This window comes from Phyllobates terribilis, unplaced genomic scaffold, assembly GCF_046119375.1.
Source record: "Phyllobates terribilis strain yellow unplaced genomic scaffold, ASM4611937v1 Scaffold_5__5_contigs__length_657084704, whole genome shotgun sequence".
Lineage (NCBI taxonomy): Eukaryota > Metazoa > Chordata > Amphibia > Anura > Dendrobatidae > Phyllobates > Phyllobates terribilis.
This window is the reverse complement of record NW_027362765.1, coordinates 377,589,377-377,661,465: the sequence shown is the minus strand read 5'-3', so window position 1 is coordinate 377,661,465 and position 72,089 is coordinate 377,589,377. Positions and strand designations below refer to the sequence as shown.

General features: G+C 42.5%; 1 protein-coding gene across 1 annotated transcript; it reads left to right on the top strand.

Annotated features, from left to right (window-relative positions):
- The first annotated feature begins 23,969 nt into the window (after window positions 1-23,969).
- LOC141273240 (solute carrier family 2, facilitated glucose transporter member 3-like) lies at window positions 23,970-68,740 on the top strand. The gene is made up of 10 exons (XM_073684811.1): window positions 23,970-24,156; window positions 38,234-38,332; window positions 59,253-59,413; window positions 60,382-60,622; window positions 61,414-61,576; window positions 64,353-64,540; window positions 64,629-64,733; window positions 65,338-65,439; window positions 66,569-66,778; window positions 67,359-68,740. The coding sequence occupies exons 1-10, from the start codon at window positions 24,142-24,144 to the stop codon at window positions 67,566-67,568; spliced, it is 1,494 nt and encodes a 497-aa protein (XP_073540912.1). The 5' UTR covers window positions 23,970-24,141; the 3' UTR covers window positions 67,569-68,740.
- The last annotated feature ends 3,349 nt before the right edge of the window (window positions 68,741-72,089 follow it).

Below are 72,089 nucleotides of genomic sequence, written 5' to 3'. Positions count from 1 at the left end.
ATACTGCCCCCTATGTACAAGAATATAACTACTATAATACTACTCCTATGTACAAGAATATAACTACTATAATACTACTCCTATGTACAAGAATATAGCTACTATAATACTGCCCCTATGTACAAGAATATAACTACTATAATACTGCCCCTATGTACAAGAATATAACTACTATAATACTGCTCCTATGTACAAGAATATAACTACTATAATACTGCCCCCTATGTACAAGAATATAACTACTATAATACTACTCCTATGTACAAGAATATAACTATTATAATACTGCCCCCCTATGTACAAGAATATAACTACTATAATACTGCCCCTATGTATAAGAATATAACTACTATAATACTGCTCCTATGTACAAGAATATAACTACTATAATACTGCTCCTATGTACAAGAATATAACTACTATAATACTGCCCCCTATGTACAAGAATATAACTACTATAATACTACTCCTATGTACAAGAATATAACTACTATAACACTGCTCCTATGTACAAGAATATAACTACTATAACACTGCTCCTATGTACAAGAATATAACTACTATAATACTGCCCCTATGTACAAGATTATAACTACTATAATACTGCTCCTATGTACAAGAATATAACTGCTATAATACTGCTCCTATGTACAAGAATATAACTACTATAATACTGCCCCCTATGTACAAGAATATAACTACTATAATACTGCTCCTATGTACAAGAATATAACTACTATAATACTGCCCATATGTACAAGAATATAACTACTATAATACTGCCCTTATGTACAAGAATATAGCTACCATAATACTGGCCCTATGTACAAGAATATAACTACTATAATACTGCCCCCTATGTACAAGAATATAACTACTATAATACTGCTCCTATGTACAAGAATATAACTACTATAATACTACTCCTATGTACAAGAATATAACTACTATAATACTACTCCTATGTACAAGAATATAGCTGCTATAATACTGCCCCTATGTACAAGAATATAACTACTATAATACTGCCCCTATGTACAAGAATATAACTACTATAATACTGCTCCTATGTACTAGAATATAACTACTATAATACTGCTCCTATGTACAAGAATATAACTACTATAATACTGCCCCCTATGTACAAGAATATAACTACTATAATACTGATTCTATGTATAAGAATATACCTACTATAATACTGCTCCTATGTACAAGAATATAACTACTATAATACTGCCCCCTATGTACAAGAATATAACTACTATAATACTGCTCCTATGTACAAGAATATAACTACTATAATACTGCCCATATGTACAAGAATATAACTACTATAATACTGCCCTTATGTACAAGAATATAGCTACCATAATACTGGCCCTATGTACAAGAATATAACTACTATAATACTGCCCCCTATGTACAAGAATATAACTACTATAATACTGCTCCTATGTACAAGAATATAACTACTATAATACTACTCCTATGTACAAGAATATAACTACTATAATACTACTCCTATGTACAAGAATATAGCTGCTATAATACTGCCCCTATGTACAAGAATATAACTACTATAATACTGCCCCTATGTACAAGAATATAACTACTATAATACTGCTCCTATGTACTAGAATATAACTACTATAATACTGCTCCTATGTACAAGAATATAACTACTATAATACTGCCCCCTATGTACAAGAATATAACTACTATAATACTGATTCTATGTACAAGAATATAACTACTATAATACTGCTCCTATGTACAAGAATATAACTACTATAATACTGCCCCCTATGTACAAGAATATAACTACTATAATACTACTCCCATGTACAAGAATATAACTACTATAATACTACTCCTATGTACAAGAATATAGCTACTATAATACTGCCCCTATGTACAAGAATATAGCTACTATAATACTGCCCCTATGTACAAGAATATAACTACTATAATACTGCCCCTATGTACAAGAATATAACTACTATATGTAACATACCTGGCGGCGTCCTTGCATGGTGGTCCATCTCCCACTGTGCAAGAGGGCGCACTTGATCTCCTGTCCAGAATGTCTCTCTGGCTTCCCTCCATGCTGTCTGTTTGTGTCTGTTTCTGCTGCTTAAGGGCGGCGCCCGATCACTTCCTGCCTTTTGTACCTGCTGTGGGTCACACCCCTTGTGCGTCCTCAGCCTATTGCTGTCTGTCACTTGGTATATAGCTCAGCAGCTCCCTTCTATCCCGGCCTGAGCATAGTGTTTCCTTCAGTGTGTGCTTGCACTCTGAAGGTGCCAGGTCCCGTCTCTTGTCTCCTGCTTTTTGTATCAGTTCCCGTGTCTGAACTGAGTCCTGTATGTCTCCTGCCTTGCGGTATCAGCTCCCGTGTCTGAACTGAGTCCTTTCTGTGTTCTCTTGTCTGTCCTGTCTGAACACGCTCCTAGCCTGTTCCTCCTGCCTTCTAGGGGCCGATTACCTAGACCCGTTCCTGTATCTTGTCTGACCTGTCTGAACTCGCTCCTAGCCTGTTCCTCTCGCCTTCTAGTGGCCGATTTCCTAGACCCGCTCCTGTGTCTGGTCTGTCCTGTCTGAACACGCTCCTTGCCTGTTCGTTCCGCCTCTCTGGGGGCCGTATTCCCAGACCCGCTCCTGTATCCCTCTGCAGTGTCGGTCTCCTCCGTACACTCAGTTCCAGTCTGAACTCTCTCCTGTCCTTTACCTGTTTTGCCTCTATGTCCGTTCCCTTCCTTTTTCTGCAGAGTCTGAACTCGTACCTAACTCCTGCTTGTTGTCTCTGCAAGTACTGTGTGAGTATCTGGCTCTGTCTTTCCCTTCCTGTCTGTTCCGTGTGAACAGAGCCCTGTCCTCCCTGCTCAGCCTTGTCTGCACTCTAGCTGTGCTTGCCTGTAACCCTCTGCCTGTATTGTTCCTGAGTCCCGGTGTGTACTGGGTCCTATCCCGCCTGTGTTCCTACCTGCTAGTGCCTCCCTGTCTGCACTCTAGCTGTGCTTGCCTTTACCCCCCTGCCTGCATACCCGCCTGCCTGCATACCAGTCGTGCCTGCCTATACCCACCAGTCTGTGTGCCAGCCTACCAGCCTGTTCCTGTATTCCCCTGTGTGGGTCAACAGCCGTGTCCGGGGTCTGTCCTGGAGTAGCACCTGGTCCCTCTGCTCGGTTCCTCCTTGGTGCACTGGCGTCGTATGCCGTCGTGCGACCCTGGTCGGATCGGGTGAATACTTAGTCACGCCCCTCCAGGCATTCACTCTCCGGCACGGTCCAGTGGAATCACTACCAATCACACGCACACGCCGCTTAGCCCGGGCGTGTGCATAACAGCATGCTCAGGCCATGGTTCCCGTTGAGCCCCACGGCCTTCGCTCTTTGAGAAGTTTTTCCAGCGAATACATGCATTAAAATAAAATAAATAAATTTTTTTCCCCCTTTAGCTGAGTTCCAGGCGAATTACGCACCCGTCCAGATGGATCTATCAGCCCTCGTTCCTGCGGATCCGCCACGTTACTATGGGGATCCAAGACAGTGTCGTGCATTTGTGGAGCAATGCATGCTACACTTTAAGGCCTACCCTCTCTATTTTCCTTCCGATTGGGCTAAAGTGGTCTTTATGATTGACTACCTAGCGGGTGATGCCTTGAAATGGGTCACCCCCCTATGGGAAGCATGGGATCCTGTCATCCTTGACCTGCAGGCCTTCCTGGTGGCCTTTCGTATGGTCTTCGAGGACCCTAACTCTGAAGCCCCTGCTGAAGCTTCACTTCCCAATATCCCGGAGCAGCCCCGACGGGTAATGTGTGTGGGTAGCGCAATAGTCCTCCAGCCCAATGAGACTACTGCCCACCCAGAATCCTCACAGGGTGACTACGCTTTCCGGAATACTTCTCTCAACCTCAAGAGGCAGTCCAGACGTGCTAGACTTAGAGGCAAGCCGTCACGCCAGGGTCTGTCCTCCCTGAGACCTCCTGACCCCAACCTTGAAGTCCCTACTGAAGCTTCATCTCCCTGTATCCCGGAGAAACCCCAATGGGTAATGTGCGTGGGTAGTGCACCAGTTCTCCTGGCCGAAGAGACTTCTGCCCATCCAGACTCCACACAGGAGAACTTCCTGCACCCGGCATCAGATGCTTCTTTCTCTTTAACCGGTGTGCATGTTCAAGGATGCTCCAAAGTGGTAGTTACCTCCGAGTCTCTACACCCCTCCGACCAGGTGGAGGATCCCCTGTTGCCTCCTGAACCCTCCGGGATACCACTCGATGACAAATGGAGAGAGACTTCTCTACACCCGGTACTCAATACTTTGTCCGCTTCGTCCTGTGAGCCTGACAATGGGTACCCCAAAGTGGTAGTTACCTCCGAGTCTCTACACCCCTCCGACCAGGCGGAGGACCTCCAGTTGTCTCCTGAACCCTTCGGGGTGCTACCTGGTAGCGAAAGGACAGAGACTCTCCTATACTCTGTACCTGATACCTCGCTCGCTCCGTCCAGTGAGTCCAACTTAGTGTACTCCGAAGCAGAGGTTACTCCTGAGTCTCTACACCCCTCCGACCAGGCGGAGGACCTCCAGTTGTGTTCAGAATCCTTCGGGGTGCCACCTGGTGGTGAATGGACAGAGACTTTCCTATATCCTGGATCTGATACCTCGCTTGCTTCGTCCAGTGAGTCCGACCTAGTGTACTCTGAAGCAGAGGTTACCCGTGAGTCTCTACACCCCTCTGACCAGGCGGAGGACCGCCAGCTGTCTCCAGAACCCTTCGGGGTGCCACCTGGTGGTGAATGGACAGAGACTTTCCTATACTCGGTACCCGATACCTCGCCTGCTTCCTCCAGTGAGTCCGACCTAGTGTACTCTGAAGCAGTTGTTTTCTCTGAGCCTCTGCACTCTTCTGACCCGGCGGAGGACCTCCAGTTGTTTCCTGAATCCTCCGGGATACCACCAGATAACAAAGAGACAGTGACTTTTCCTCATTATGTACCTGATAACCCGTCTATTTCTTCCTGTGAGCTTGACAAGATGTACCTCGAAGCAGAGATTACCCTTAAGTCTCTGTCCCCCTCCAACCCAGTGAACGACTGGCCCTCGAATTCCCTGCGGAAGATTCTGGCAGGCCTGAAGAAGAGGGGGCGTAAGGGGGGAGGTACTGTAACATACCTGGCGGCGTCCTTGCATGGTGGTCCATCTCCCACTGTGCAAGAGGGCGCACTTGATCTCCTGTCCAGAATGTCTCTCTGGCTTCCCTCCATGCTGTCTGTTTGTGTCTGTTTCTGCTGCTTAAGGGCGGCGCCCGATCACTTCCTGCCTTTTGTACCTGCTGTGGGTCACACCCCTTGTGCGTCCTCAGCCTATTGCTGTCTGTCACTTGGTATATAGCTCAGCAGCTCCCTTCTATCCCGGCCTGAGCATAGTGTTTCCTTCAGTGTGTGCTTGCACTCTGAAGGTGCCAGGTCCCGTCTCTTGTCTCCTGCTTTTTGTATCAGTTCCCGTGTCTGAACTGAGTCCTGTATGTCTCCTGCCTTGCGGTATCAGCTCCCGTGTCTGAACTGAGTCCTTTCTGTGTTCTCTTGTCTGTCCTGTCTGAACACGCTCCTAGCCTGTTCCTCCTGCCTTCTAGGGGCCGATTACCTAGACCCGTTCCTGTATCTTGTCTGACCTGTCTGAACTCGCTCCTAGCCTGTTCCTCTCGCCTTCTAGTGGCCGATTTCCTAGACCCGCTCCTGTGTCTGGTCTGTCCTGTCTGAACACGCTCCTTGCCTGTTCGTTCCGCCTCTCTGGGGGCCGTATTCCCAGACCCGCTCCTGTATCCCTCTGCAGTGTCGGTCTCCTCCGTACACTCAGTTCCAGTCTGAACTCTCTCCTGTCCTTTACCTGTTTTGCCTCTATGTCCGTTCCCTTCCTTTTTCTGCAGAGTCTGAACTCGTACCTAACTCCTGCTTGTTGTCTCTGCAAGTACTGTGTGAGTATCTGGCTCTGTCTTTCCCTTCCTGTCTGTTCCGTGTGAACAGAGCCCTGTCCTCCCTGCTCAGCCTTGTCTGCACTCTAGCTGTGCTTGCCTGTAACCCTCTGCCTGTATTGTTCCTGAGTCCCGGTGTGTACTGGGTCCTATCCCGCCTGTGTTCCTACCTGCTAGTGCCTCCCTGTCTGCACTCTAGCTGTGCTTGCCTTTACCCCCCTGCCTGCATACCCGCCTGCCTGCATACCAGTCGTGCCTGCCTATACCCACCAGTCTGTGTGCCAGCCTACCAGCCTGTTCCTGTATTCCCCTGTGTGGGTCAACAGCCGTGTCCGGGGTCTGTCCTGGAGTAGCACCTGGTCCCTCTGCTCGGTTCCTCCTTGGTGCACTGGCATCGTATGCCGTCGTGCGACCCTGGTCGGATCGGGTGAATACTTAGTCACGCCCCTCCAGGCATTCACTCTCCGGCACGGTCCAGTGGAATCACTACCAATCACACGCACACGCCGCTTAGCCCGGGCGTGTGCATAACACTATAATACTGCTGCTATGTACAAGAATATAACTACTATAATACTGCCCCCCTATGTACAAGAATATAACTACTATAATACTGCCCCCTATGTACAAGAATATAACTACTATAATACTGCTCCTATGTACAAGAATATAATTGCTATAATACTGCTCCTATGTACAAGAATATAACTACTATAATACTGCCCCCTATGTACAAGAATATAACTACTATAATACTACTCCTATGTACAAGAATATAACTACTATAACACTGCTCCTATGTACAAGAATATAACTACTATAACACTGCTCCTATGTACAAGAATATAACTACTATAATACTGCCCCTATGTACAAGATTATAACTACTATAATACTGCTCCTATGTACAAGAATATAACTGCTATAATACTGCTCCTATGTACAAGAATATAACTGCTATAATACTGCCCCCTATGTACGAGAATATAACTGCTATAATACTGCCCCCTATGTACGAGAATATAACTGCTATAATACTGCCCCCTATGTACAAGAATATAACTGCTATAATACTGCCTCCCATGTACAATAATATAACTACTATAATACTGCTCCTATGCACAAGAATATAACTACTATAATACTGCTCCTATGTACGAGAATATAGCTACTATAATACTGCTCCTATGTACAAGAATATAACTGCTATAATACTGCCCCCTATGTACGAGAATATAACTGCTATAATACTGCCCCCTATGTACGAGAATATAACTGCTATAATACTGCCCCCTATGTACAAGAATATAACTACTATAATACTGCCCCCTATGTACAAGAATATAACTACTATAATACTGCTCCTATGTACAGGAATATAACTACTATAATACTGCCCCTATGTACAAGAATATAACTACTATAATACTGCCCCTATGTACAAGAATATAACTACTATAATACTGCCCCTATGTACAAGAATATAACTGCTATAATACTGCCCCCTATGTACAAGAATATAACTACTATAATACTGCCCCCTATGTACAAGAATATAACTACTATAATACTGCTCCTATGTACAGGAATATAACTACTATAATACTGCCCCTATGTACAAGAATATAACTACTATAATACTGCCCCTATTTACAAGAATATAACTACTATAATACTGCCCCTATGTACAAGAATATAACTACTATAATACTGCCCCCTATGTACAAGAATATAACTGCTATAATACTGCCCCTATGTACAAGAATATAAGTACTATAATACTGCCCCCTATGTACAAGAATATAACTACTATAATACTGCCCCTATGTACAAGAATATAACTACTATAATACTGCCCCTATGTACAAGAATATAACTACTATAATACTGCCCCCTATGTACAAGAATATAACTACTATAAGACTGCTCCTATGTACAAGAATATATCTACTATAATACTGCTCCCTATGTACAGGAATATAACTACTATAATACTGCTCCTATGTACAAGAATATAACTACTATAAGATTACATTGATTTTTCATTGTTGATCAGAAATGTTGGCAAGTAAGGAGATGTAAACCAGGTCAGCACATAAAGTGTATTATTATAGCTGTATATTGGGTTATGTTCATCCTGCTGATACTTCCTTGAAGGGTAGCGGCCTTTCCCGGACTGCTGATGGGCAGGGCACAAGTCAGGAACAGCCAAGCACATGATAAATGATGGTCACTTGGTTCTCTCCATCTTGCACTGGTTTTCATGGCAGGTACAGTAACGCAGAGAAGTATGGTGGAGTTCAGAGTAATAGCTGTCACCTTCTAGACCACCAGGGATATTGTTTGTAACTTTTTGACCTCCAGAATTTTTAACATTAATCAGTAAAACATCAAAGATGACTAGAATTTGGACCAGCTGGCCACTAGATAACGCGATTTGGCTTTGGCAACAATGACTCATATCGGATGGAGAAAAGACATACCATTACATTCCCAGAGGTGGAACCAAAACCACAGTATCATTGAGAAAACAAATTGAGCACCGACATGTTAATTTTTAGAAGTTGAACCGGGAGGAACAAGTTAGTAAATCGATGGTTGACCAAGAATTTTGCTCTAGATAGTTGATAAATAAGTTCACAGCCACATTTGTTCTGTTCTTTGATAAAGTAGTAGAAGACGCTTTGTAAAATTTACGGCACAAAACTAAAGGAACAATTGGCTGCTGTGAATAACCCTATACTTTTTTTAGGATTACCTATGAATTCTTGCAAGATTTAGGGTAGGTCTAAACATGCTTATCCTCCTGGGCTTTTCGACACTTTTTTTTTCATGCCACGTCAATGGTGGCCTCATCCATCCAACCCTTGAAGAACCTCCTTTTTGCAATTTTGCTCGAGAATATCTCTTTGTACTTGGTCCTCTCTGGTCAACTTGTTTCCTTGCAAGTTATATGGTGGAAAGCTTCTTTTGGGAGGCAGAAAAAGTCCATGTTTTATCAATTCAAAGCACAAATAAGCCCAAATTGTAGCTCCAAGTATTGGATGCCAGTAGGGTCAGGTCCCGATGACTGATGTAGGTAGACTTTGGGGCATCCGGTAGACCTTGTGTCTCAGTGAAGCCCTCGGATTGACAAGTGGAGTCCATGTTTTATTTATGTATTTTTTTTAATTGATAACATTCCTAAAGATGGTAAAAAAGGGTGAAAATCTCATTGGACCTTCCAATATGGACTTCCAGAAAGCAGTTGGTTAAAAGTCGTGTTCTTAAGGCCACTTCCTTCTCCTTGTCCTCACCTATTCCTAGGAAGGTTTGCCATGTGAATGTTTGCCATGTCAGGTAACAATGACCCAATCTTATCTTTTGTTCTTAACTATAAATGACGCCCTGAGCGCAATATCAAAATCCATGAAGCAAAGCGAAAATCCTGTACAGTAACACGAAACCTTCTCTGATTTGTGACAATATTGTCATTGAATTAACTTCAAGGATCAAGTACAGTCGGGGAGCTGAGGTTAAAGGGAATCTGTCAGCAAGTTTTTGATATTTAATCTGAGAGTAGCATAATGTAGGAACAGAAACCCTGATTCCAGCTATGTGTCACTTAATGGTCTGTGTGCTGTTGTTTCAATAAAATCAGTGTTTTATCAGCAGGAGATTATCGCTACAGGACTAGGTGTCTTGTGCCTCCTGGTCAACTGCTCTGTGTAACCCCTCCCCTACCACTGACTGATTGGCAGATTGATTTCTGCCTATACACAGTGTACACTGAAAGCGGCCAATCAGTGGTGTGGGCGGGGTTATACGGAGCTCAACATTCTGAGCTCTGCTACATCTGCAGCAGCGAAAATTGTAATTGTATCAAAATTACAGCACGCCGCCCAGCAAGTCACACATCACCAGAATCAGGGTCTCAGCCTCTACATCATACTGTTCTCAGATTACATAAGAAAAACAATGTGTTAACAGATTCCCTTTAAAATAAACTTGTCAGGTTAAATATTAGCAAGTCGCATGTTTTAGAGTAGGAGGAGCTGAGTAGATTGATATATACAGTTTAATGGGAAAAGATTAAGTATAGTTAGTATTTTGTTCATTTATATCCCTTCTCTCTCTGAGTTTTTGAGTCCAGTGGGCGGTCCTACAAAGAGTGAGTGGTTGAGTGAGCCCACCCACTGGACTCATAAAACCAAAAATAGCCCGAATTTTAACTAATAAATTGCAACTAACATTGATTATTTTCCCAATAAATAGTCTATCAATCTATTCATCTCCGGCGGATCTGTAACTTGATGCTACTAATGAACTTACTCATTTGAACGGACAATTTTGGGCTCATTCAGTGATAATAATTTACTCTTCTATACCACTGAAAGAAAAGCAAAGTATGACTGATTGTCAATGGTCATATGAGCCTTAATGTGTCTATTTTCAGACACAGCTCCGCCCTTTCCTACTGGCTGTGTCAGGTATTGCAGCTTGGCCTCATTCTCTTAAAATGCCCAGATATTTGATTTGAGGGCAGGAAGGTTTTGTAAAGTTTTGGAAAACCCCTGTTTTACTTTTTTTTTTTATTAGATTTGACATGAACTTTTCCTTAGAAGGGGCAGATTCTCCTTATTGAAATCCAGCTTGTAACGAGTCTTTAGGACAATGGTCCCTCGGAAAAGTATTTAAATTAGCTCTCCTCCAGGAGGAAAAACTTCTCTCTCTTACCACATATAGATGGATACTCTGAAAGTCTATGTGACAAATCAGAGATATACCAAGATAGACAAGTGTGCACCTACCATAGAGGATGCCTTGCATAGAGGAGGCTCAGTCCAGGATGCAGCAAAGTTCTTATTTTCTTCAATGAATATCCATCTAAGAGACCCTTCCCTATTGTCTGAGCAATAAACTTCTTTTGGTTCCTACCTAGGCTACACCGTGCCTCTGAATTCTCTTCCTATGACATAACTGACTTGTTTCCTGACCTTGTTTTTGTCTGCCGCCTGCCCTGACCTTCTGCATGACTACTTCATACCCTGACCTCAACTTTTGTGGCAAGGTAATTGAAGGGGTAAAGCCAGTAGTAACATGGCATCTAAGGAATGACTCTACAAATAGGAAGAGGTACAAATAGGAAGCAGGTTCTCTTGGTCAAGCCATTGATACTGCCGTACTCATGAAATACTGCTTAACTTGTCTGTTGGGGATTCGGGAACCATTTCAGAACTTTTTGCACCTTTAGTGTCGTCCATAATCTGTACAAGTCCATTGAGAAACAAACTGAAATCATTTTGAGGGGGAAATAAAAATAATAAAACCAAAATAATGTGGTTGCATAAGTGTGAAGACCGTATTATAATTACGGATGTGGTTGTGTTCAGAATCAGTCAATTACGTTTACACTCATGTTACATAGTAGTTAGTACACAGCTGTCATCATTTACAGGGATTCTGATTAACCCCGTGGAAAGTTTCATTGTTGTAGGAGGATTTTCCTGACATTTTCTTAGTTGTATTATACAAAAGCCACTGTCCATAAACAGCTGACAACACAGCAAAGGGATCTCATTGTTAAAAGTTATCAGTCAGGAGAAGGGCACAAAAACATTTCCAAGGAGTTAGATCTACCATGCACACTGTGAAGACATCATTAAGAAGTGGCTTAAATTTGGCACAACTGTGACATTATTGAGCGTCCCTCAAAACGTGATGAAAAGGCAAGCGGAAAATTGGTGTGCGAGGCTGCCTAGATGCCGACAGCAACATTAAAGGAGCTGCAGGAATTCCTGGCAGGTGCTGGTTGTGTCCTGCATGTTACAACAATCTCCCATGTCCGGCTGGGTCAGGAGGGAAGGACGGAAGCTTTTTTTTTTACAAAGAAAAACATCCAAGCAAGGCTATATTTGGCCAAAACCTACATTAAGTCTGCCAAGAGCATGTGGGAAACGTGTTATGGTCTGATAAAACTAAAGTGGAACTTTTTGACCTTAATTCCAAAATGTATTTGTGACACAAAGCCATCACTGCGCATCACCAAAAGATCACCATCCCCACAGTTAGGCATAGTGGGGGCAGCATTGTGCTTTGGGTCTGTTTTTCAGCAACTGGAACTGGGGCTTTTGTCAATGTGAGGGAATTATAATTAATACCAAATATCAGTTAATTTTGAATCAAAACCTTCAGGCCTCTGTTAAAAAGCTGAAGATGAAGAGGAATTTCACTTTTCAGCATGACAACGACCCTAAACAACCTCCAAATCACCAAAATAACGGCTTCATCAGAAGGATATGGAAGTTCTGGAATGGCCCAGCCCGAGCCCAGACCTGAATCCAAGTGACAATCTGTGGTGAGCTGCAGAGGGCGCTGTATACGTGAGATGGCCCCGCAATCTGATAGATATGGAGCTACTGCAAGGAACAGCCGGCAAAGATTGACAATTCTAGATGTGCCGTGCTGATAGACTCCGACCCAAAAAGACTGAATGTTGTCATAAATTCAAAGGGTTCTTCACTAAAGTATTAGTTTAACCCCTTTCCCACCTTGGACGTATTAGTATGTCCAAGGTGGTATCCCCGCACTCTATGTGGGCTCCGGCGCTGAGCCTGCATGATATCATCAGCTGTCATGTGCCCCTAACAGCCGCGGGTGGAATCACAATACACCTGTGGCTGTTAACATGTTAAACGCCGCTGTCAAACTCTGGCAACGGCATTTAACATGGCCGCGGCAGGAGGACGTCACTAGTCCCGCACATCAGCGTCCGTGTCACATGACTGAGGGTCACCAATGGGTTGACATGACAACATGGGGTCTGCAGGAGACAAAGAATCTGAAAAATCGAGACGCCAGGGGTCTCGGAAAATGGCGCCATTTTTATTTTTTGGCAAACTTTGTATTTTTTTTCGCCACTTGAATAAAAAAATAACCTATACATGTTTTGTATCTACGTACTTGTAATGACCTGGAGAATCATAGTGGCAGGTCAGTTTTAGCATTTAGTGAACATTGTAAAAAAAAAACAACCAAAAAGCAATTGTACAATGGTAGAATTGCACCTTTCTTACAATTTCACCGTACTTTGAATTTTTTTTCCAGTACACGATATGGTAAAACCACTGGCGTTATTCAAAAGTACAACTCGTCCCACTAAAAACAAGCCCTCGCATGGCCATATTGACTGAAAAATAAAAAAGTTATGGCTCTGGGAAGAAGGGGAGCAAAAATCAAAAATGCAAAAATGGAAAAACCCAAGGTCGCGAAGGGGTTAAGGGTGTGAATATTTATGCAACCACATTATTTTATGTCTTGTTCCCACTAGAAAAGATTTCAGTTCTAATTTTTAATTACTGTATATTGAAGCTTTTGTTGGTCTGGTTCATGCCTCTGGAGATACGTAAACCTCCTAGGTATCATGGCAGACAGCGGAGGACAAGCGGTTGCACAAGAAGTGAAGGTGATCTAGGGTGGATGATTTATGGTCCCTACGAACTCTCATCGTTGATGACAGAAACCAAGAAATGGTTGGTATGACTGACGCAGTCCATGACTAATGTAACGTTTACTGGAAAGGATTGGGGGGGACTTCCACAAAGAGTGGAAAATTCTACTTGTCACGTATGAAGCGTAGAGCGGCAGATGAAGGAAGAAGTGTCCCATCATAGAACTTCAGCAAAGTTAGAAAGTAGAAGGTGTTTCCTCTTTCTGCCAGAAGAGATGTCAGAGACTGCTGCTCTAGACAGCACTAACGGTCTATAACGTAGGCTCATCCACGTGCCCACATCATGACTCAGTTCAACTATCCATCCATAATATGGTCCCTATAAATATCTATGGGTCAAAACTGTATCTTCTTAGACCGGCCATCACAAATGGAAGTTCTTCTTTCCTGCCGAAGTCACATGAAGTGATATTTTCGAGTGGAACCATTGTACCATTATAGTGAGGGTGATCAATGAGTGGAATGGGCGGCCACCAGAGGTGGTGAGTTCTCTTCAAACAGAGGCTGGACAGACATCTGTCTGAGATGGTTTAGTGAATCCTGCATTGAGCAGGGAGTTGTCTGAATCACATATTACATTTTGTCCCAGGATTTATTTATTGGTGCAATTTGTTTTTGGAAACATCCTAAAAGTCATCCTCTAGATACAGTAGATGTTCCGACATTCCTGCAGGTTATTTGTCAGCATGTTTCTGCAGATACACAGAGAAATTATTCTTCCATAATTTATGGATGTACTGGTTAACAATAGGTTCATTTCTACTTTTCTCTTAAATCCACTTGTGGCGCCCCTGAGGGTTCGACCGCCACAGGGATGCTGCACCTCTCTAATGGGGTGTAGTATCCCTCCTTCGAGGTAAGAACGGTGCAATGATCAGGACCTCACCTCCACATCCAACACCACACTTCTCCCACCAGAGGGGGCTAGTAGGCACTAGTGTGCTGCCCCTACTGGGAATTGAGAGACTGGGGAACCAAGAAATAGGGGGAACCAAGTAGTGGGTGAGGGTGGAGGACTCCCATTTAGTTTACACTTAATAATTCATATTTAATAAACAGCCATCTTGGGCTCATGGTCTTTTGATTGTGATCTCCCTCCCTGAACGTGGATCCTGTGTGGACCTGCAGCGGATGGAGACACGGCCCTCGTACCCTGGCCTTGGGTCGGGGGGTAGGTTCGAGTTAACATATGTCTCAACCCGGTCAAGGACCACGATCAAGAAGGCCCGGAGCTTAGGAGTGTAGCTCCACCGCAAAAGGATCCCGGGAGGATGCAGACGGAGCGGTATACGCCACCTGTCCTCGCTATTCTGATCTATTCAGAGGGATTCTGGCTGCAAGAGGGGTACCGGCCCCCGACATCTGACTTTGCTACTCCACGTCCTAGTCAGGGAAGCCCGGCAGGCCCTGAGGATCCCACCGGGTAACGGACGGAGTGGAGCTGTCACCCGTACCCTGTTTCTGAGCGTAGTCCAGAGGGAGACCCGGCCTATCTACACACAGACAGGAGACGACTCAGTCTGAAGTTTATGAACACTCTGGTGCGGGGTCCTGATTAAGCACTGGAATTATTCGGAGGTTGTCGGACCCCCGTCCCTGGTGACCACAGAACTCCTTGAGGAGCAGGGAGAAGCCTTGCAGCTGCACTCTCCACCGTGAGTAAACAACCCTGGAAGTCAACCCCTATGGCCTCTGGACTCTTTATTTCTGCACTACACCGCACCACGCAGCACCAGACATCCTACACTACGACTCCCTCCATCTTCTCCTCTGCCCTGAGGCCCTGCTCCACCTGTTGGGAGTAGTATCAGCGATGGCTGCCACAACATCCCGCCTCAGAGGACTGCAGCAGCGCTGGTGGTCGTCACCAGGTACCACAGGTGGCGTAGTCGATAACAACCACTCAACCCTGATAGCCCTTACATCCTTTTTAATGTGACGGCCCTGGGCACGGGACGGGTCCAAGCCACGGCTACAACCCACCAAACACCTGACCCGGCTCCGAGTAACCCCCCATCTTCCCAGGGCAGGGCTGCGAGCGTCACACAGTTTTATTTAATAACAAATGGATATGGAAGCCACAGGTCCTAGGAAACAGTCACAAGCCACGGACTACAAAGAACTGTTGTCTTATTTAAACTACCAGTGTGAGAGACAGAATTAACTGCTCAGATGACTGTGACCAGAAGAGCCGGACTGTGCCACACACAGCAAACAATGGAATAATCACCAATAGAAGCTAGAAATATCCTGTAATTCCCAGAGACAATAATTCCACACATATCCATGGACAGTATTATAGTAGTTATATTCTTGTACATAGGAGGCAGTAATATAGTAGTTATATTCTTGTACATAGGGGCAGTATTATAGTAGTTATATTCTTGTACATAGGAGCAGTATTATAGTAGTTATATTCTTGCACATAGGAGCAGTATTATAGTAGTTATATTCTTGTACATAGGAGCAGTATTATAGTAGTTATATTCTTGTACATAGGAGGCAGTATTATAGTAGTTATATTCTTGTACATAGGGAGCAGTATTATAGTAGTTATATTCTTGTACATAGGGGGCAGTATTATAGTAGTTATATTCTTGTACATACAAGCAGCATTATAGTAGTTATATTCTTGTACATAGGAGGCAGTATTATAGTAGTTATATTCTTGTACATAGGGGGCAGTATTATAGTAGTTATATTCTTGTACATAGGAGCAGTATTATAGTAGTTATATTCTTGTACATAGGAGCAGTATTATAGTAGTTATATTCTTGTACATAGGGGCAGTATTATAGTAGTTATATTCTTGTACATAGGAGCAGTATTATAGTAGTTATATTCTTGTACATAGGGGCAGTATTATAGTAGTTATATTCTTGTACATAGGAGCAGTATTATAGTAGTTATATTCTTGTACATAGGGGGCAGTATTATAGTAGTTATATTCTTGTACATAGGGAGCAGTATTATAGTAGTTATATTCTTGTGCATAGGGAGCAGTATTATAGTAGTTATATTCTTGTGCATAGGGGCAGTATTATAGTAGTTATATTCCTGTACATAGGGGCAGTATTATAGTAGTTATATTCTAGTACATAGGAGCAGTATTATAGTAGTTGTATTCTTGTATATAGGGGGCAGTATTATAGTAGTTATATTCTTGTACATAGGTGCAGTATTATAGTAGTTATATTCTTGTACATAGGGGCAGTATTATAGTAGTTATATTCTTGTGCATAGGGGCAGTAGTATAGTAGTTATATTCTTGTACATAGGAGCAGTATTATAGTAGTTATATTCTTGTACATATGGGCAGTATTATAGTAGTTATATTCTTGTACATAGGAGCAGTATTATAGTAGTTATATTCTTGTACATAGGAGCAGTATTATAGTAGTTATATTCTTGTACATAGGAGCAGTATTATAGTAGTTATATTCTTGTACATAGGAGCAGTATTATAGTAGTTATATTCTTGTACATAGGAGCAGTATTATAGTAGTTGTATTCTTGTATATAGGGGGCAGTATTATAGTAGTTATATTCTTGTACATAGGTGCAGTATTATAGTAGTTATATTCTTGTACATAGGGAGCAGTATTATAGAAGTTATATTCTTGTACATAGGAGCAGTATTATAGTAGTTATATTCTTGTACATAGGAGCAGTATTATAGTAGTTATATTCTTGTACATAGGGGCAGTATTATAGTAGTTATATTCTTGTACATAGGAGCAGTATTATAGTAGTTATATTCTTGTACATAGGGGCAGTATTATAGTAGTTATATTCTTGTACATAGGGGCAGTATTATAGTAGTTATATTCTTGTACATAGGAGCAGTATTATAGTAGTTATATTCTTGTACATAGAGGGCAGTATTATAGTAGTTATATTCTTGTACATAGGAGCAGTATTATAGTAGTTATATTCTTGTACATAGGGGCAGTATTATAGTAGTTATATTCTTGTACATAGGAGCAGTATTATAGTAGTTATATTCTTGTACATAGGGGGCAGTATTATAGTAGTTATATTCTTGTACATAGGGAGCAGTATTATAGTAGTTATATTCTTGTGCATAGGGAGCAGTATTATAGTAGTTATATTCTTGTGCATAGGGGCAGTATTATAGTAGTTATATTCCTGTACATAGGGGCAGTATTATAGTAGTTATATTCTAGTACATAGGAGCAGTATTATAGTAGTTGTATTCTTGTATATAGGGGGCAGTATTATAGTAGTTATATTCTTGTACATAGGTGCAGTATTATAGTAGTTATATTCTTGTACATAGGGGCAGTATTATAGTAGTTATATTCTTGTGCATAGGGGCAGTATTATAGTAGTTATATTCTTGTACATAGGAGCAGTATTATAGTAGTTATATTCTTGTACATATGGGCAGTATTATAGTAGTTATATTCTTGTACATAGGAGCAGTATTATAGTAGTTATATTCTTGTACATAGGAGCAGTATTATAGTAGTTATATTCTTGTACATAGGAGCAGTATTATAGTAGTTATATTCTTGTACATAGGAGCAGTATTATAGTAGTTATATTCTTGTACATAGGGAGCAGTATTATAGTAGTTATATTCTTGTACATAGGAGCAGTATTATAGTAGTTGTATTCTTGTATATAAGGGGCAGTATTATAGTAGTTATATTCTTGTACATAGGAGCAGTATTATAGTAGTTATATTCTTGTACATAGGAGCAGTATTATAGTAGTTATATTCTTGTACATAGGAGCAGTATTATAGTAGTTATATTCTTGTACATAGGGGCAGTATTATAGTAGTTATATTCTTGTGCATAGGGGCAGTATTATAGTAGTTATACTCTTGTACATAGGAGCAGTATTATAGTAGTTATATTCTTGTACATAGGAGCAGTATTATAGTAGTTATATTCTTGTACATAGGAGCAGTATTATAGTAGTTATATTCTTGTACATAGGAGCAGTATTATAATAGTTATATTCTTGTACATAGGAGCAGTATTATAGTAGTTATATTCTTGTACATAGGAGCGGTATTATAGTAGCTATATTCTTGTACATAGGAGCGGTATTATAGTGGTTATATTCTTGCACATAGGAGCGGTATTATAGTAGTTATATTCTTGTACATAGGAGCAGTATTATAGTACTTATATTCTTGCACATAGGAGCAGTATTATAGTAGTTATATTCTTGTACATAGGAGCAGTATTATAGTAGTTATATTCTTGTACATAGGAGCAGTATTATAGTAGTTATATTCTTGTACATAGGAGCAGTATTATAGTGGTTATATTCTTGTAAATAGGAGCAGTATTATAGTAGTTATATTCTTGTACATAGGGAGCAGTATTATAGTAGTTATATTCTTGTACATAGGAGCAGTATTATAGTAGTTGTATTCTTGTATATAGGGGGCAGTATTATAGTAGTTATATTCTTGTACATAGGAGCAGTATTATAGTAGTTATATTCTTGTACATAGGAGCAGTATTATAGTAGTTATATTCTTGTACATAGGAGCAGTATTATAGTGGTTATATTCTTGTAAATAGGAGCAGTATTATAGTAGTTATATTCTTGTACATAGGGAGCAGTATTATAGTAGTTATATTCTTGTACATAGGAGCAGTATTATAGTAGTTGTATTCTTGTATATAGGGGGCAGTATTATAGTAGTTATATTCTTGTACATAGGTGCAGTATTATAGTAGTTATATTCTTGCACATAGGGGCAGTATTATAGTAGTTATATTCTTGTGCATAGGGAGCAGTATTATAGTAGTTATATTCTTGTACATAGGAGCAGTATTATAGTAGTTATATTCTTGTACATATGGGCAGTATTATAGTAGTTATATTCTTGTACATAGGAGCAGTATTATAGTAGTTATATTCTTTCACATAGGAGCAGTATTATAGTAGTTATATTCTTGTACATAGGAGCAGTATTATAGTAGTTATATTCTTGTACATAGGAGCAGTATTATAGTAGTTATATTCTTGTACATAGGAGCAGTATTATAGTAGTTATATTCTTGTACATAGGGGCAGTATTATAGTAGTTATATTCTTGTACATAGGGAGCAGTATTATAGTAGTTATATTCTTGTACACAGGGGCAGCATTATAGTAGTTATATTCTTGTACATAGGAGCAGTATTATAGTAGTTATATTCTTGCACATAGGAGCAGTATTATAGTAGTTATATTCTTGCACATAGGAGCAGTATTATAGTAGTTATATTCTTGTACATAGGAGCAGTATTATAGTAGTTATATTCTTGTACATAGGAGCAGTATTATAGTAGTTATATTCTTGTACATAGGGGCAGTATTATAGTAGTTTTATTCTTGTACATAGAGGGCAATATTATAGTAGTTATATTCTTATAGATAGGAGCAGTATTATAGTAGTTATATTCTTGTACATAGGAGCAATATTATAGTAGTTATATTCTTGCACATAGGAGCAGTATTATAGTAGTTATATTCTTGTACATAGGAGCAGTATTATAGTAGTTATATTCTTGTACATAGGAGCAGTATTATAGTAGTTATATTCTTGTACATAGGGGCAGTATTATAGTAGTTTTATTCTTGTACATAGAGGGCAATATTATAGTAGTTTTATTCTTGTACATAGAGGGCAGTATTATAGTAGTTATATTCTTGTACATAGGGAGCAGTATTATAGTAGTTATATTCTTGTACATAGGGAGCAGTATTATAGTAGTTGCATTCTTGTACATAGGGGGCAGTATTATAGTAGTTATATTCTTGTACATAGGAGCAGTATTATAGTAGTTGCATTCTTGTACATAGGGAGCAGTATTATAGTAGTTATATTCTTGTACATAGGAACAGTGTCTGATGAATGGCGTTCGCCTACGTGTCACACCAGAAATAATAATAATCTTTATTTTTATATAGCGCTAACATATTCCGCAGCGCTTTACATACATTATCGTCGCTGTCCCCATCGGGGCTCACAATCTAGATTCCCTATCAGTATGTCTTTAAAGTGTAGGAGGAAACCGGAGAACCCGGAGGAAACCCACGCAAACATGGGGAGAGCATACAAACTTCTTGCAGATATTGTCCTTGGTGGGATTTGAACACAGGACCCCAGTGCTGCAATGCTAACCACTGCGCCACCGTGCCGCCCATAATCTTCTGGCGTAAGGAATGCCACAGCTCGTGATGAATTAGGCAAGATGTGGTTTCTCGCTCTTGTGACACCACTGTCCTGCCCCAGTTCAGCCCATTTTGTCAGAGCTAGGAGAAATTGGCTGAAATTGTCAAAAGTTGCAAAATTTTTGCCAGTATGTCACTCTCCACAAAGAGAAACAATACCCCTTAGACCTCAATCCAGAGCCTCTCATCTAGCCAAATCAGTTCTCATACTATGCACTGACGAGGAGCAACAGCCCGAAACACCGTTTCTGCAAATTGAGCTTCTGATTTGTCTATTATCCTAAGTTATATTGCAAGGCTCGTTAAAGGGTTGATTGTGACTTGTAGGATTACTGCTTCCAATAGGTGGCGCTATAGAGTACAAGTCCTCTTCATCTCTGAAGAGGCAATTTTCATGCTCACTGCACAAAAATTTTGCGGCTTTTCAGAATTCTCCGTCCCTTTTCTCCTCTTATCATTTGTAGACCTGTCCATTTCTGTGTTTGGCTCAGATTGCCCCAGCGGCTCTCTGCTTTGGCTACTGTAAATTCACATTAAAGATTGGGATAGTCGGGTGATGAGGAAACTCACGGATGTTCTGCAACACAATGAGGTTTACAAAAAGGAAAAGAGCGATGAGCTAAGAGGAAGCCTGCAATATGTATGACAAAATCAGGCAAGAACTATCATCATTGAAATGATCTCAATAGGCAAATGCCTCTGAAAGACGACCAAAACGTTGTGACCCCTGGGTCAACTCTGCAAATGTCTATGGTCTTCCTAAGCATTGTCCCAAGTCGGCACTTTGCAGATAAAACATCCCCCACTGCAAGACTTTGGAGGCGTCTGTGGGAAATTTCCCCCTTTATCCAGTAGAGCATTTGTGAAGTCAGACACCATAGGATGAGGTCTGGATTCTGTGGAGCCGCTCAAGTTCTTTCACCAAACTCCCCAAATTGTGTCTATATGGAGCTTGTGCACGGGGCGCAGTCATGGGGAACATAAGAGGGCCTTCCCCCAAACTGTTCCCACAAAGCTGAAGCTACAATTGTCCACAATGTCTTGTACTGAAGAATTAAGATTTCCCTGCACTGGAGCTGAGGGGCCGAGGCCGCCCCCTCATAACAGCCCATAGCATTTATCCTCCTCCACTATCTGTACAGCGGCACAATGCAGTCAGGGGGTAATGTCCTCCTGCAATCACCAAACCCAGACTCCTCCATCAGACGCAGATAGAGAAGTGCGATCTGTCACTGCACAGAACACGTCTCCTCCAAAGTCCAGTGGTGGCGGCTTTACACCACTCCATCCGACGCTCTGCATTGTGCTTGGTGATGTACGGCTGCATGCAGCTGCTCGGTCATGAAGCTCCTGGCGGGGTGCAGTGTTTGCGTTGATGTTGTACCAGAAGAGGTCTGGATTCTGCAGTTATGGGGTCAGCAGAGCGGTGGTGACTTTTCTGCTCTCTGCGCCTCAGCACTTGGCCCCCCACTCTGTAACGTGGCTGAGTTGCTGCGGTTCCTTCCACTTCTCAATAATATCACTCACAGGTGATGCGGAAGATCCAGGAGGAAAAAACGTCATTGATGGACTTGTTACTCCGGTGTTACTCCGCTCTGCTATCAGTAAGTTCTGCACCAGATATACCAGTGGCGAGGGGCTGGATGTTATACACCGGTGGCGAGGGGCTGGATGTTATACACCGGTGGCGAGGGGCTGGATGTTATATACTGGTGCCGAGGGGCTGGATGTTATATACCGGTGGCGAGGGGCTGGATGTTATACACTGGTGGCGAGGGGCTGGATGTTATACACCGGTGGCGAGGGGCTGTATGTTATACACCGGTGGCGAGGGGCTGGATGTTATACACTGGTGGCGAAGGGCTGGATATTATACACTGGTGGCGAGGGGCTGGATGTTATACACCGGTGCCGAGGGGCTGGATGTTATACACCGGTGGCGAGAGGCTGGATGTTATACACCGGTGCCGAGGGGCTGGATGTTATACACCGGTGCCGAGGGGCTGGATGTTATACACCGGTGCCGAGGGGCTGGATGTTATACACCGGTGCCGAGGGGCTGGATGTTATACACCGGTGCCGAGGGGCTGGATGTTATACACCGGTGCCGAGGGGCTGGATGTTATACACCGGTGGTGAGGGGCTGGATGTTATACACCGGTGGCGAGAGGCTGGATGTTATACACCGGTGCCGAGGGGCTGGATGTTATACACCGGTGCCGAGGGGCTGGATGTTATACACCGGTGCCGAGGGGCTGGATGTTATACACCGGTGCCGAGGGGCTGGATGTTATACACCGGTGCCGAGGGGCTGGATGTTATACACCGGTGCCGAGGGGCTGGATGTTATACACCGGTGCCGAGGGGCTGGATGTTATACACCGGTGGCGAGAGGCTGGATGTTATACACCGGTGCCGAGGGGCTGGATGTTATACACCGGTGCCGAGGGGCTGGATGTTATACACCGGTGCCGAGGGGCTGGATGTTATACACCGGTGCCGAGGGGCTGGATGTTATACACCGGTGGCGAGGGGCTGGATGTTATACACCGGTGGCGAGGGGCTGGATGTTATACACCGGTGGCGAGGGGCTGGATGTTATACACCGGTGGCGAGGGGCTGGATGTTATACACTGGTGGCGAGGGGCTGGATGTTATACACTGGTGGCGAGGGGCTGGATGTTATACACCGGTGGCGAGGGGCTGAATGTTATACACCGGTGGCGAGGGGCTGAATGTTATACACTGGTGGCGAGGGGCTGGATGTTATACACTGGTGGCGAGAGGCTGGATGTTATATACCGGTGGTGAGGGGCTGGATGTTATAGACCGGTGGCAAGGTACACTGGGGGCAATGGAACTGAAAGGCCACATGTCTTAATCAAATGATTTCAAGCAATGGTTGAAATACTCCTCTCCCTATAATATACACATATCTTGCACAAAGGCCCTTTACTGTAAGTGTCAACCCCTGCATGCACTTGTCCTTTACAACCAAAGTGTGGGATAAAGCAATTTTTTCTGCGAATTCATAGGTTCCTCTATCCTGCATTATTACTAATGTGATTTAGTTGTATCTTTCCTTTCTGCTTTAGAAATCACAATTTATGCAGCAGTGATGAACGTGCCCATGGCAGTTCCCTAAGAAATGTCATATAATTGAGGACCACTCTATATATACTTTGCGCAGCCGGTTTCTGATGGATATTTCATCACTGTCCATACGTAGACGGGAAGCTCAGAGCATGATCATTTAGTAATAACTAATAATGCAACAGACCCAGCCCTCAAAACCTATATATACACACACCCTCTCACATATTCCGAGAGTGTGAGTTAAGCAGCTCATAGAGCGGTGACCCTGGGAACGTCTGCACTACAGCAGACAGGACATAACTTGTTAAATTTGGCATGGTCCTTTGATTGTGGTTTTTGGATTTAACCCTACAAGGAGCAAAAAATCTGCAAGATGGAGCCTAAAAAGGTGAGTTATTGCCTTTTTTACTGCATATATGAGAGGCAACAGCTGCCATTAGATAATGTCATGGGCACTGTAGATCTGACTGCATATTTTTAATAATATAGTATTATGCAGAGTAGTGTAGTTGCTGCTGACGTGAAGGACTTTTGCAGGAAAGTCATTACTGCAGCACGAGTCCTGTGTGGAGAGCAGAGCGATTACTTGCAGAACTAGTATCTAATCCAACGTGTACATGGAGTATAGCGTGTACCACGGGGGCGATCGTCTCCGGCTACTTTCTACTATCTGAACCCTTGCCCTATAGGTGTTGAGTACGTATGTACCTATTAGAGCAGCTTTATCATTAGAATCCCACATAGCATGGAGCTCAGGAGGATGCAGCAATCTGCCACGATCTCCAGGGCATTTATTAAAAGGGCGACTCCAGCTTTGATAAATTGTGGTCAATTCAGTGAGACGATGGGCTCATTTTGTGCTGTCGAGGTTCTGAGCCCGAGAGATAACGTGCATTTTTACAGCTAAAAGGAGCCCTTTAAATATCTGCAGGAAGCAGAGAAGATGCAATGTAGTGATAATGTGCAGAGTAGATACATGTCCCCGGCCTGTGGGTATCAGCTCCTCCTGTTCTGGCTGATATTACACGGCTTCCTGTCCTCATCCACCTCCATCACTCAATCTCTCAGTCTCTTCATCTCACCAGTCTTGTGTTTTCTTGTATCTTCTTTTATTCTGCCTCATTCTTTCATGTTCTTCTGTTGCTCCTTCATTTCTCTATATGTATTTTATTATCTCAAATTTTTTGTCTCTTCCTATGTCTCATTCCCTCTGTCTCTCATTCTCTCTATCTTCTATGCTCTGTCTCTCCTATTCTCTTTTGTCTCTTCTCTCTATAGCACTCTATTATTTAATCATTCATGTGTCTCATTCTCTCTTTCACACTTTCTCTCTTATCCTTCCTTTACAACTTTCTAATTCTCTGTTGCATTTTTCATTGTCTCAGATCTCGGCCTCTTTTTCTTTCTGTCTCAGATCTCTGCCTCTTTTTCATTCTGTCTCAGATCTCGGCCTCTTTTTCATTGTTTCAGATCTCTGCCTCTTTTTCTTTCTGTTTCTCCTTCACTCTCTTTTATTGTCTGTCTTCTATTCTCAATCCTTCTCGCTCATACTCTCTGCAGCACTCTATCAGTCTCTTTTTATTGTTTTCCCTTCTCTCATTTGTTCTTATTCCCTTGCATTCTCTTTTTGTTTCTCATTCTCTCTGTAGCACTCTATCATTTTCTTTTTTTCCCGACTCTCTCATTCACTCTCTTTTATCCTCTCTCATATTGTTGCATTTTTCGTTCTCCCCCTTTTCACCTTCTTTTGTTGCTTTCTCCTTCTCTCTGTCATTATCTCTCGCTTATCCGCTCTCGTTCTCATTTTTTCGCGCCAGTCTTTGATGCAGGGTGCACATGAGTGACGCGCCCCTGGGCCTACTTGGTGTAGCGTTGCGCACGCGGGGACTACCCGGAGCCGGGCCTGTTGAGGGTAGTAGTCTCGTGGCGGTGACCCGGTCCGTGCCCAGGGAGTCAAACTGTGTGGCTGAGTATTAGCAGTAGATGTTGGACGACTACGCCACCCGTTGAATGCAGCTATGGAGCAGACCGCTGAGGCCGGTGGTACGATTGTGCAGCGTAGATGGTATAACCCCCAACGGGAGGGGTATGGCCTCAGGGCAGCCGACGTGGATGATGGGGGTAGCAGGAACCACTCAGAGACGATGCGGTGTAGTTCAGGGTCTTTACTGGTGATAAAGATAGACCCTCCCGGAGTACTGGCTAGCGATCGGGGCCTGGTCAGTCTTTGAGCAGATGGGATTTCCCCTGGCCAGGCGGAGTTGTAGGCCTCCCCAACTAATTGTACTCTTCTGGCTACCTTGCTAGAGGCGGGTAAAAGTAGCCCACGTCCCTGAGTGTACCGTGTGGTGCTCACCCGTATGGCCGGTGACTCGGGGCCTTCTAGTGGCTTCCGCTCCACGACGGCGGTGCTGGTCCCACGCGTGTGACCGTGCCTTCGGGTTTCTTGGCCAGAGGACCTGAAATCCCCTGCCGGTCGGTTTCTGCTGCTGGGTAAGGATTAGTCCCCACAGCCTCGGACTCCGGGTCCGGTGATTATTCTTCAATCAGGGCGAGCTCTACAGCTGCCAGCCCCTGATTCCTTGTAGCACTGCTCCCACTGAGCTCCTGATCTTTCTTTCCTATAGCTGCTCCTCTTCTCAACTCACTAACCCTGCCTCAGCCCCAGTTTTATATAGGGGAAGTTCTTCCCCTCCCAGGACTGGGCAGGAGGTGTGGCATGCATAGGATTCCTGACCAAGAGACCTCCCACCTGCTCTCAGACGTAATATCTCTATTACTGTGGCAACCAGACCCCTGGGGTGTCACATTCCCCCCTAGTAAAATTTAGTACTCCGGGAGTAAACATATTTTTGTAACATAACAAATTATAAACAGAAACAACGCAATAAAGAAAAACATTAGGATGGTCACGGCGTGTCCGCAACCGGGTGCAACTTTTGAGGAAAACAAAGGTGTCCATTTCACCAAAACAGGGAGACGTAACCAGGTAGGGGTCTGTCCTGCCCCGAGTCCTTATCAGTCTTTTAGTTCGTCCTGGGTTACGCTCCAACTATATACACAAAGGATTCCCGGTAAATCCACCAAAGACTCCTACAAATAACTAGAAACACATAATTATACACAAGCAACAATAAACAGGTAAACATTAATAAAATAGCTTGAACATTTAGATCCTCCACCGTACGGGCAACTGGCCTCTAGTGACCCTAGTGGACCTACGGAGCTGGTGACTGGTCCTGAGCTACAGGGTATAGGAGCTGTCAAGGGTAAACTGGGCAGCCGTCTACGGACTCTTTGGCTCACTAGGGGTATGGCAGGCTCACTATAAGCAGAGGGTTGATTCTCCTGGTCTGCTTGTGTGGGGTCTTCTGCCTCCTGGACCGGCTGTTCTTCCAGCTCTACCTGTGTCTCCGTAGGCACTTGGGATGCTGGTTGGAGGAACGTGAGGACGGGTACCACAACAGCACCATTGACTTGAGTCCAAGACCGGGGGAAGTCTCCGAGCACAGTACTAACCATATCTTCCCTTTCCTCTACGGGTCGAGGGTCTTCTTGTTCCTCTTCAGGGTTCCGTAGCTGTTCAGGACACTTCTTCAGGTGATCCCGAGATACAATGGCTGTGGTTTCCCCTCCGTCTTTACTGATTGTACAGATCTTTGGGTTGTCGTGGCTTGAGGGCAGTACGGTGTACGGGTCCTTCTCCCACTGGTCGTCCAACTTGTGGAGCCGTCTTTTCCTCTTCAAGACCTGCTCTCCGGGCACCAGGGGAACAGCGGGAGCATACTGGTTGTAAGTTTTCTCTTGTCTTTCCCTAGCTTGACAGAGACTTCGCTCCACGCTCTCCTGTACTTTCCGGTACTGCTGCTGCCTCTCTGTGTCCCAGTCTGCTTCTGGTGAAGTGTCCTCGGGTGTCAGGACTCCCATCTCCAGATCAACAGGAAGCTTACCAGGTCTTGCCCTCATTAGGTAAGCCGGGGTACAGTTGGTGGAACCTACAGGGATGTGGTTGTATAGGTCCACCAGGTCGAGCAGCTTTTCAGGCCACAGACTACGTTCTTCCAGGGGCAATGTTTTCAGAAGATCTATCACCACCTGGTTCATTTTCTCACAAAGTCCATTAGTTTGCGGGTGATAGGGTGTTGTTCTAATCTTCCGGCAGCCATACAGGGTGCAGAACTCCTGGAAGACTTCCGCTTCAAAGGCAGGCCCCTGGTCCGTCAGCACCTGCTCCGGGTATCCGTGCGGACGGCAGAAGTGCTGCTGGAAGGCTCTAGCTGCTGTTTGAGCCGTTAAGTCCTTGACGGGGACGACAACCAAGAACCGGGAGTAGTGATCCACGATGGTTAACGCGTAGACGTAGCCACTTCTGCTTGGGGTCAGTTTTACATGATCCAAGGCTACCAGTTCCAACGGCTGTCTGGTGATGATGGACTGCAGGGGAGTCTTCTGGCTGGCACGGTCCCTCCTTCTTAGGTTGCATGGGCCACAGTCTCTGCACCACCTCTCGATGGTTCCTCTCATGCCTACCCAATGGAACCGCCCGCGCAGCAGGAACTCCAGCTTCTTCCATCCGAAGTGCCCAGCTCCGTCGTGGTATGCCTCCATCACCATAGCTGCGTCTCTTCTTGGCACCACTACTTGCCAGATTAGTTCATGCGTCCGGGAGTTAACCATTCTGCGGCACAACTTCCCCTTGTAAAGGAACAGTCGACTCTTCTCAGCCCACAGTTGCTTGGCTTCCTCCGGAGCGTCTGGGTCAAGGCGTGCATCTGGCCGAGTCAGCATCTCCTTTACCAGTCGGACGGCAGGGTCACTGTCTTGCGTCTCCGCCCAGTTGTAATGAGGTAATGGGTTGAACGTAGCGGATTGCTTACTCCTTACACGGTGGGAATACTGGATAGTCCCATGACGGTGGAACGTGGGGAGTTCAACTTCTTCCAGTTCCTCTGAATCTTCCCCTACGTCCGGTAGGTTCGGCATCCTGGACAGGGCGTCCGCGTTGGTATTGGAGCGTCCTGCCCGGTATTTGATTGTAAACTCATAGTTGGACAAGCGGGCCATCCATCTCTGCTCTAGGGCACCGAGTCTTGCAGTGTCCAGGTGTGTCAACGGGTTGTTATCCGTGTACACGGTGAACCGGGAAGCAGCGAGGTAGTGCTTAAAGCGTTCGGTGACTGCCCACACCACTGCCAGGAACTCTAGCTTAAATGAGCTGTAATTCTCAGGGTTTCTTTCGGTGGGTCGCAGTTTCCGGCTGGCGTAAGCAATTACCCGTTCCCTCCCCTGCTGGATCTGGGACAGTACGGCTCCTAGCCCGATGTTACTGGCGTCGGTGTAGAGGATAAAGGGCTGGCTATAATCAGGGTACGCCAGGATTTCATCCCCCGTGAGGGCCATCTTCAGCTGGCGGAAGGACTTTTCTTCCAGCTTCTCCCATCTGAAGGGTGGCTTCTGGTTCTTGGCCTTCCTGGACTGGCCTATCAGGAGGTCCTGCATAGGAGCTGCCTTTTTGGTGAAACCGGGAATGAACCTTCGGTAGTAGCCTACCAACCCGAGGAACTGCCTCACTTCCTTTACGCTGGAGGGGCTTGGCCATTCCTTAATTGCGGTGATCTTATCAGGGTCGGGAGCCACTCCGTCAGCACTCACCACGTGTCCCAGGTACTGCACCTTTGGCTTCAGGAGGTGACACTTGGAGGGTTTCACCTTTAGGCCGTAACTTGCCAGAGCTTCGAACACTTCTGCCAGGTGTTTCAGGTGGTCCTCGTAGGTCTTGGAATAGACGATGACATCGTCCAGGTATAACAGGACCGTCTCAAAGTTTCGGTGTCCCAGACAGCATTCCATCAATCGCTGGAAGGTTCCTGGTGCGTTGCAGAGTCCGAACGGCATGCAGGTAAACTCGCTAAGTCCCATCGGGGTGGTGAATGCGGTCTTCTCCCGGTCCGCCTCTGCTACAGGAACCTGCCAGTACCCGCTAGTGAGATCCAAGGTGGAGAAGAAGTTAGCAGATTTTAAAGCAGCCAAAGACTCCTCTATTCTTGGTAAGGGGTACGCATCTTTGTGTGTGATACGGTTAATTTTCCGGTAATCTACACACATTCTCATGGTGTTGTCTTTCTTTTTGACCAAGACTAGTGGAGCTGCCCAGGGGCTACAGCTATCACTGATTACCCCAGCCTCCTTCATGTCTCTAAGCATCCCCTTGGCGTGTTGGTAGTGTGCAGGGGGTACGGGTCGATACCTCTCTTTTATGGGAGGATGGTCTCCCGTGGGGATGTGGTGTTCTACCCCCTTGACTCGCCCGAAGTCTAACGGGTGTTTACTAAACACTCTCTCGTACTCTCGAACCACCCGGTAGACTCCCTGTTTCTGGTGGGAGGGAGTGGAGTCAGTACCCAAATGTAGTTGCTGACACCAATCCTCCATTATTTTCGTAGAGCCGTTACCTTCCTCCGGGTGAGATGGAGGCAAGGGTTCCACAGACTGTATAGAATTTTGGTTGATAGTATATAATTTGGCTAGCGTAGCATACCGGGGCAGGTATACTTCCCTTTTCCCGATATTTATTATACGAACGGGCACCCTCCCATGGCGTACATCAACTACCCTCCGTGCTGTCAAAATGGTGGGCCTACTGTCTGAGTAGACTGGTTCTACCATGGCCTGGTAATCTCTACCTCTCAGACCAATAGCTGCCCGGCACCAAATCATCATTTCACTTTTCGGGGGCATGGCAATAGGGAAAGGGTCACACATTCTTACGCTACCAATCTCACCACCGGAGAGTTCCACCTGTTGCCGTCGCATCAGTGCCCGGATCTCTTTCTGGAGCACTCGCTGCTGGCCGGAGCTGGCGTTCTTGGCAACCTGCTGTAAAATGAAAATCACCTCTGCAAGACAATTTTCAATCACATTAGTTCCTAGAGTTATCTTTGGGTGACTCTCGCGCTTGTCAATGTCTACAATAATCAGTCCCTGTGCTGCCAGTTCGACTCTGCCGATTTTAATGGTCATTTCTTTAAATCCGATCTGTGGCACGGGCTGACCATTACTGGCGATGATACTCAAGTCGTCGTCTGGATAGCGGGTTATATCCGAGTCGTTCCAGTACTGCTTGAAGAGCACGTACGGGATGGTGGTGACCTGTGACCCGGTGTCCAGTAGGGCACTCATAGGGATGCCATCCAGTACCACAGGCAAGACTGGACGTCCTCCCACATATTTGTCGCGCCAGTTCGATGGGCCTGGTGATCTTTTTCCTGGGGGTTGGCCCTCTACCCCAGGTTGTGCCAGTTTAAAGGACAGTACCTTGCCATATGTCCGGGTTGATTGCAGCGGCGGCAGATAGGTTGTCCGTCCTCGTTGTACCGGTCGCTGGGTCTTCCTCTGGCCGGTGGGGTCCTCCTTGGTCGACGCCACGGGATGTCCTCCGGTCCGGATGCCAGCTGGATCTTCCCTGGAGTGGAAACCTGTAAAGACTGCACAGTTCGGGTTAGCGCAGCAACGCTTTTAGCTAGCTCTTGGACCTGATGGTGCAGGTCCGGAGCCGAGTCATTGTTCAAAGCCTGCGCATCAGCCCCCACAGGCCCTGCCGACAAGGGCGCCGCCTCCTGGTGGTAAGTGGTAGTAGGGCGCCTGTGGGTCACAACGCCACCCGGTGCCGGTTCTCGGAGCACCCGGATGGCTCTGTCCTTGAACTGTGCAAAGTCCAGATGAGGATCCTGTAAGGCTATGGCCCGCAACTGGGTTCGGTGGACATTGCAATATAGTCCCTCTATAAATTGCTCGGTCAACAGCCTGTCCTCGTTTCCCACGCTGTCAGGGTCGGTCTGCTTAATGGCTCTCAGGGCCTCTTGTAGGTTTAGTGCATAGTCCCTTATACTCTCATATGCTCGCTGCTTGCACCCATAGAATCTAAGCTTAATCTCGGCTGAGGTGCGGGTATCAAAGGTGTCCCTCAGCCGGGTTAGTATCCCTGCGACAGTCCTCCTCCCAGGTGGCCAGGACTTTACCTCCCTTTGGGCTGCCCCGGTTAGTTGGGCCACCAGGATGCTCACTTTTTGCTCTTCTGTGAGGGGGTACACCTGGAAGAGGCTATCCAGCTTTTCTTTAAAGTCATTCAGGGTATGTGACTCCCCTGAGTACTGGGGTAGCCAGGCTGCTCCCGGGATATAGGGCATGGTGAAAGGCATGACTGCAGCAGCGGTGGCGCTGGCGGGGGTTGAGGCAGTGAAGCTCTCCTCCGTATCCGACATCTTTCTCCCCCCCTAGTGGACCGTGGCCTACCTTGCGATGATCCTCTTCCGTAGGCCGCGGCTCCGCAGTGGATCGTCAGGGTTGAGGACCTTCCGTCGCGCTCCTGTGACGTCGGCGTCTGCTGGGCTCCTTCCAGGACCTTACGCAACGTCCTGACGTGAGGCGGGGCTTCAGTTCTCGCGCGCTTTCAGAGTCCACGCCCCTCTTCTTCCCGCGCAGCGTCTTCAAGATGGCGTCGGATGGCGGGAAAACTTCGCGGATGGCGGGAAGAAGGTAGAAGATGGCGCCGGATGGCGGGAAAACTTTGCGGATGGCGGGAAGAAGGTAGAAGATGGCGCCGGATGGCGGGAAACCTCCACGGATGGCGGGAATCTTCACCACTGGTAAGTTTGAACAGTCTTTTTCAGGCACGCAGTACCCGGTGGTTGCCGGCACGAAATCCTGCCGACTACGTCAAAGCTGACGCGCCCCTGGGCCTACTTGGTGTAGCGTTGCGCACGCGGGGACTACCCGGAGCCGGGCCTGTTGAGGGTAGTAGTCTCGTGGCGGTGACCCGGTCCGTGCCCAGGGAGTCAAACTGTGTGGCTGAGTATTAGCAGTAGATGTTGGACGACTACGCCACCCGTTGAATGCAGCTATGGAGCTGCCGCTGCAGGGCAGACCGCTGAGGCCGGTGGTACGATTGTGCAGCGTAGATGGTATAACCCCCAACGGGAGGGGTATGGCCTCAGGGCAGCCGACGTGGATGATGGGGGTAGCAGGAACCACTCAGAGACGATGCGGTGTAGTTCAGGGTCTTTACTGGTGATAAAGATAGACCCTCCCGGAGTACTGGCTAGCGATCGGGGCCTGGTCAGTCTTTGAGCAGATGGGATTTCCCCTGGCCAGGCGGAGTTGTAGGCCTCCCCAACTAATTGTACTCTTCTGGCTACCTTGCTAGAGGCGGGTAAAAGTAGCCCACGTCCCTGAGTGTACCGTGTGGTGCTCACCCGTATGGCCGGTGACTCGGGGCCTTCTAGTGGCTTCCGCTCCACGACGGCGGTGCTGGTCCCACGCGTGTGACCGTGCCTTCGGGTTTCTTGGCCAGAGGACCTGAAATCCCCTGCCGGTCGGTTTCTGCTGCTGGGTAAGGATTAGTCCCCACAGCCTCGGACTCCGGGTCCGGTGATTATTCTTCAATCAGGGCGAGCTCTACAGCTGCCAGCCCCTGATTCCTTGTAGCACTGCTCCCACTGAGCTCCTGATCTTTCTTTCCTATAGCTGCTCCTCTTCTCAACTCACTAACCCTGCCTCAGTCCCAGTTTTATATAGGGGAAGTTCTTCCCCTCCCAGGACTGGGCAGGAGGTGTGGCATGCATAGGATTCCTGACCAAGAGACCTCCCACCTGCTCTCAGACGTAATATCTCTATTACTGTGGCAACCAGACCCCTGGGGTGTCACATGAGCAATAAACGCCACTTTATGAATATGGTGCATTTTTCGGCTGCCATGCACCACCATCAACTGGAGTACATTTCTGTCGTCATTTTGAGGGGTGGGTGAATTGTGATTATTTTTTTGTCTCGCTCACGCCCCCTTCTGCTCTGCTTCACCCACTTTAGAAAAGTTAGGCAGAGCCGTCCAAAGCAAGTGTAACAGCAAAGTTTTTGCGCAACTGCAAGTTGCTTAAAAATTTTGCAACAGTTTTACGACAGAATTCTGGAGAAAACTGTTTGATGGATTTAGGACCAAGTGTTCAACTCAGGACATACCTGTCAAAATTTTATGAAGGGGCCTCAGGAAGATTGATCCTCCCATTTATGTAGGACGAATCCTTTACCTATAGTATGTAAATCATATATAGTACATATGACCCCCTAATAAACAAACACACTAGACCGCTAAACAAATACCGGGAATATGCGCTAAATAAAAATACAGACCCCAAACCAGAATCCCCTTTTATTTGAACATTTATGCAGATCCCAGGTCAGACCCCTTTTATCAAGACCCCAGCAAGCCCTTAATTCAGACCCCAGACCAGAACCCCCCACATAGAGACAGAGAAACCTTCTCATTTACAGACCCCAAATTACTTTCAGCCATTCACCTCTTCCTGCTCCTCTTCCCTCCGTTCCTCAGCGTTGCGGCAGACAACGTCCTTTCGCTGCATGGAGGGAACTGTAGGAACAGCGGGAGGAGAGTATGTTTGGTATCAGGAAATCTGATGGTTCTTTCAGGAGTCCTGGAGATCTTTTTTTCTGGAAGAGTTGAAGAACATAGTTCTCCTGGATGGAATTCTCCTGCTCTTTCTCAGCGAGGGATCTGTCATATAAAAACACAATGCATGAAACTCATATTTCCATTACAAAGATAATTCTGACACCACATTCTGTGTGGACAGTTATGTGGATGATGAGAATGAAAAATGGCTCCAACGTGGATCACCGAACAAACTCCTCGACTTTGATATGAATTGTGGAATTGTTTTATAAGAGATATGTAGAATTAGCAGCAATTCCAACAATAAGTATCAAAAATAAATTCCAGTAACGTACTGAAGTATTAATAAACCACAAACTAGTGAATTACAACTACCATCCAGATTGCTGGTAAGAGGAGAACGGCCAAGGATGAGGGCAGATTGCATGAGGGGAGGCGACTCAATGATGACTTACAACAAGAAGACAAGAAAGACAAGAATAGTTTCCCGAGCGCCTGACAATCGAACCTTGAAGAAGCCTATAAGAATGGCTTCACCAAGGAAATATTTGCCACTGTGAAACAAGTTAAAAAGCCTTTCTTAGCATACCAAGCAATCATCAAAGAGCAGTATGGCAGTGAAATTAGCAACCAGCAGGACATCAATCAGAGATGAGAGGAGCTTGACCATCAAGAGGAGTGCGGGGGACAAGAGGAACCAGAACCAAACCTATTGGAAAGTGAAGTGCTTCGGAAACTGAGGCAGCTGCCAAACAGCAAAGCACCTGGCATTGAGAGTAACCCGACAGAGCTGCTGAAATCATTCCCAAGAGCTGCACCGACAGCACAATTCCAGAAGATCTGGAGGACCTGCACTTGGCCAAAGGACCGGAATAGATCGGGTTTCTTCTCACTGTAGAAGAAAGGTGACGCCAGGGACTAAGCCAACTACAGAACAATCATCCTGATCGCCCATGCCAGCAAGGTGCTTGAAAAGGTCATCCTGAAGCAGCTTGGGCAACATCGTTGATAACTTTCTGATGTCCAAGTTGGGTTGTGTAAAGATAGAGGGACCCATGATCACATCGCAAACCATAAGGGCATCATTGAAAAGGCAAGGGCATACCAGAAGAAGCTCTACCTGAGCTTCATCTATTATACAAAGGCTTTTGCCAGTTTGAGTATGATAAGCTGCGGGAATGAGGTAGGAGTGCCGGCGCATATTATTAGGTTAATCAGGTCACTCTATGATGATCAAGAAGCTACAAAGTGAACTAGGTATGGAGATACAGAATTATTCAAGAAAGGGCACAAGACAAGGATGCATCAGCTCTCCTTTTCTTATCAAACTTTGGAAGATGGACTTAGATGATTCGAGTGTTGTGAAAATAGGTGGAAGAACCATCAACCATCTGAGATATGCAGATGATACAACCCTGTAAGCAGAAAGTGAGAAGGACCCAAAGAAACTAATCCTGAAAGCAGAAAGCGAGAACATCTGACTTTACCTAAGCATGAAGAAGACCAAATTCTTGACTGCCACCAGCGAGGAGGTCCACATAAAGATCTAGATTGAATAAATAGAAATGGTCAACAGCTTAGTTTTTTTTTGGGTCCCTAATTAATCACAATGGTGGCATGACAGCAGAGATCAAGCATCAATTACGACTGGGGTGTGCAGCCATGGTGAGAATGGACTGAATATGGAAGTCCAAGGACTTCTCAGTCACCATCAAACAAAGAGCGATTACACCCATTGTGTCCCTAATTGTGACATATGGTCATGAGACGTGGACACTCAGAAAAGCAGATAGAAGAAAAAAACGATGCCTTTGAGTTGTGGAGCAGGAGAAGACTTTCACGAATCCCATGGACAGTGAGGATCAGCAAAAAAGATGTTCCTGTAAGGCGAGATCACCAGATGGAAACTGACCTATTCTGGACACGTGCGGAGGGCAGGCTCACGAGAAAGGAGATGCTACTTGGAATGGTCAGTGGTAAATGGAAACATGGGAGATAGAAGACCCATTGGTTGGATACCACCAAGAATGACTTGGGAATGAACATCAAGCAATTGAAAGAAGCTGTGGGAAACAGGGATGCACGGCGAGAACTGGCCTCCACAATATCCAAGGGTCGGACACTACTGATCGGATAGAATCACAGTCATTACTAAAGATCAGTCGACAGCAATAAACCTGCTTTACAGATCACAGCAGTTTTTGTTTTTATAAATTATATAGACTAAAAAGGAAAAGTAAAAAAAAAGTCACGAAGATATTCTAAAAATGTGAGGGAAACATGTTTCACCATGAAAGTTCCGAAAGAATTCTTGTTTTAGCAAATTCCTCTGTTGTCAGCAAGAAGGGTTCTGTCCTTCATCTATCTCATCTTCCCATACAATGTGGCATCAAGAGTCCTGGCCGTGCCCAGAAGTCAGGAATTATCACATCTGCATATCACATAGAACATATAATTACCGCCAATTTACAGAGCAATTCCACCCGAATCATAAATTCACAAGTCAGTAGGAACACAAGGAGTTAGTGCACTATGCGAGGCACCAGAGGTAAACTAAATAATAGTCAATAAACAGTTTGAGATTGCTGCAAACAGCAATAGGACATAATCAGCAGTCCCATGTAAATTTTCAAGCTTTGATTGCAGTAATTCTTTAAGTTAATTAATGCAAATTTTTTTCCCATGCCTTTAAATATGTTGTGTACATTTATGCAGATTCCTCAGCGTGGCTCAGAGATTTTACATTCTGTCTCCATCACTGCCTTAAAGTAATCGCATGATATGTGGAAATCACATCTGAGAGCCAAAAGCCTATTTAATGATGCATACAGAGCGCCACCTACAGGCGGAGACAAGGAAGAGCAGAAACGTTTTTTTGTTTTTTATAGAAAACAAACTTTGTTCTTTAGCGCCAGATATTCCTCAAGAGGTGTGACATAGTGTATACCGCAGATTATAAGGCCAATCATGGTTCTATCCCTACTTGGAAGCTGACATTAGAAAAAAGTAGTTTTAAAAAAAAAACAACAACGCTGGATTCAGGAGAACAGCGACATTTGCACCAGGTAAAAAAAAAACAAGTGGAAGGTCTTCTTTAAAGTAATCACCACCTGTACTACATATCTGGCATAGTCAGAGGTGTCAGCAGGAATCTATGAGATACTCTGCTTATTATGGATACAGAGGCGCTCAACTGATTGGACGCTGGTGATCAGTCTTATTGTCCCTGCAGCTCCCCTAGAGGGAAAACAAGGTATTACACTGTGTCAGTAAAAAGTATACAGGGATGATGACTTATGTATTGAGTTGCTAGTGTAATAGCTATATGCAATCAGAAATCTCATCCTGACAAATATAAGATCACTGGGGGTCCGAAAGTGTGAAGAAATCGGTAGTGATCATGCTTGACCACTGACAACCCCCTTAAGAACCCCTCTCTTTTAAAGGGAATTTGTCACTAGGTTTAAGCCACCTAATCTGAGAGCAGCATGATGTAGAAACAGAGACCCTGATTCCAGTGATGTATCACTTACTGGGCTGCTTGCTGTAGTTTTGATAAAAATCACAGTATTTTCAGCAGACTATTACCACTACAGGACTAGTAAACCTGCTGACAAGAGAACTATGACTGTGTAGCCCCGCCCCCCACCACTGATTTGCAGCTTTCTGCCTATGCACAGTGTACACAAAAAGTGGCCAATCAGTTGTGTGGGCGGGGTTATACAGAGCTCAGCATTCAGAGAACTGCCAGATTTGCTGCGGATAAAAGAGTGACTTTATCAAAACTGCAGCAAGAATCTCAGTATGTGACACATCACTGGAATCAGGGTCTCTACCTCTACATTACGTTGGGGGAAGCAAAAACTTGGTGACAGATTCTCTTTAAAGAATATAAAAAATATAGTTAATTAAATAAATGCGGAAAGAAATAGAACGAATATATTTTTCCTTTTTGAATTAAGTAAAGAATATATAATATATCTCCTTTGTCTCTCTGCAGGGAGGTCTCACGTGTTCCTTGGCTTTCGCTGTAATTGTGGCAGCAATTGGTTCCCTGCAGTTTGGATACAACACAGGAGTCATCAACGCTCCAGAAGAGGTAAAGGGAACGAGTCCAGCAGAAACGCTAATGATGCTGTCAACATGAAGGATCCGATAAACATGTATCATTAAAAATGTCCTCCTATTATCAATCCAAGGAGAAGAAAGATTTCATATTCTCTTGAAGGAACTTTCTCATGTGCTTAGTGTTACCCCATTCTGAGCTACAACCTAGGATGAGGGTCCCCCCAAGAGGAATAAAAGAAGGAAATAACATTCAATCTAACATAGAAAAGTAATAACTACAAAACACTACTACAACCACAGCAAATAATAAAATATTGCTACATATTGTAATACTGCCCCTATGTACAAGAATATAACTACTATAATACTGCCCCTATGTACAAGAATATAACTACTATAATACTGCCCCTATGTACAAGAATATAACTACTATAATACTGCTCCTATGTACAAGAATATAACTACTATAATACTGCCCCTATGTACAAGAATATAACTACTATAATACTGCTCCCTATGTACAAGAATATAACTACTATAATACTGCTCCCTATGTACAAGAATATAACTACTATAATACTGCCCCCTATGTACAAGAATATAACTACTATAATACTGCCCCCTATGTACAAGAATATAACTACTATAATACTGCCTCTATGTACAAGAATATAACTACTATAATACTGCTCCTATGTACAACAATATAACTACTATAATACTGCTCCTATGTACAAGAATATAACTACTATAATACTGCTCCTATGTACAAGAATATAACTACTATAATACTGCTCCTGTGTACAAGAATATAACTACTATAATACTGCCCCTATGTACAAGAATATAACTACTATAATACTGCCCCCTATGTACAAGAATATAACTACTATAATACTGCCCCCTATGTACAAGAATATAACTACTATAATACTGCTCCTATGTACAAGAATATAACTACTATAATACTGCCCCCTATGTACAAGAATATAACTACTATAATACTGCTCCTGTGTACAAGAATATAACTACTATAATACTGCCCCTATGTACAAGAATATAACTACTATAATACTGCCCCCTATGTACAAGAATATAACTACTATAATACTGCCCATATGTACAAGAATATAACTACTATAATACTACCCCTATGTACAAGAATATAACTACTATAATACTGCCCCCTATGTACAAGAATATAACTACTATAATACTGCTCCTATGTACAAGAATATAACTACTATAATACTGCTCCTATGTACAAGAATATAACTACTATAATACTGCTCCTATGTACAAGAATATAACTACTATAATACTACCCCTATGTACAAGAATATAACTACTATAATACTGCCCCTATGTACAAGAATATGATTACTATAATACTGCTCCTATGTACAAGAATATAACTACTATAATACTGCCCCTATGTACAAGAATATAACTACTATAATACTGCCCCCTATGTACAAGAATATAACTACTATAATACTGCCCATATGTACAAGAATATAACTACTATAATACTACCCCTATGTACAAGAATATAACTACTATAATACTACCCCCTATGTACAAGAATATAACTACTATAATACTGCTCCTATGTACAAGAATATAACTACTATAATACTGCTCCTATGTACAAGAATATAACTACTATAATACTACCCCTATGTACAAGAATATAACTACTATAATACTGCCCCTATGTACAAGAATATGATTACTATAATACTGCTCCTATGTACAAGAATATAACTACTATAATACTGCCCCTATGTACAAGAATATAACTACTATAATACTGCTCCTATGTACAAGAATATAATTACTATAATACTGCTCTTATGTACAGGAATATAACTACTATAATACTGCTCCTATGTACAAGAATATAACTACTATAATACTGCCCCCTATGTACAAGAATATAACTACTATAATACTGCTCCTATGTACAAGAATATAACTACTATAATACTGCTCCTATGTACAAGAATATAACTACTATAATACTACCCCTATGTACAAGAATATAACTACTATAATACTGCCCCTATGTACAAGAATATGATTACTATAATACTGCTCCTATGTACAAGAATATAACTACTATAATACTGCCCCTATGTACAAGAATATAACTACTATAATACTGCTCCTATGTACAAGAATATAATTACTATAATACTGCTCTTATGTACAGGAATATAACTACTATAATACTGCTCCTATGTACAAGAATATAACTACTATAATACTGCTCCTATGTACAAGAATATAGCTGCTATAATACTGCTCCTATATTCAAGAATATTACTACTATAATGCTGCCTCTATGTATAAGAATATAACTACTATAATACTGCCTCTATGTACAAGAATATAACTACTATAATACTGCTCCTATGTACAAGAATATAACTACTATAATACTGCTCCTATGTACAAGAATATAACTACTATAATACTGCTCCTATGTACAAGAATATAACTACTATAATACTGCTCCTATATGCAAGAATATAACTACTATAATACTGCTCCTATATGCAAGAATATAACTACTATAATACTGCTCCTATATACAAGAATATAACTACTATACTGCTGCCTCTATGTATAAGAATATAACTACTATAATACTGCTCCTATGTACAAGAATATAACTACTATAATACTGCCCCCTATGTACAAGAATATAACTACTATAATACTGCACATATGTACAAGAATATAACTACTATACTGCTGCCTCTATGTATAAGAATATAACTACTATAATACTGCCCCTATGTACAAGAATATAACTACTATAATACTGCTCCTATGTACAAGAATATAACTACTATAATACTGCCCCTATGTACAAGAATATAACTACTATAATACTGCTCCCTATGTACAAGAATATAACTACTATAATACTGCCCCCTATGTACAAGAATATAACTACTATAATACTGCCTCTATGTACAAGAATATAACTACTATAATACTGCTCCTATGTACAACAATATAACTACTATAATACTGCTCCTATGTACAACAATATAACTACTATAATACTGCTCCTATGTACAAGAATATAACTACTATAATACTGCTCCTGTGTACAAGAATATAACTACTATAATACTGCCCCTATGTACAAGAATATAACTACTATATTACTGCCCCCTATGTACAAGAATATAACTACTATAATACTGCCCCCTATGTACAAGAATATAACTACTATAATACCGCTCCTATGTGCAAGAATATAACTACTATAATACTGCTCCTATGTACAAGAATATAACTACTATAATACTGCTCCTATGTACAAGAATATAACTACTATAATACTGCTCCTGTGTACAAGAATATAACTACTATAATACTGCCCCTATGTACAAGAATATAACTACTATAATACTGCCCCCTATGTACAAGAATATAACTACTATAATACTGCCCATATGTACAAGAATATAACTACTATAATACTGCTCCTATGTACAAGAATATAACTACTATAATACTACCCCTATGTACAAGAATATAACTACTATAATACTGCCCCCTATGTACAAGAATATAACTACTATAATACTGCTCCTATGTACAAGAATATAACTACTATAATACTGCTCCTATGTACAAGAATATAACTACTATAATACTACCCCTATGTACAAGAATATAACTACTATAATACTGCCCCTATGTACAAGAATATGATTACTATAATACTGCTCCTATGTACAAGAATATAACTGCTATAATACTGCCCCTATGTACAAGAATATAACTACTATAATACTGCTCCTATGTACAGGAATATAATTACTATAATACTGCTCTTATGTACATGAATATAACTACTATAATACTGCTCCTATGTACAAGAATATAACTACTATAATACTGCTCCTATATGCAAGAATATAACTACTATAATGCTGCCTCTATGTATAAGAATATAACTACTATAATACTGCCTCTATGTACAAGAATATAACTACTATAATACTGCTCCTATATTCAAGAATATTACTACTATAATGCTGCCTCTATGTATAAGAATATAACTACTATAATACTGCCTCTATGTACAAGAATATAACTACTATAATACTGCTCCTATGTACAAGAATATAACTACTATAATACTGCTCCTATGTACAAGAATATAACTACTATAATACTGCTCCTATGTACAAGAATATAACTACTATAATACTGCTCCTATATGCAAGAATATAACTACTATAATACTGCTCCTATATGCAAGAATATAACTACTATAATACTGCTCCTATATACAAGAATATAACTACTATACTGCTGCCTCTATGTATAAGAATATAGCTACTATAATACTGCTCCTATGTACAAGAATATAACTACTATAATACTGCTCCTATGTACAAGAATATAACTACTATAATACTGCCCCCTATGTACAAGAATATAACTACTATAATACTGCACATATGTACAAGAATATAACTTCTATAATACTGCCCCTGTGTACAAGAATATAACTACTATAATACTGCTCCCTATGTACAAGAATATAACTACTATAATACTGCTCCTATGTACAAGAATATAACTACTATAATACTGCTCCTATGTACAAGAATATAACTACTATAATACTGCTCCTATATGCAAGAATATAACTACTATAATACTGCTCCTATATGCAAGAATATAACTACTATAATACTGCTCCTATATACAAGAATATAACTACTATACTGCTGCCTCTATGTATAAGAATATAACTACTATAATACTGCTCCTATGTACAAGAATATAACTACTATAATACTGCCCCCTATGTACAAGAATATAACTACTATAATACTGCACATATGTACAAGAATATAACTTCTATAATACTGCCCCTGTGTACAAGAATATAACTACTATAATACTGCTCCCTATGTACAAGAATATAACTTCTATAATACTGCCAAATGTACAAGCATATAATTACATCATATTGCCATCTATATACAATAATATTACCGCTATATTACCATCTCATTTAACCACTATGATACTAGTCCTGTATGATTCCTGTGACCGTTCCTGACGGTAATAGATCTTCCTGGCTCCCATTCCTCACAGGCTGCTGGTTGTCTGTATATGGAATGAATGGGTTTCAGGCTTCAGCATTTTACAGTTACATTTTTGTTTGGATTCTTGAACATTCCTGTCGTCCTAACATCACAGAATGTTCTGGAATATACTAACACAGGAAAACTACTGACACTAGACAAAAACATAAACCTTTGGTGATATATAGCAAAAGGAGGGTGACTTGGAATTCTGCTTCCCAGGAGGGGCTTTAGACTTGGTGACTTGTAGACAGTCTCTGAGTTGACGTTTTCTCCCCATAATCAGTGCAGATTCTCTTATGTGATATGAACTGATTGCTTTGATTGCTTTTCCCCCCAGCTGCTATTTGCACATAGTTCTGTACAATGGTTAGAGACCACAAAGCAAATATGTTACATAAAAAGTTTAGTTTCTTAGGAATAAGAAAAATCAAAACAAGCTGCAAAAATAGTGAAGAAACTGCAGTATCAAGAGCCTGTAAAAAGGTCGACAAGATACTGTTCATAAGAAACGGAAGAAAAAATATTGTTACTTAAGTGAGCTGACATATATGTGGAATGTGTATTCTGTATGTATACTGTGTATATTGTGTGTACTTTGTATATAACTGTGTACTGTTTGTGTGTAATGTGTGTTTACGTATATGTGTGTACTGTGTATATTGTCGTATTTTATATATGTGTGTGTAATGTTTATGAGTGTATATGTGTGCAGTTTGAGTATTGTAAATGTGTGCTCTGTATATCATATATACGCGTGTACTATGTGAGTGGTGTATTTCTACTGTATGTATTGTATACACTGTAATGGTGTATTGTGTTCACTATGAATATGTGTGTGTATATATATATATATATATATGTGTGTATGTATATATATGTGTATATATATATATATATATATATATATATATATATATATATATATATATATATATGTAACAATGGCATGTACAAGTTTGGTCACCCCTAGTTAAAATTACCGTTATTGTGAGTAGTTAAGCTAGTTGAAGATGAAATCATCTCTAAAGGGCCTAAAGTTAAAGATGACACGTTTCCTTTGTATTTTAGACAAAAATATATATATTTTCATCTTTTACATTTTAAAAATTACAAAAAGGTTGGTTAGCACCTAGTAGCGCCCCCTTTTGCAAGTATCACAGTGTTAGGATCATTCAGCCATGGAGGGTCCTTGTTGGAGTCGGGGTATCCCCGTAACAAGAAATACACAGACACGTAGTGTATAATCAAGTACTGGGAAGCCCCTGAGCGCGTCTGCCTCTATAGGTGCTGTCCCTTTATTTATACTAATAATCATAGTTTTTTTGTCACACATGCGCAGTAAAATGCCTTTGTTTCACAAGCAGTGAAATGATGATTCATAACAGTGGAATGTTGATAAGAAAGTTTCATAAGCAGAAAAGTGATAATTCATAGCAGTAGAAGGTTGCTGAGACAGCTAAAAACAAGTTACAATCTAATTTCTGGGCGTCAGTCCAAATGTCCAGATAAGGGAAGAATAACTTCATCTGTGTCTTACATCGTAGTCTTGGGTGAAGTATAACTCCTATCATCCTCTCAGTCCCCCCTTTGATTCTTCCTTATGGACTTTTGGTAGAAAACCTGGTCCGGGAGTTCTTTTCTTTCATATTCTTGAGTCCGTGTTACAAAGCTTATTTATGCATATTAAAATAATTTTTAATCCTATTTTAAACACTACATATATGACTACTATAATTAGCACAATCTGTAATATACCTTGCAGAATTCCAGCCACCCAACCTCCAATACCCTTAAACCAGTTCTTTGGGTTGAGAAAGGAGAAGGTGTCTGACCACCAGCTATCTTTATTTTGGTCATTGTGTCTGTCATATTCATCCCGTAATCGTTGTATATCTGCCAGCTTGAACCTCATACTCATTGTACTGTTTGGATCTATGTAATTGTAGCACCCTGAGGATTCGGCTGCTACAGGGGTATTGCACCTCAACCCAGAGGTGTGATATTCCACTCCCGGGTAAGGATGGAGTGTGGATCTGAGCTCGGTAGGCTGCATGCACTACACACATCCCATTTCCGAGGAGCAGACCGACGGTACTCCCACTTAGAAATGTGCAGGTACGACCGAGTCTGTTCCTGGCTGGAGTGGGAGGGGGGTGGAACATCCCAAGTAGTGTAGGGGCAGATAGGGGGAGCAGCCTGGGTAAAGATAGGAGCTCATTGGGTGCTGGTCACCTGAGCTCACACATAGAGGGTGTATATAAGGTGGGCACCAACTAAGAACAGGGTCAGTTGCAGAGAGAAAGTCAGCGAGCGGAGGAGAAGAGAGACCCAGAGTGAGAGAGGAGAGAGAGAGACCCAGAGGGGGAAACAGAAGAAAGGACTCTAAGACCCCAAATTAAATCCCCGGGTGAAGAGTCGGCGCAGGGTACCGGAACCCAAGCTGGTGGGGGCAAAAACACACCCCAGCCAGAGACCGGAGGCCGTGGGCAGCGTTTGCCACGGCCACCCACCACATCCACCACGAAGGCACACCACGTGGAGGGTCAGGGAACCCAAGGCCAAGGGTCTCCCAACAGAAGGCCCGAGGGAGCTGGACCTGGGTGGATCTCTGGTGGGGACGGCCAGAGGAAAGGACAGAAGGAGAGCTCAGGGGCACGCTCCGGACTTATTTGGGGGTTGGCTGGATCCAGAACCTGGTGGACGCAGCACGGCTCGGGAGGTCACTCGAAGCTGGAGTGACCAGAACATCAGCAGTGAGTAAACATCCTAAACTGCATAACCCGACTCTGTCTCTGATTGCCGTCTACACTGCATCACCACAACCCCCATCCTCTGCACCTGATCCCCCTGAGGCTATACCCCACCCGTTGGGGGTTATACCACCAAAAGCTGCACCTACACCATCAGCCTCAGCGGACCCTGCTGCAGCGGCGGCCATAGTGACCGCAATACAACGGGTGGCGTAGTCGACAATAAAGAACTTTATAACATCTGTAGGACTGCCACATACAACTGAGTTTGACACCCTGGGCACGGACCGGGTCACAGCCACTCGGAAGACTACAACTCCCATCTGATCCGGCTCCGGATATTCCCACTAAAGAATATGGCCCAGGGGGCGCGTCATAATGACAACAGGTTGGACCAATAATTTGACACATTCCTCCCTGGGCCGCAGTTAGGTAGTCTAACACTACAGTATGTTGATTAGTAACAATTATAAGTTGATTTTGTACAGCTATACTAGTATTAAGTATATCCATAATATCCCATATCTGATCATCTAGATAGTCGGTGGCCTGAACTAATTTATCCCACATCTGCATCAACATTGGATACACAAAGAAAGTGCTGAATATTTTATTAGGAATTCCCATTTGGACCACATGTGGCCTACCTGAAGGTCTAGGCGAGTTGTCGGCTGCTCTTTTGTATAGTGTGTGTTTAGGTACTGCTTGCATATCTACCTGCTGATTCTGAACTATAAATGTGGCCGGTGTTAAGCGTCCTAGAGTACATGTACCTTTTATTCCTACTGGGAGCCATTTATATGCTCCATTTCCACAAATCCAGAAGGTTCCTTCAGGCAGATCCCATATTGCAGAGTGTTGGAGCACCAACCTATGTACCAAATCTAAAAATTTAGATACATTCTGAACTATACACCAAGGGGGTTTTTGACCTAATGGACTACAGTATCCTGCATCTGGATTTTCACAAGTCGGTGTACCTGGGTCATATGCACTTGACTCATTACAAAATATATTACCTGGTATCTTTGAACATGTATCATTGTTTCCATCGGGGAATAATTGTGAATATTTCCAACCATTATTGTGTATGTATTTTTCTACTATATCAGGTTTAAAAGGTTGAGAAGAAGATACTGTGCTACTAAAACTGAGTTGTATATTTTCTGTAGGAATTAACCCTAAGTCTGTTAGTCCCGTCTTATTTCTAGGAACCCATACACCTCCTTTAAACGCTAAATATTGTAAGTTGTTTATTTTTCCGGTCATATTACCTTGCCACCAGGGAAATCCCACCCACCCCACAACTGGGATGGCAACAGTAGTGTTCCATAATCTAGAATTAACGGTTTGGTTATTTGCTAATTTGTCTGAGCAATTAGTCCATGTAAACACTTCCTCAGGGGTCATGGGTACGGCCAGGAAGGGTATGCTCGTGGCTGATATTGGAGAATGCGTACAAATCCAACAGTCTGCTATTTTCTGTCCGCCATCGAGCAGCCCGTTTACCAATGTCTCATGATGTTTTATAAATTTATTATCTGCAGGTTTTGGGGAACTTAGTTTATCCCACAGGTCTCCCTGATCTATCGTTATAGCTAACACAAGTACAATCACCACTATTTCTTTTTGCAATGGCTTGCATGTACCCATGCTGATTTTCCTTCCAATTTTACTGCAGTTGGAGTTGTCAATAACACCTGATATGGACCCTCAAATCTGGGTTCTAGCGTTCTTCTGTTATGTCTTTTTACGTAAACTTCGTCTCCTGGTTGCAGCTTGTGCGTTCCCTCAATGGAATCAGGATCTGGAATGGAAGAGAACACTAAAGAGTGTATTTTAGACACATGCTTACATAAATTTTGTACATAAGCAGTTAAGCTTTCAGTTTCTAACATTAAAGTCTGTGGGAAATACAATCCTGTATTGGCAACTCTACCAAACAATATTTCATGGGGGGTGAGTTTGCTCTTTCCCTGGGGGGTGTTTCTGACTGAATACAATGCTATTGGGAGACACTCAGTCCATGGTTTCTGTGTTTCTGCCATGGCTTTCTGTATTTTTAACTTAAGTGTTCCATTCATTCTCTCAACCTTACCAGAACTCTGTGGGTGGTAAGGGGTGTGTAGTTCACTTTTTATACACAACATTTTCATTACATTCTGAAAGATCTCTCCAGTAAAATGTGTACCTCTATCTGACTCGATCACTTCTGGGATACCATAACGGGGTACCAGTTCATGTGCTATTTTTACTGCAGTGACTTTAGCCGTGGCTGTATGAACTGGATAAGCCTCTGGCCACCCCGAAAACATGTCCACACATACCAGTACATACTCATAGTGTCCATGCTTAGGCATCTGGATGTAATCGATCTGAAGTCTCTGGAACGGATATAGTGGTCTTACATGGTGCTTCTGGGGGGTCTTAACAGTCTGTCCTGGATTGTGGGCTAAACAGATTTCACAAGAACCACATTTTGCTCGAGCTACCTGGCCGAACCCTGGGGCTAACCACTTCTGTCTGACCCTCTGTATCATACCGTTTGCAGACACATGTGTAGGTCCGTGGGCTTCACTGACCACAACAGGGTACCACGCTCGGGGGAGACAAAGCTCATCTCCTTTTCTCCATAGTCCTTCTTTTTCTTCTGCCCCCTGTTTCTGCCACTCTTCTTTTTCTTCTCTACTCACCTGCTGGTGGGCTTCTTTGAGCCGTGTAATTAAGTCAAATTCTGATACTGCACTAATAGTGTGGTCAGTTGTCAGAGGTTTTACTGCAGCTCGCTTAGCAGCCTTGTCGGCTCGGTCATTACCCCTAGCTATCTCGGTGTCGAGTCTTACATGTGCAGGTACTTTTATTACTGCTACTTGTTTGGTTGAGGCAGCTGATTCTAGGATTTGTCTAATCATCTGTCCATGTTTTACTGGTTGACCTGAAGCTGTCATGTAACCTCTAGCTCTCCATATACATCCAAAATCATGTACAATACCATATGCATATCTAGAATGTCTGGATTGTCAAGAGGGGTGTCCTGTACATTAGGTAGCCCTTGTGTTTCTTGTTCTATACACTGTAAGCAATCATGTATTATATTGTCTTGTTCGTGGTATTGTAAAAAATTTTCATCTTCGTCTTCCTGACCTCCTTCCACTCCCCCCTTTGTCTCTAGTGGTAACAGAGTGGCTAAATTTAGAGACAATATGCGGCGAAAAGTGAGGTTTGGTGGCATTAGTAAGGAGCATTGTAATCTAAGATGTCTAGCCATTGAAATGTGTTTTGGCAATACCTGATTCAGTATGCCATGTACATCATGTGTAGTTTGTACTATTAGGGCATGGTCTAGTACTATTTCTGAGGCTTTTTCTACCAAAAGAGAGACAGCTGCTACTACTCTGACACATGATGGTGCAGCTTTGGTAACATTATCTAATTGAGCAGAATAGTATGCGACAGGTCTTTGTTTATTTTCATGTTTCTGTGTTAGTACTCCTGTAGCATGATTAGACATTTCCGCAGCCATTAATTGGAATGGTTTGGCGTAGTCTGGGATTCCCAAGGCCGGGGCTGACATGAGACCTTTCTTGAGGTCTTGAAAGGCTATGAGCGCTGATTCAGTTAACTGAAAAGGCTCGATTTTTAAACAATCATATAGAGGTTGCATAAGCTGACTAGCATGTATAACCCATTGTCTGCAGTGTGATACTATTCCCAAAAATGCTCTTAATGTTTTGTAGTTCTTGGGAGGAACAAGATCTCTAATGATTTTTAGTCTGTCGGCGGTGAGGTGCCGAATACCTTGTGAAATGCAGTGTCCTAGAAATACTACCGTAGTCATACAAAGTTGTACTTTTTTCTTGTTAACTTTACAGCCCATGTCTGCTAGAAATATTAACAATCTTATTGTGTTGCTGTTTGCGGACTCTTGAGCAGGGGCACATAATAATAGGTCATCAACATATTGAAGAATTACAACCTCATCCGTAGGTTTGAAATTTTGAAGAACTGATCTCATAGCTTCTGAGTACAAGGTAGGTGAATGTATCATACCCTGTGGTAATCTTGTCCATGCTAATTGTCTATTCTTAAATGTAAATGCAAACAGTTTGTAACAGTCTGGGTGTAATGGTACTGAAAAAAATGCATTTGATAAGTCTATGACAGAAAATACTCGTGCTGTTGCTGGGATCTGTGATAGCAACGTGTGTGGATTTGGCACAACAGGAGTAATAGGTTCCAAAATTTTATTTATCTCTCTTAAATCATGTACCATCCGGTATCTAGCAGCTGACCCCTCAGTAGATTTCTTTTTTACGGGGTACAACGGTGTATTGGCTGGTGACTTTACTTCTATCAGTACTCCAGTTTTTAGATAATCTTTTATCTGTTCTCCTATGGCGTGTTCTTGTTGGGCACTAATAGGATACTGTCTTAATTGGGGTAGTGTCACACCTGGAACAGGAGTGACTTTTACAGGAGCTATTGGCATTAGTCCTACATCGGTGTCATGTTGTGCCCATAATTTTTCTGGTACCTCAGAAAGATCTAAAATAATTTGGGTAGGGGCAGGATCTTTCTCATCCTCTAAGGCTTGGACTTTTACAATGTTTTCTAGAGACTCTTGGTCATCAGGCACCAAAATTTGGACTCTACCATCCTCCAAAAATTGGATATTCATTTCTGTCTGCTTTAATAGGTCTGTACCTAGAAGACAAGTAGGTGCCCCTTTGACAAAAAGAAATTTAGATAAAAATATTTTAGATCCTATCTTTGTTTCAAGGGGAATACTATATGGGAGTGGCCTGATTGCTCCATCATACCCTTCGGTATAGGTTACATCATCTGATAAACAATCAGCATTTGGTAAGGCGTCTTCATTGAGGACGGAGGAAGTTGCTCCGGTATCTATTAGAAAAGGGCATTGTTTTCCTGCTACTTTTACCTGAATTATTGGGCGCCTTCCAGTCAAAGTGGTTTGCATCACGTCTAGTCACTCGCTTGCTGCAGGAGCAGAAGCCTGTACTGTCTTTTCTTGTGATTCTCTTGGGACATAGGTACCATCTTCTATATCCCTGGCTTTTTTCCTGCATTCTCTAATCCAATGTCCTCCCATAGTTTCCTGTTGAACCTGTCATGCCTTGCTACCTGAAAAGTTTTGCAAACTTTCCCTAAATTCTTAGTTGCTTCTACACCACACCTTTCTTTCACGATTGTATAGACATCTTGTTCATCATTTGTGGTCTTAGTCTGTTTGTTGCCCATTTTTCCTGACTATTCCTACCTTAGGAGGCTTTTTGGGTTAGATAAAATATATTCTATATTTTACCTTTCCTCGTTACCTATTCTGTCCTAAGGAGCCAGTATCTGAAACGGTTTCTCTGGACCGTTTTGTCTGAAGTGTAGAGTAATTCTAACACATATATATATGGCAACAAGGGCAAGACCAACAATACATAAAATGAACCATACAGTCTCCATTATATATCGTGTCCCTGGAGTATTATCATTACTTCCATGGGCTCATTCTGTCAATCTCTTATCCGTCAAAAAGGAGGACAAAGGTTCGGGAGTTAAGCGTGAGCGAAGGTTTCCCCGAAAGGACACAACCTTATGACTCAGTTAGGCAATCTCCGTAATACTTATGTCATCTACCTTAGTGCGGCTTATGAGGCTATTCCCGACATCCACATCTCTTTCATACCATCCGTTTCATAACCTTCTCTGACCTCTCCTTCGGCAGATCCTACAGTATATACATGAATGACCCGAGCTATAGGTATCCTTCTCTACTAGTTCCTCAATCCCAACACAAGATATGCATGAAATTTACGGACTATCGCAGAGCAGATGTAAGAGAACTAACAGTGTCTCTTACCTGGCCAGGTTTGTCATCTGCTGTTCCGATGTCCCAATCTCAGCGGTTACTCGTGCCGGTCGATGAACTTGAAGGAATACGCAGACCTCGGGTCCCTGTTCGGGCGCCAGGAATTGTTAGGATCATTCAGCCATGGAGGGTCCTTGTTGGAGTCGGGGTATCCCCGTAACAAGAAATACACAGACACGTAGTGTATAATCAAGTACTGGGAAGCCCCTGAGCGCGTCTGCCTCTATAGGTGCTGTCCCTTTATTTATACTAATAATCATAGTTTTTTTGTCACACATGCGCAGTAAAATGCCTTTGTTTCACAAGCAGTGAAATGATGATTCATAACAGTGGAATGTTGATAAGAAAGTTTCATAAGCAGAAAAGTGATAATTCATAGCAGTAGAAGGTTGCTGAGACAGCTAAAAACAAGTTACAATCTAATTTCTGGGCGTCAGTCCAAATGTCCAGATAAGGGAAGAATAACTTCATCTGTGTCTTACATCGTAGTCTTGGGTGAAGTATAACTCCTATCATCCTCTCAACAGCTTGTAAACGTTTTACAGACAAGAGTCTTCCAATTCTTGTTTGAGGGATTTTCGTCCATTCTTCCTTGGAGAATTCTTCCCGTTTTGTGAGATTCCTGGGGCGTCTTGCATGCACTGTTACTTTGAGGTCTAGCCACAGATTTTCAATCATGTTCCGATCAGGGGACTGTGAGGGCCATTGTAAAACCTTCAGTTTGTGCCTTTTGAGGTCGTCTATTGTGGATTTTGACGTGTGTTTAGGATCATTATACATTTGTAGAAGCCATCCTCTTTTCATCTTCTGCTTTCTTACAGATGGTGTTATGTTTGCATCAAGAATTTGTTGAAATTTCATTGAATCAATTCTTCCCTCTACCTGTGAAATGTTCCCCCTGCTATTGGCTGCAACATAACCCCAAACCATGATTGATTCACCACCATGCTTAATGGTTGGCGAGATGTTCTTTTCCTGAAATTCTGTGTCCATTTTTCTCCACACATACGCCTTTGATCATTGTGGCCAAAGAGTTCTATTTTAACCTCATCGGTCCTCGGGACTTGTTTCCAAAATACATCAGGCTTGTTTAGGTGTTCTTTTGCACTTCTGAGGCTGGGTGCCCACGTAGCGTTTTTCAAGCGTTTATGCTGCGGAATTTCCGCAGCGGAAACGCTTGTTAAACGCTAGGTAATCCGCACCCCATGGTCCCCAAGGGGATTCTGCATGTTCTATGCACATGCTGCGGATTTTTCCGCAGCGTTTATGCTGCGTACAAAAATCCGCAGCATGTCATTTCATTTTGCGGAAGTGCAGCGCAACTCCCGCCATTGACTTGCATTGAGACGCACAGAAACCGCGACTGTACATTTTTACAAGCGGCTTCTATGCGTCTCTATGTGCGGATGGTACCCAGTTCTGGAGGAGAGGAGACTCTCATCCAGACCTGGGTACCATTGTACCTGTAAAAAAAGAATAAAATAACAAATAAAGTTTATATTCACCTGTCCGACGGCTTCTCTCTGAATGCCGGCATCGCTTGAGGACCTGCGGTGACGTCACAGTCATGTGACCGCAGGCCCTTCACCGCTCTGTCTCGCGATATGCCGGCAGCCGGGAACCAGACAGGAACGAGCGCTGCAGCCACGCCGGGGCCTCGGGGGTGAGTATAGCTTTATTTGTTTTAATTTTTACGGTTCACACTGTATAAATCCATGCTGTTTGCTGTTTGCATGGATTTATACAGTGTGACCTAGTTGTCAAGCACTTTCCAAGTGATGCTATCGCCTGGAAAGCGCTTGTCAATCTGCATGCGGAAACACATGTGAACCCGCATGTATTCCGCATGTATTCTGCAGGAAAAACGCATTCACAATCCGCATGCGTTTTTTCTGCCAGGGAGATGCAGAAATGCTGCAGAAATTTTCTGCTTCATTTCTGCATCGTGGGCACATAGCCTAACACTGAATTTTATGGTGAGGATGCAGGAGAGGTTTTCTTCTGATGACTCGGCCATGAAGACTATATTTGTGCAGGAGTCTCTGAACAGTAGAACAATGTACCACAACTCCAGTCGCCTAAATCTTTCTGAAGGTCTTTTGCAGTCAAGCGTGGGTTATGATGAACTGTATATTGTGTATACTGTATGTGTAGTGTGTTATTGTATTTGTATTTATTATGTCTATATTGTTTATACAGTATATGTGCAATGTGTATATTGTGTGTATTCTTTGTGTATATATATATATATATATATTGTATAAATGTTTGCACTGTGTGCATTATGTATGAATGCACTATGTGTATAGTGTATGTGTGTAATATGTATGTTTGTACTATGTGTACTGTGTGTATTATATCTATGTGTAACGTCTATATATGTTTGTTTGACGTATATATCCGTGTGTACGTTCGTATCATGGCAATAACTTCCATTTAACAAGAAAAACTCCCGACATACACAATAAGCGAATCTATAGGGCTGCATTAACCTAACAGAGACCAAGAGGGCTTTCTGTTAGTCTTCATGTGGCTGCTATATGTCAGCACACCACAAAAAAGGAATGAAATTATATACTACATTATTCCATACATTTGATTTTACAATGAGACACTGCTGTATGCTGGGAGATTTTTATGCATCCTCAATTCCAAAACAGTTGGCTTTCTGTATAAAATGTAAAGAAAATAAGAATGCAATGATTCGGAAATCTCTTATTGCCATACTTCTTTCAGAGCAGAACATAGAACAGATCAGAAGGGAAACGTTGGACATTTTTGCATTTCATATGAAAAAAATTAACTCAAGTAGAAATTGATGGCAGCGATGCGTCTCAGAAAAGTTGCGATCGGGTCAACAAAAAGCTGGAAAACTAAACGGTAATAATGAAAAACAGCCGGAGGGTCAATTTTCATCTAAGTCACATGACTGTGTATAAAAAGAGCATGTTAGAGAGGCAGAGTCTCCCAGAAGCAAAGATGGTCAAAGGTTCGTTCACCAATCTATGGAGCAATTTCAGAAAAATATTCAACATAAAATTGCAAAGACTTTGAATATCCACCAACTACAGGACATAATATCATCAAAAGATTCAGGGATTCTGGAGAAATCAATGTGCACAAAGAGACAAGGACGACGGTCAGTATTGGATATTTGTGCCCTAGGGCCTTTAAGCATTACGGCATTAAAATATGATTCCATTCTCCAATGTCTACTATTATGTAGCATTACCTCTTCTTTTTACAACAGTCTGTACACGTCGGAGAAGTGAGGAGACAATTGCTGGAGTTTTGAGAGAGGAATGTTGTCCCCTTCTTGTCTGATGTCAGAATCTCGCTGCTCCACAGTTTGGAGTCTTTAGTCTCATAATACGCCAAATGTTTTTTATTGGTGAAAGGTCTGGTCTTTAAGCAGCCGGATCATCCGCCAAACTCTTCTTCTGGTCTGCCGTGATGTTGTGATCGATGCAATATGTGGTTTAGCATTGTCTTGCACTAATGCCCTCCAACCATCAGAGATGCAGAACTGTGCACTGAAGCGGGATGGTCCCGCTTCTCGATAACAAGCTGGATGGTCCCTCTCCTTGATAACAAGCTGGATGGTCCCTCTCCCTGATAACAAGCTGGATTGTCCCTCTCCCTGATAACAAGCTGGATGGTCCGTCTCCCTGATAAACTGGATGACCTCTCTCCTTGATAACAAGCTGGATGGTCCCTTTCCCTGATAACAAGCTGGATGGTCCCTCTCCCTGATAAGAAGCTGGATGGTCCCTCTCCCTGATAACAAGCTGGATGGTCCCTCTCCCTGATAACAAGCTGGATGGTCCCTCTCCTTGAGAGCAAGCTGGATGGTCCCTCTCCTTGATAACAAGCTGGATGGTCCCTCTCCTTGATAACAAGCTGGATGGTCCCTCTCCTTGATAACAAGCTGGACGGTCCCTCTCCTCCTGAGCTCGGAGGACATGGCGTCCGTGGTTTCCATAAAGAAATTCACATTTCGATTTATGCAACCACAGAACAGTTTTCCATTTTGCCTCAGTCCATTATAAATGAGCTTTGACCCCGAGAAGACAGCAGCGTTTCTGGATTGTGCTGATATTTGGCTTCTTATTTACATGATGGAGTTGTCACTTGCATTTGTGGATTGCACGGAGAACTGTGTTCAGACGAGTTCCAGACATATTACTGAGCCCCGTGCAGTGATTTGCATGACTGTATCATGCCTGTATTTAATGCAGAGCCACCTGAGGGCCCGGAGATCACAAGCATCTAGTACTGACAGTTGACCTTTTCCTTCGTGGACATGGATTTCTCCACAATCTCTAAATCTTTTTATGATATTATGTCCTGTAGATGGAGGATATCGAAAAGTCTTTGCAATTTTGGAAAATGTTTCTGAAATTGTTCCACAATTTTTAGACCCAGTCATTTACAGACTGGTGACCTCCGACCATCTTTGCTTCTTGGAGACTCTGCCTCTCTACCATGCACTTTGTATACAGTCATGTGAATTACTTATAAATTGACCTTCTGACTGTTTTTCCTTAATACCATTTACTTTTCTAGCCTTTTACTATCTCTGTCCCGACTTTTTTGAGATGTGTTGCTGTCACCAATTTGTAAATGATTTAATTTTTTCAAATAAAATGGAAAAATGACCAACTTGCAACTTCTTTATGTCTTTATCCCAACTTCTTTATCTCAACTTCATTATCTCTGGCCTATGTTCTGAATAACATATCGCAATAAGAGATTTCCAGATCCTTGCCTTATTGGTTTCTTTACATTTTACACAGCGGTCCAACTTTTTTGGAATTGGGTTTGAACATGAAATCGACAACTTTAACATATACATGTCTATTGCACTGTATGTGTTACTTTTTATTTTGTACAGTGTAGCACAATTATATACACTACCGTTCAAAAGTTTGGGGTCACCCAGACAATTTTCTGTTTGCCATGAAAACTCATACTTTTATTTATCAAATGAGTTGCAAAATTAATCGAAAATATAGTCCAGACATTGACAAGGTTAGAAATAATGATTTTTATTTGAAAGAATAATTTTCTCCTTCACACTTTGCTTTCGTCACAGAATGCTCCTTTGCAGCAATTCCAGCATTGCAGACCTTTGGCATTCTAGCTGTTAATTTGCTGAGGTAATCTTGAGAAATTTCCCCCCATGCTTCCTGGAGCCCCTCACACAAGTTTGATTGGCTTGATGGGCACATTTTGCGTACCATACGGTCAAGCTGCTCCCACAACAGCTCAATGGGGTTGAGATCTGGTGACTTCGCTGGCCACTCCATTACAGATAGAATACCAGCTGCCTGCTTCTTCCCTAAATAGTTCATGCATAATTTGGAGGTGTGCTTTGGGTCATTGTCCTGTTGTAGGATGAAATTGGCTCCAATCAAGCGCTGTCCACAGGGTATGGCATAGCATTGCAAAATGGAGTGTTAGCCTTCCTTATTCAAAATCCCATTTACCTTGTACAAATCTCCTACTTTACCAGCACCAAAGCAACCCCGGACCATCACATTACCTCCACCATGCTTGACAGATGGCGTCAGGCACTCTTCCAGCATCTTTTCAGTTGTTCTGCGTCTCACAAATGTTCTTCTGTGTGATCCAAACACCTCAAACTTTGATTCGTCTGTCCATAAAACTTTTTTCCAATCTTCCTCTGTCCAATGTCTGTGTTCTTTTGCCCATATTAATCTTTTCCTTTTATTAGCTAGTCTCAGATATGGCTTTTTCTTTGCCACTTTGCCCTGAAGGCCAGCATCCCGGAGTCGCCTCTTCACTGTAGACGTTGACACTGGCGTTTTGCGTGTACTATTTAATGAAGCTGCCAGTTGAGGAGCTGTGAGGCGTCGATTTCTCACACTATAGACTCTAATGTACTTGTCTTGTTGCTCAGTTGTGCAGCGGGGCTGCCCACTTCTCTCTCTACTCTGGTTAGAGCCTGTTTGTGCTCTCCTCTGAAGGGAGTAGTACACACCGGTGTAGGAAATCTTCAGTTTCTTGGCAACTTCTCGTATGGAATAGCCTTCATTTCTAAGAACAAGAATACACTGTCGAGTTTCACATGAAAGTTCTCTTTTTCTGGCCATTTTGAGAGTTTGATAGATCAAACAAATGTAATGCTCCAGATTCTCAACTAGCTCAAAGGAAGGTCAATTTTATAGCTTCTCAAATCAGCCAAACTGTTTTCAGCTGGGCTAACATACTTGTGCAAGGGTTTTCTAAACATCCATTAGCCTTCTTACACACCAAACACAATGTACCATTAAAACACTGGAGTGGTGGTTGTTGGAAATGGGCGTCTATACACCTATGTAGATATTGCAAAAAAAACAAGATGTTTGCAACTAGAATAGTCATTTACCACATTAACAATGTATAGAGTGGATTTCTGATTCATTTAATGTTAGCTTCATTGAAAAAAAATGTGCTTTTCTTTTCAAAAATAATGACATTTCTAAATGACCCCAAACTTTTGAACGGTAGTGTATGAACATATAGTGTAATATATAAATGGTATGTTGCAGTATAATTTATCTGCACTATATAGTAGTATTATTTTTATTATTTATATGTACAACCTATATAGTATGTATATTGCACCTGAAGACTTTCTTTCTGTGCACATTATATATTAGCTTTTTATGTGTAATGAAATATTTAATTGCACTGGGTATGTTGGTATTAATTGTGTATGCTGTGTTGTTTCTGCCATTATTTATTTGTACAGTATGGCAGCAATATCTAATTATACTTTAGGTGACGCTGTACGTATATGGCTGCTTTCTCTCACGCTTCATCCAATGCTATATCGTCTAATGTTCAGTTTTTTTCAAATAAGAAAAATTAAGAAATTATAGAATACTGGAAAGCGTTAGCACGATGACGTTGACGTTGATAGTTGATGACAGTAATAGTTGATGACGTTAATGTTGATAGTTGTTGACGTTGATAGTTGATGACATTCACCACGTTGATAGTTGATGACGTTGATAGTTGATGATGTTGATAGTTGATGACGTTCACCACGTTGATAGTATGCAAGCTACTGTCATTTGTCAAAAAGAAAGATGTAACTGAGATTCTATGATTTTTGCTCGAATAGATGATTTTATCCTTCTGTCTTTCTAAAAAGGGATTGTTTCTTATTTTTTTTTATAGATCATCAAAGCCTTCTATAAAGCCACGTACATCCATCGCTACCGGACGCCGATGTCGGAGGGCATGCTCACCTCACTGTGGTCCCTCTCCGTAGCTATCTTCTCCGTCGGGGGGATGTTTGGATCTCTTTCTGTTGGATATTTTGCAAACCGATTTGGGAGGTAAGAGCGGGCATACTGTCACTGTCAGCACACATTGGTTCAAGCCACAATCCTTTCTATCACGCGCCTTGTCGGGCAAAGTTGAAAAATTGTCTAAACCACTAAATAAATATGGTGCAGGGCAAATGTGTACAGTTTTGTGGAGCAAATTGTCCAGAATTCACTAAAAACAAGCAGATATCTTGAAAAATAAAAGGGTTGAAACTTAGTTTAATAAAGGATTATTCCCAAAAATACATAAGAACATAAGATATGAGATAACTTAGGATCCTTCAGTGATACCAGGACCTTTGGAACCCTGAACCGGATGAGCTGAGCCGCGCATGCTCGGCCTCTGCTCCATTCATGGTTGATGAGGCTACTGGAGAAAAGAAAAGTACAGCGTCCAACTATTTCCAGCAGTCGCATACACAGTAAATGGATCAGAGATGAAGCATGTGCGCCGCTGCTTCCTTCCAGAAGGGGCAGCAGAGCCTGGCTCTCAGGGTTCTATAGACCCAGTTAGTCGGACCCTCAGAGATTCGCGAGCTATCACTCATCCTATGGATAGGGGATAACTTGTTATTTTGGGAATAACCCATTAGCGACTTGCATAATTTTGCAATAAACACTTTTTTATATAAAATACTTACAGTTGATTGAAGCGCGTTTCGGGCGGCACACTGGCCGGTTTTTCAGGCTATGGACGTGACCTGTGCCACTTTACTAGATTGCAACACATTCTGGGGCTGATAAAATCACTCTTCTGGCCTAATTACACAATCCGCTCCAGTTCCACTTAATTGCCGCGCGTTTCGGGACCAAGTTATGCAATCCTCAGTCATAATATCACAATAAGGTTCTAGTGGATGACAACGCATTTGTGACATATTTTAGTGTGAATTGACTCCGATTTCATGCAGAATAACATGATTGACTCCAGATCATTTTGAAGCCGTCGATCGATCTGATCACATTCTCTTTACCAGGAGGAATTCAATGCTGTTGGTCAATATCGCCGCCCTAGTGGGGGGAGCATTAATGGCTCTCTCGAAGATTGCTTGGTCCTTTGAGATGCTCATTATTGGAAGATTCATCATTGGAATATTTTCTGGGTTCTGCACCGGTCTCGTACCTATGTATATTGGGGAGCTGGCACCGACTGCTTACCGAGGCGCTCTGGGCACCCTGAACCAGCTTGGCATCGTAGTGGGAATATTGATAGCGCAGGTTGGTTGTCATGAGGATGCATTAAATCTTTCACCTAAAGGGGCATTAATGTTGCTGACCTGATTTGCATAAGATCGGTGTATATCCTAGTCTTAAAGAGAACCCATCTGATCAACTGATTGGAGGTGCTTTAGTGCACCTGAAGAGGCACAGCGCTGTTCTTTTTGTAGTGGCCATAAATGGTACTGCATGCATAAGTGAATGAAAAAGAGCCTGCAGTACTATTCATGGCCACAACCCCATAGATGGAGCTGTGCCGCTTCCAGCCCTCTGCAGCACCCTCAATCAGATGATCAGTTGCGATGCCAGGAGTTGGCTTCCAACCAATTGGTCATATAGACATTTCACAAGAATACTGAGCATCTCCATAATACACCTAGTATATCACATGTAAAATACTTCCCATGCGTTTCAAGCCATAATCCATCCCTAGCTTAATTACAGTGGATGCCTAGTATTATGTTAGACCTTTGTGTCATCTGATGGCACCGCCCATGGGGACCAATATATAATTCTTCATTATTATTCTGTAGCGTATAAATACCGCCATATAATGCCCAAATAGCATGGCCTCTGTCCATACCGTAATCTAATAACTGTGTTATACAATTAGTAGTAAGATTTATGGTGGTGAGAAGTCTGATTTACCCTTCAGGACCCCACCTCACCTCTAAAGGCCCCCATACGCATTAGACTAAAGGTGTGCCCATAATATAGGACATGGATTAATGAGATTGCATCGTCTACTAAGTATCTCACATCCTGACTGGTCTTTGTATCCTCTGGTTTAGATTTTCGGGCTGGAAGTGATCCTGGGGTCGACCACCTTCTGGCCTCTTTTACTGGGGCTCACAGTTCTCCTGTCGGTCCTTCAGTGCGGGCTGCTGCCGTTCTGCCCGGAGAGCCCCCGATATCTACTGATTGTAAAGAAGGAGCATGAACAAGCTGAGACCAGTGAGTATCAGGAGACTTCTGCTGGTGGTAGGAGAAGGACTAATAAACAGATTGATATTAGAAAAAACTTTTGGACAGTGAGGGTGATCAATGAGTGGAACAGGCGGCCACGAGAGGTGGTGAGTTCCCCTTCAATGGAAGTCTCCAGACGCTGGACAGACATCTGTCTGAGATGGTTTAGCATTGAGCAGAGGGTTGGACACTAGGACCCTGGAGATCCCCTCCAACTCTAACATTCTATGATGATTCTATGATTGTAATAGTGGAGTATTAGTAGAGGAACAACTAGTAGTGATGGTGTAGAAGAATACAAAGTAATATAAGTTTAATAGCGGTATTAGTAGTAGTAAAAGTAATGGTGGTAGCGGAACAATACACAGTAGTATAAGTGTAAGTAGTAGTAAAAAAGATAGTATTGGACTAGTATGAGAAGAAGTAGTAGCTGTAATGATGGTAGAAGTAGTAGTAGTGGTAGAATAAGTAGCCTTCGGAAGAAGCAGTTGTTTGTAGTAGTATTGAAGGTAGTAATAGTGGAAGTAGTAGAAGAAGAAGAGGTAGAATGTTAATAATATTATTAGGGTAAGTAGACGAAGTAGTTGTAGTAGTAAAAGAAGTGATGGTGGTTGGAGAAGTAGTAGTAGTGATAGTACAAAAAAAAAAAGAAGCAAAACCTACAAAAGACAAAAAATATATCTCATACCCTACCATCATTATATATAAATGTAAAGCAAAGTTGCATAATAAATATAGGGTACTTAGTGAACTATTTTTGATCAAAAAAAGTATACAAGCCGTCCCACCAGCGACAAGGTGACCCTAAATTGGGACGGTCCTACACTGTCTATATTAAAAACCTTACAGTATATCAAAGTTGAAGTAATGCATATAAAAGGGTAGACAAATAGGACCGGGTCCCAACTCCAGACCACCTAGGCCCGTGGTAAGCTACATATTTACTAATCAGCTCAACAAAGGGGATGCCACACCCTTAAATTGCACAGAATGCAAACAAGACAAAAAACCAAGCAATGTGAACTGAGGTCTAAGATGGTAGACATGCAAGAAATAGGAGCATGTTCACACTAGCAAAAAGAAGCAAAACCTACAAAAGACAAAAAAATATATCTCATACCCTAACATCATTATATATAAATGTAAAGCAAAGTTGCATAATAAATATAGGGTACTTAGTGAACTATTTTTGATCAAAAAAAGTATACAAGCCGTCCCACCAGCGGCAAGGTGACCCTAAATTGGGACGGTACCTATACTGTCTATATTAAAAACCTTACTGTATATCAAAGTTGAAGTAATGCATATAAAAGGGTAGACAAATAGGACCGGGTCCCAACTCCAGACCACCTAGGCCCGTGGTAAGCTACATATATACTAATCAGCTCAACAAAGGGGATGCCACACCCTTAAATTGCACAGAATGCAAACTAGACAAGAAACCAAGCAATGTGAACTGAGGTCTAAGATGGTAGACATGCAAGAAATAGGAGCATGTTCACACTAGCAAAAAGAAGTAAAACCTACAAAAGACAAAAAATATATCTCATACCCTACCATCATTATATATATAAATGTAAAGCAGAAGTAGACACAAAATGAACATATACCCTGTAGAAAGAAAGTAAATCGTAACAGTGCATATAAATAACATAGGATACTTAGTAAACACTGATTTTGATCAAAAAAGCATGAACGCCATCATATTAAAACCTTACTATGTGTCAGACGACCTCAATGTAGATGACAGGGCCAAGAAAAAAACAGTAAAAAAAGAAGTAGTAATGGTAGCTTCAGAGGACGTAGTAGCTGTAATGATAGTAGTAGAAGAATATGTAATAGTAATGGTAGGATAAGTAGCTGTAGTGGTGGAATAATAATAATAATAATAATAATAATAATAATATTTGTTGCAGTGGTGGAAGAACTAGTAGTAGTGGAAGTATAATAATAATAATAATAATAATTACTAAGTTGTAGTAGAAGTAGTAATAATAGAAGTAGAGGAAGTAGTAGTTGTAGTGGTAGTATAATAATAATAATAATAATAATAATAATAAAAAATAAGCAGTAGTAGAAGTATAAGCAGTAGTTGTAATGGTAGTAGTCCTGCACCACTGCTTTGTGCATTTTTTTTTATATCAAAATATCACCGATTAACCAGTACGTTGAATGCTGTAAAGAGAAAATAATGGAAATGACAGAATTGTTTTTTCTTTCCTTTAAATACCTCCCTACACAATGCAACAAAAGGCAAAACGTCACATGTTCCCCAAAATGGTACCCATGAAACCATCACTTCGGTGTGAGAAAAAACAAGCCCTCACGCTCCATCTACCCAAAATATTAAAAAAAAGTTACAGATCTCAGGAAAAGGCGACACAAACCAAATGGAGTTGTTGTTTTTTTTTTTAACAAATTAAGTTAAAAAATTTGATTTTTTTTTCCCGTTTTTCAGTACATTTTATGGTAAAATTAATGGTGTCATTCACAGCTACAAGTTGTCCCGCAAAAAAAACAAGCTGTCATACGGCTGTGTGGAGGGAACAATAAAAAAGTTATTTTTCTTGGAAGAAAGAAACAAAAAAAGACTTATATTGCCCCAAGAAGTTGGCAACAGATGGCACCATTGCCCAATTTTTGCCTCCATTCCTCTCAGCTTCTGACGATAACCCTCTTTTTGGATTTTATTCACTTGAATAAAGTTTGGAATAACTTTGTCACTACTTTTATTGATACTGACTGACTTCACATGTGATTTTAGTTCTTCAGAAACTTCGGGGCACTCTGGACGTGGCCTCTGACATTGAAGAGATGAAGGAAGAAGGTCACCGCATGGCACAGGAGAAACCTGTGTCCTTTATAGAACTGTTCCGCTCCAGCCAGTACCGGCAGCCCATTATTATCGCCATCGTTCTGCAGCTTTCGCAACAGCTATCTGGCATTAATGCAGTAAGTAATCTTATTTTTTCAGCCTTTGTTCTCTTTACATTTTATGTCATTATCAGCCTTTCATTGACTCTATCGGTTTTCTTTACAGGTCTTTTACTATTCCACGAATATCTTCAAGGCTGCAAGCGTCCCAAATCCGGTTTATGCAACCATTGGTGCCGGTGTGGTAAATACTGTTTTTACGGTTGTATCGGTGAGTATTGGACTACAGTGTGAGCTTAGTTTATCATATTAGTAATATCTCCACATTAGAGATGAGCCAATCATTTTGAGAGTCATTGAATTCACTTTGAATTTCACATAGAAATTGGCTTGGCCAAAATTCGTTTTTTGCTCGTTTTGTGATTTGAGACACTTGAATTCAGCAAAAAGGCGGCTGATCCATCTTTTGGCTGGATTCAAAGGGGTCAGGGGAGTAAATAATATAAAAATAATAATATCCACCCGGACTTCACTTGTCTTCTTTGGTCTGGTCGCCAGTGTGGTCTGCACTGGGCCATCTTTGGTGCCGAAGATGGCCCAGTGCAGACCACACTGGGGACAGGACCAAAGAAGACAGGTGAGGGCAAAGTGAATATAATTTTTTTTAATTTGTTTTCACATATGTTTATTATGATCTGGGGACTGGAGATCAAAGCAAAATAATCTATATTCGATTTGTATCAAAATAAATTTGCTGCCAAATTTTTTGACCAAATTGGAGCAAATTTCCCAATTCTCACTACAGAAGATTTGCTCCTCACTACTTCATATACCAATATATGTGCAAATGTTAATAATATTCTCATTTCTTCCAGCTCCTTGTGGTAGAACGTGCCGGACGTCGGACTTTGCACCTAGTTGGTCTTGGTGGAATGGCAGTGTTTGCACTAATTATGACAATTTCCTTGAAACTAAACGTAAGACCATGATTCTCTCCTAGTGATTTATCTCCTTAGATCTGGGGCCCACACCAAAGTCATGGGGCCCAACAGCAAAATTTGGGATAGGCTGCATTACTTGCTGCCACCACCAGGGGGAACTCACTGCATATTGGAAAATAATTAATTACAGGCAACAGAGAAAGTATTTGCTATCCTAATGCTCCAATTAAGGCAAACATATTGCACTATATTGTACTTGCGATCAATATATCCCATGTTCTATGTCCCACGGTGGGACTAGCCCAAAAAAAAAAATCAATGCTTCTTAGTGACCTCACATCCCCCCAAATAATGGAATAAAAACTGATCAAAAAGTAGTAAGTAGGACAAAATAATACCTATAACAACTGCAGCTCATCCTAGAAAGAGTTATCCCTCACACATCTCTGCTGACAAGAAAACAAAGTTTTGGGCCAAAAAGATGGCGAACGATACTAACCAAATTTTTAAGTTTAACTAACTTGTAAAAGTAATTAAACATAAAAAAAAAAGAAATTCTGTATCATCATTATAGTGCTGACCTGCACAGTGAATACCGCAAAAAAGTTTGGCGCTACATTATACGGTCACTCAAATGGTGCCAACAAAAAAGACACCTTGTCCCGCAAAAAAAATAATTTGGCTGTATCGATAGTAAAATGGTAAAAAGTTATGCAAAGCAAAAAAGTGAAAACTGTCTGCGATGCCAAAGGGTTAACAAATACATAATATCACTGTACACCACCCTATAGTACTTACTTAAAACCACTAAGAAGTGCACAAAAAAAAACATACAATAACATAGCTAATACATAAATTCATAATATTGCTATAAGATTGTCGAAGAACTGCTACTCCACCATAAAGTGCTTACTTAATACCGCCATACAGTGCGCAAATAAATCCACCGTACAGTGGTTAAATTGTAATATCCTAGTTCCCAAATCCCATCTCTGTATATTTCCCAAAATAATATTACCAACTGATGCTATAATGACAGTACCCATGTAATAATACCAAGCATTCCAGTCTAACACCATCCAAGTATAGTGATGCCTCCTGGTGAAGGCAGTGGGATCCTTAGATGACAGCGATAACGGTTTTATTTTTCCTTCTGTTGTTCCAGAACGACGGCCAGGTAATAGGATGGAGTTACGTCAGCATAGCAGCAGTCTTTGGGTTTGTGGCTTTGTTTGAGATCGGCCCAGGACCCATTCCTTGGTTCATCGTAGCTGAGCTCTTCAGTCAAGGTCCTCGGCCGGCAGCCATGGCTGTATCTGGATGCTCCAACTGGACGGCAAACTTTCTAGTGGGCATGTTGTTTCCCTACGCACAGGTGAGTTGGAAAGGTAGTATAGATAGTGGAAGGGGCTATTCGCCAAGGAGTGGATGGACCATATCCAATAGCTTGTCCACACTTGGGACAGGACTAGATCGTTGGGATGACCAAAAAGTTTTGCGTTACCCGGTTCTGACCTCTGGTCTAGTTCACTTGTAACCAGTTGCGCTTTTTTTGCCGGCATCCTCGGCCCGGCATCTCCTGGGCGCCTTGGTCACTTCTAATGTTCCAGGTTGCCATGACCCATGTGATGTCTCTGTGTTGAGGGATCTCAAGCAACATCATGAGATGGAAGCAACAGAGGTGCCAGGAGATGCCGTGCTGACCAAAGAAGTGAAGCCCGACTTCAACAAACCAGAGATCGGAGTCGGGTACAGGAAATCTTTTTGCTTTTCTCTACTGGATAGATTTTTTGAACATGGGTTGTCCAGCCCGTTACTTGTCTTAGGGTAGGACCCAATGGAAAGTCTCACCTCTTGGAGGAAAACCTCTTTAAAGAACGAGCTCCATAATCGCGTTCTCTCAGCTTCATAAATTTTCTTTTCTCTTCCTCTACCCTCCTCTTTCCATACTACAGAAAGGATGCGGACCATTTGTCTTCCTCATATTCATGGGCTTTTTGATCATCTTCTTCATCTTCACTTTCTTCAAAGTCCCTGAAACAAAGGGTCGGACATTTGAAGAGATTGCCCAGGAATTTCAGAAAAAGAGTCGTCTAGAACCTGCCAGGAAGCGCAACAGCGTGGAGCTGACCGGTGTTAAGGTGCCGCAGGATCCGCTGGAGTAAACGGAACACGAGGGGGATGGCAGACGTCCACCATGCTTTACCTCGTCTGCTCCAAACACGATCAGACCATGAACTGATAGCGGCTGAGACATCTCAGGAATGGTTTTGGGTTTTTTTTTTGCCAAAGATAAGATGATGGAACTCTTGGAAAAAGTTGTATCATTCTGCAGATGTTGTGAGCGCCCCTGGATGCATCAGGACCAGATTCACTGCATGTAATGTATAGTATTATAAGAATGGAGAGCCTTTTTCCTCCCGGTAGAAATGATCAGGACCAACAAGAACTTGTCGTCTAGTTTATTTATTTAAAGTTTATTCAAGAAGATATTTTTATATATTTGCTATTCTATCACACGATTCTGCAGAAACATCTCGCCCCTTCCTTTATCTCAGAGGCAGAGCTACATTACATATTGATATTAAAGGGATTGTCCACTTTGAATGATCCCTGTTTGCTAGAAAGGCCCCTGTGTATCTAGCAGTCATCTTTGGCAAAACCACAGCAAGTGTTAAAGAGTAGCCGTCTTTTTAATTTTCTTTTATATAAATCAATAATACACATGAAAATAAGAAACTGTAATAGATCTTATCAGAGAAAGCTGCTTTTTTCGCCTCCTGCACTGATCGTTCTTCTCCATATTCTGAATTCATGGGTACAATGCGTCTTCAGTGAATACAGACTTTCCCATTACTGAGATAAGAGGTGACAGTTGGTGCTTATAAAGTTCCATGGAGAACTGTAACTGTTGTTTCAGGAGGCTTGCCAGTGGAATGTCTGTATTCCTCTAGCTCCTCCCTCTTCCACCATAGAATTTTAAAAGTACCAACTGTCATCTCTTATTTCAGTAATGGGAAAATCTACCTTCACTGAATACATCATTTTACAGATCTTACCCTGAATTGAGAATTAATTATCAGTCTAGGAGGAGAAAGAAGGACTTGCATATCTTGGGAGAAGAAGGGCTTGGGCATGTTGAATTTCAGCATGCCCTATCCTTTGTTCTCAAAGGTAATGAGCCATTAAGCTTACTCCCCACATCCTAGTGACATTACAAGCGTTTATAATATATGTACAGTATATATGTATTTTCTTCTCTGTTTACACCAAAAAAAAATCACATTTTGTGGGAAAAAAAGCACTATTATGTCAAAATGATAGTCATAAAAAAGAATCTGAAATGCCAAACATTTAAAAATTGCCCCCAAAAAAATAAATGTTTTTTTTTCAGAGTATTTTTTTAATGATACCATAGATGTGTTGTCTTTTGTGTCTAGGCTCTTAGTCTCACCCTATTTAGTGTTGCCATATAGTGCCAAATTAATACTGTCATATACAGATCATATACCGACAGCATACGTGCATATAATGCTATAAGGATACAAAGAACCCAAATAATATTCCCTTAAAAGAGATGGCCCGTTTTTATCTTTAATGGCCCACATTTAGGATTGCTATTGACTTTTAGGATTACTACTTCCTATAGGTGGCACTAGAGTTCTAGTTCTCTTCCTCTCTGAAGAGACAATTTGCATATTTCCCAGAGGAGCATTGCGGCTTAAAAGTCTCCTCACCTTGACATGCTTAAAGGGATTGTCCAGCTATAGCGCCGCTCGCAGGCAGTAACAGCAACGCAAGGTATTTACAAAGACACTTCTTTTCAACATAAAAATAGATTGGCCATTTATTAATAGTAGTGGACAACCCCTTTAAAATGTCACTCTCCGCAAGGAGAAACATTACCCCTTGGATATATATAGTGACTTGCTGCTGACGATCTTTCTGATGGAGTCGTTCATTTTATCATGTCTTTTCCTTCTGGCCCAGACCGACATGACGACTTCTTCCAGCCACAACTCATCTGCAGAGATTACAGCAAAGACACATTTGACTCTTTACATTTCCAGCCCCGTCCCCATCTATTCCCAACCTGCACAAACTCCTCATCCTGCTGATACCCCAATACTGAGCCTCTGCAGTATGTGTCCCTATTACTGCAACTGCTCTTTGGCACAAAAACAGCGCTCCTCTTAGTGCCCCACATAGAAATGCCACCATTTGCCCCATACATAGTAATAATACCTACTTTGTGCTCTCTAGATGGTAAAATTGCCCCCTAGAAAATATTAATGCCCTATGAAAATGCCCTAGAAAACAGTGTCCACATTTTGCCCTTTTGATGGCCACAATACCCTGTGTGCCCCTATAACAATAATGTTTCTTAAATGTCCACTTAACATTAAATAATGTCCACTGAGTCTGCCAATGTACAGCTCCTCTATACACAGTATGGTGGGTCCACAGCTCCCTTATACAGAGTATGATGTCCTTACTGCTCCCCTGTCCACAGTATGGTGGACCCACAGCTCCTCTATTCACAGTATAATGGGCCCACAGCTCCCATATACACAGTATGGTGGACCCACAGCAAATCTATTCACAGTATAATGGGCCCACAGCTCCACTATACACAGTATGGTGGTCACACAGCTCCTCTATACACAGTATGGTGGGCCCACAGCTCCTTAATACACAGTATGGTGGTCACACAGCTCCTCTATACACAGTATGGTGGACCCACAGCTCCTCTATTCACAGTATAATGGGCCCACAGCTCCTTAATACACAGTATGGTGGGCCCACAGCAAATCTATTCACAGTATAATGGGCCCACAGCTCCACTATACACAGTATGGTGGTCACACAGCTCCTCTATACACAGTATGGTGGGCCCACAGCTCCTTAATACACAGTATGGTGGTCACACAGCTCCTCTATACACAGTATGGTGGGCCCACAGCTCCTTAATACACAGTATGGTGGTCACACAGCTCCTCTATACACAATATGGTGGGCCCACAGCTCCTCTATACACAGTATGGTGGGCCCACAGCTCCTTAATACACAGTATGGTGGGCCCACAGCTCCTCTATACACAATATGGTGGGCCCACAGCTCCTCTATACACAGTATGGTGGGCTCACAAATCTTTTTTTCAGAGTATAATGTCCTCATAGCTCCGCTATACACAGTATGATATGACCACTGATCCCCAAAAACATAGTATAATGACCCCCACAGAAGCCCTCATGCTGTATAATGGCCCCCACAGTAGAACCCACACTATATAATGGCCCCCACACTGTATAATGGCTTCCACAGTAGTCCTCACACTAACCTTCAAACTGTATAATGGCCCCGGCATTAGCTCCCATACTGTATAATGGCCCCCACAGTAATCTCCAAAGTAAGTACTGGCCCCCACCTTAGCTCCCATGCTGTATAATGGTGGTCTACAGAACAGAGAGAGCAGTAGTGCAGAGAGATCGTGTCACCCTGCTCTACTACAGAGTTGTGCATGCTGATACAGTTAATGGTAGCGTAGCTCTGGGTGGGCCCCTTTGAGTGCGGGGCCCCTGGCTATCCTCTTCCCCTCCCCATGGTAGCTACGCTACTGAGTCTCCTCCATCCCAGGTGCACTAACATCTTGGTGATACATTAATTTGTTGATGGAACCAGTGACGTAGCCATTTTTCCAAAGTATCCCAGGAGCCATAATTCAACAAAACAACGCCAATCCGCATGTTGCTTGTGCTACTGTGAGCAGCCTGCGTGACCTGAAAGTGCTCCTGTGGCTGCAGCGTTTCTGGACTTTTATCCAACAAGCACATCAGGGAGGACATTGGTTGGTGATTACACAGGAGCTGCCAGCAGCGGATCTTGATGATTTGCCCAAGTGTATTCAGGGCAGCAGAACCTTCCTCAGACGACCATTGATAGCCGCCGAGGCTGGAAGTGCCGGGATTTCTGAACATGGTGCTCATTCCGAGAGCAGGGGTGCAGGTCCCTTTTATTACTGGATAGATGAATCTTCTTATGCCAATTGTTGGGAATGTGGACTGTCCTGGAATTTGTGCTGCTCCTATGCAGATCTCCAACTATCAAATAGTCAGTCATATTACAAAATAGATGAGTGGCTAATAAGCAGAGGCGGCATGTAGGAAAAGCACATGGGGCACATAATATTGGGTCTCCATTACCCCCAAATTGTGACACTATCCTATTATTGATGGCACAATATCCAGCAGTATTATTTGTCCACTTTACAATTCTCCCAGAAGGTCTTGGAGGCTTCTGGAAAAAGAGGAAACCTCCTGGACTCCCAAATGAGTCAGAAAAATCTCCTGGGACCCTTCAAACCTTATTAAAACCTCCAGGTACCAGTTATTTCTGGAAGTTTACTTTATTCAGAGAGGCAGGGAACAAAACATGGAGAACAGGCTGTCTGAAGCGATTTCTGCAACACCCAACATAAATACTCCGTCCAGATGCTTGCTGTTAAAAGTTAGAAAGTATGATTATTTGGGGCACTATGCATATGGCACTATGCACTATGTGATAGGCACTGTATGGCACTATTATTATTTGGAACAATATGGCAGTACTATATGAATTCTATTCTACTATGCTATGGCATGGTGGGAGATAGCTTCACATAACTTATTATATGGGTAAAGACTGTT

What these genes read in the sequence shown, in the direction of transcription:
- LOC141273240 (XM_073684811.1), top strand. An exon ending in CAATTTCCTTGAAACTAAAC is followed by an intron (nt 65,440 to 66,568) that starts GTAAGACCATGA and finishes CTGTTGTTCCAG; the next exon opens with AACGACGGCCAGGTAATAGG. An exon ending in TGTTGTTTCCCTACGCACAG is followed by an intron (nt 66,779 to 67,358) that starts GTGAGTTGGAAA and finishes TCCATACTACAG; the next exon opens with AAAGGATGCGGACCATTTGT.